The sequence below is a fragment of the Musca vetustissima genome, unplaced genomic scaffold, assembly GCF_032173495.1.
Source record: "Musca vetustissima isolate MV318-11 ecotype Yass unplaced genomic scaffold, APGP_CSIRO_Mvet_v1 utg8404, whole genome shotgun sequence".
In the NCBI taxonomy this organism is placed as follows: domain Eukaryota; kingdom Metazoa; phylum Arthropoda; class Insecta; order Diptera; family Muscidae; genus Musca; species Musca vetustissima.
In genome coordinates this window covers 315-72,403 of record NW_026878018.1, presented here as the reverse complement: position 1 = coordinate 72,403, position 72,089 = coordinate 315, and the positions used below count along the sequence as shown (strand labels likewise).

Genomic DNA, 72,089 nt, shown 5'->3' with positions numbered 1-72,089 from the left:
CAAGAATCACTGCGAAAGACCTATTGGTCTAGAAGATATCGGCCAAAATCTATACCAACCCAAAAATGATTATCACAAAAAAGTATTTTGCTTTTTATTATTATTTTTGAAAAAATCTTTATAGAACATACGCTTTGTCTTTTTATAGTTACCATTTCGGGTAACCACATACTAAAACAGATTTGGCGACGATTTCAATAAACAACGGCATTTCTTTGCGAATATTTTTTCACATTTACGTTCAATATATTCTCCAGCAATATTTCATTTAATATTTGTTAATTTCTCGTCCTAATCTCAAAATGAGAGTATTAAATATAGTCGTCGCGGCTTCAAAACATGCCAAATAAGTTTAGAATAATGAAAAGGAGGTTTTGCCAAATATATCGCGAGGACAGGACCTTAAAAACTATTTTCGTCGCTTACATTGGTTCCTAGATCAATATTAATGGACCATAAAGTTTTTAAAGTCAGAAAAATGCGGTTTAGCGATATTTTTTAAATAATTTGTTTGTCGGATTTTGGTTTTAATAGTTTTTAAGGTCCTGTCCTCGCGATATATTTGGCAAAACCTCCTTTTTTGTGATAATCATTTTTGGGTTGGTATAGATTTTGGTCGATATCTTCTAGACCAATAGGTCTTTCGCAGTGATTCTTGCAGAAATAAGATCTAAATATGTCCACAAGTCGCTACATGTAACCTATCTTAAAAAATTAACATACATACATAATTCTTTCAGATATACAGACATACAATTGACATATGAATATATTTGATGCTATAACTCCGCATCCAGGCGGATTTTAAAAGTTTAACTAACCTATGTTACTTCCATGGAATCGCTTGATGACCTGTGAATATTTTAGTAAAATCTGTTCAATGGTTCTTGATTCCACAAACAATATGTTTTCCATTTTTGCACGTACAGATTTAAATGCAATGAGGGGGGGCATTTTCCCTTGATCGTGCCCACATTACCCATACATATTTCGAAGTCGGTATCTGTAACCGTTCTTAAGATATACGCAAATTACATGTCCATAATCTTTGAGGTATGATTACATTTGATGTTATAACTCCGGATCCACGCGGAATCTTAGAAGTTTATATAACCTATGTTTTTCCCAGGACTTGCCATGACGTTCTGTGAAAGCCTCTGTAAAATTTGTTCAGCGATTTTTAAGTCTACAACCAAAATGTTTTCTAATTTCAATATTCAGATATTTAATATGCAATGGAATGTGCATTTTTCGTTGATCGTACCATGCTCATTTTCATATAGATGGTGTGTATTTACACCTACGTTATTCAGACAAATTTTGAAGACGGTATCTCTAGCCGTTCTTAAGATATACGCATATTATATGTTCGGAAATTTTGAGGTATGTTTACTATTGATGCTATAACTCTGCATCCACGCGGAATTTTTGAAGTGTATCTAGCCTATGTTACTTTCAGGGCATGACATGACATACTGTGTAAATCTCATTAACATCTGTTCAGTGGTTTTTACGTCTATCGGTAACATACAAACAAACAAATTTTTTTTCTATTTTCTATATATAGAAGATAGAAGAAGCTCACATAGTTTAAAATTAGAAATTTTTATAAAAACTATAATTTGATTCATACCTAAGTCCTTATGTTGTACTCTGCATTGGGTATGTAATATCAAATAAATCTTCGTTAGATCAATCTAATCTTATTTTTCGTGTTTCATAATCTCAGATTTTATGGCAATAATTTTTTTCTTGCCTTTTAATTTTAGAAATATAATTTCGTCGATTTCATCCCAACGTCGAGAAAATATTCGACTTATTAACGAAAAATGTTTTCTAATGACGACTTGTTATTTTAAGTTTGGTACACAATCGATTCAAATAAGCCGTAGTTTAAAATGAAAACCATAGATCATCGACAATATCTGTGCCTATTTTTAACTTATGTTAGTTATCCACAATGTACAAAAAATCAATAACATATTTAATTGTTAAATAATTAACAAATTATATTTATTATTATCAATGTGCCAATTAAATTAATTACCTGTTAATGGAGCATAATTTGAATAAAATCCATTTATTCAATTAAACAGTTATTTTCGTCGCACTTACCTAGAAAAATAAGAAAAAAACATGAATGATTTTTAGACTATTTATAGTCTTGAACTTAAGAAATAATAATAAATTTAGAAAACATATTTTCAGATTAATACCATAAAAAGAAATATAATACGCGGGGAAATATGTACAATAAACAATTTAGCATAAAAATTAGAATAAGTGTGTTGAAAATATTTTGAATTAAATATACAAAACTGCAATTACGTATTATTTGTAACCCTTATACAAAATAATATAAATTTTTAAAAATTTGTATAATTGGACAGTTGACTCAATTGCAAATTGCATTTCATAGGCCTTGACATTGACAAATGTACTATAGAGTGCTTAACAGAGAGCTGCGAATATATATTTCTAGATAGATACTTTATCAATACAAAATGATCCGTATCAAATTTAATATCACGAAGCAGATGTAATCACCTGCCGCTTTCATTCACAAGTTCGAACAAAATTTGCATATGAAATATAGTTGTAGTGCTAACAAAAAGTAGTTAATAAAACAGCAAATTATCGTAATGACACCAGAATTAATTATAGAATCATGAACTAGGAGTCGCGACAGTAATTTACAAGTTACTATAATAAATTTTAAACTATATCAACAGATCTAACTGTAAGTTTTCTCATTAGCAAGGATGAGAACAATAAATATGAAAATACACGAGTTTCGATAAAGGTAAATAAATGGGGAGAAATCTAAAAACAGAATAGCGAATGTTATAAAAAAATTTTAAACACGAATTGTTTTCGGTGTCTTCTTTATTGAAAATAATTTAAATAAATATTTGCAACCTTTTTATCGGTTACACAAAAAATTTGCAAATGGAAATTTTATTTCAATGAAGATTCGCCTTTCACACATTAAATATACCCTACACAGAATATCTTTGATTTAATCCAAAAGTTTACAACACATAAACATGATGTTAGTAAAATGGTCATATGTCTTGTATATGAGTCGTTTATTTTGAAAGTGGTTCATGGTCCATTTTATGTTCTAATACAAATTTTGATTTTATAGAAAAGTTTGCAAAACATATTACGTTACATTTTCTATCGTGTTTAATGGCCCTAAGCCTCAAACAAAATTAATGCCACTTAATAATTGAAACCCAAACCTTTAAATATCTATATATAAAAAATGGGGAAAATAAACGACTCATATGTGACCTATGTAGTCTCCAAACAGAGGCAGAAACTTAACACATATCATTCATATAATAATTTCTTCTTTAACACTATTTAAAACATATCATAGTCGTGTTTTGTTGTCCTCCTCCATTCTTTATTATTGAAATAAAAATATTCATTTGTATGTAAAAATAAAATTAAATACGTAAACACAATTTAAATATTGTTCATTTGTGGTATAACCGGTTTAAGGAAAGCGAAAAAGATGTCCTGGTCACACAAGAGACAACCTATGAAACCCGCAAAGAAAATTATTTTGGATAATCTTCAAATCAATATCAATCTCCGAATAACTATGCTGATGATATTGGCACATCGCTCATGCTAAGCACATTTTACGGATTGTTTAGGCATGACAAGTGTCGAAACATATTTTGTTCATATATTACTAAAATTTGAGCAACAACAACATCGCTCAAGATCTTTTGAACATCTTAAGTGACGATCTAAATTACATCGAAAGGGTTATGACTGTGACATTGAAACCAAAAAAAGTCCAATTACTCAATGCAAATGTCCTGAAATCGTCCAAGACCGAAAAAATCATCAAGTTATTTCAAATACAGCTTAACGATGGGAACAGATGCCCAGCTTCAATGTTGTTCAGACACTTGTTGTTTTTTCTTAACCCGAGCTGTGCTAGTGTGACCATATGGTCACACTCATGATACGATCAGTAAATCATCTTAAAAACCTGTACCCGAGCAGTGCTAGTGTGAACGATTATCCTTATAAGAAAAAAGGATACAAATCAAATTTTTGATTTGTAGAGACGAAAGTTTCGTCCCACAATTCAAAAAAAAAAAATAATAATTACAGCACTTTTCGGGTTAAGTTATTTCATAGGGAGAATTCTCAGTTATCCGAACAAAGTTATACTTTATTTAAAGCTGCATTTTTAATATTACGAAACTTAGTTTATGTTATGTTGAAAATAGGACATACACGTACACCAATATTAGGACATACACTTAAGGCTGTAAGTGGTCTGTCATGCGAAAAGATTTAGAAGAAGTCAAATTTTGGATTTGACTGTATTATTCTAGGAATTATGTTTTGTTTGAGAAGTTTTTCAGTTTTTTTTTTCGTTCACACGTCCTAAGGTCGGTTATTTGATGGAAGTTCTAATTTCCTAAAAATTGGGTTCGGAAGCTTGAAAAGGCTGGGAAATATACTATGTTTCGATGTCTTTTCCACACGATCTACACCAGCAGCTTCCCTCGCATCTTGGGTAGGTGGGGCTGCAGGTTGTTATGTCCTGTGAGAATACCAATCAGTCTGATGATTTACTTTTTTTTAACATTAGGGTTTGCTTTGTCTTATCCTGCTTTGGGTCTCCCCATACAGTTTTTGTGTTTATCTGGCGTTATCACGTTCCCTATTATTCCTATGTGACACGGTACTCATATGATTCTTACGAAACCATGTCGCGAAATATAATTAATGGTTTTTATACATTCTAATAGAGTTTTGGATTAAGGGGACATAGTTTTTATGGCTTGTTTAGTATCTGTCATTATATTTATTACTAGCAAAGTGTCCGCTACTTCGTATGCGGAAAGGTAATACAAAACATATTTCATATGGAATCGTGAATAAAACCCTTTGGTACTTCTTTCTTACTCTCCGTCAGTGACCCACATTACAAAAATTAGATTTCCAGCTCTCTCCGTTGCCGAAATGGAAATTTCTATTTACTATTCCTACACATCAATTCGAGTTTCCAAAGTTATCTCCATAGCTAAATACTACACTTTAATAGTAATCTAAATTCCAAATTTCAGGACCCAACCAAATCCAAATTGTTCCAAAAGTCCAAATTTAGTACTTTTCGTACTCATAAGTACGAATTTCCAAACATACCTCAATACTGATATCAAATAGTAATCGTAAGACAAAATTTAAGAATTCCAGATCTGTCTGTTCACCAAAAACCAAATTGTACCAGATTTGGTACCATTCTGTACTTTTCGTACTTTCCTACAGTAACCTAAGTTGCAACATTCGGGATTCCAATTCTATCAGTTCACCTAAGTCCGAATTGTACCATATTTTGTGCTTTTCGTACCCTTAAGTACGAATTTCCAAAACTACCCCAGTCATGTTCTCCAATAATAACCTTTAGTCCACATTTAAGGACTCCAGCTCTATCCGTTCACCAAGAACCAAATTTAGTACCATTTATTACTTTTCTTAGAGGTAAGTACGATTTTATAAAATTTCCTCAATTCCACACTCCAACAGTAATTTTAATCATAAATAAATTTTGTAGCATATTCTACGTTCTACGTTCAATTTCTTTCATTTTCTATTTCTATGTCTATCTCTATCCTTTCATTTAAATCCAAATTGTACTAATCTTAGTACCATTTAATACACATAATCATGCATTTTCAAAACTACCTCGATATCTCAATCCTACACTCCATCCTTAATTTTGATTCCAAATTTTAGGATTCCAGCTCACACAAAACGAATTGTACTCTATTTAATACCATTTGGTGCTTCTCGTATCCAAAAGTGCAAAATTTCAATACTACCTTAATCCTGTGATTTGCATTCCAAGTTTAAAATTTTCATCTCTATCCATTCACTCTGATCTAAACTGTACCATATTTAGTACTATTTAGTACACCTAATGACAAATTTTCAAAACTACCGAAATCCAAGAGTAATATTAATTCAAAATTTCAGGATCTCAACCCTATCCATTGGTACCATTTAGTACTTTTTTTCTACAATTAAGAATTTCCTAAACTCCGTCAATCCTACACACCAAAAGTAATTTTAATTCCAAAATTATGGAGTCCAACTCTATCCATTCACACTTAATCAAGTTGTACCAAATATAGTACCATTTAGTACACATAAGTACTATGCTTCCATGTCTTAATTCTATATTCTAAAAGCAACAATTATTCCAAATTTTAGTTTTCCAGCTCTCTCCGTTCACCCAAATCCAAATTGTACCATATCTAGTGCCGTTTAGTACTTTTCGTACACACAAATACGAATTTCCAAGGATGTCTCTATAGCTCAATCTTCAACAGTAATCAGAATTCCAAATTTCAAGGTTTAAGCTCATTCGTTTAAGCAAAATCCAAATTGTACTATATTTAGTACAATTTAGTACTTTTCTTACTAATAAGTACGAATTTCCAAAACTACCTCAATTCTACACTGCAACAGTACCGCAATCCTGTATTCCAACAGTAGTCCTAATTCCGATTTTTAGGATTCCATCTATATACACTCAACTAAAAGCAAATAGTACCAAATTTAGTACCACTTAGTACTTTTTAAAAAATATAAGTACGAAAATCTTAAACTATTTCCATACATTAACACCACTTCCCAACCTGTATTCCATAAAAAATTTCAAGATTTTAGCTATATATGTTCAATATATATACAATTAGAATTAAATTTAGTACCTTTAGTACACTTATAGGTCGAATTTCCAAAAACCCTTTTGTATAGCTTTCTAACTTTCCATTCGTCTTCTAGTTCGAATTTCCAAAAACCCAGCCTTATCTCACGCCTACACACCAACAACAACCCACACACAAAATTTCAAGCTTCTAGCTTTAGCCGTTTCGTCTGGGCGATGATCTCTGTTATATATAAGCTCTTCTATATATATGGAGATAATTACGCATTTTTAAAACTACCTCCATGTCTCATCCTACACTCCAACCTTAATTTTAACTCCAAATTTTAGGATTCCCGCTCAAACAAAACGAATTGTACCATATTTAGTACCATTAAGTGTCAATAAGTACGAAATTCCAATACTTCCTTAATTCTGTAATTTTCATTTACCATCTCTATCCGTTAAACTCTAATCAAAATTGTACCAAATGTTGTACCATTTAGTACACATGCTGACTAATTTTCAAAACTACCGACATATCTCAATTCTGCACTCCAACTGTAATATTAATTAAAAATTTCTGAATATCAGCCTTTATTATTTAGTACTTTTTGTTTCTATAATTAAAAATTTCCAAACCTATGTCAATCCTACACTCCAACAGTAATTTTAATTCCAAAATTCTGGAGTCCAGCTCTATCCGTTCTCAAATAATCAAGTTGTACCAAATATAGTACCATTTAGTACACATAAGTACTATACTTTCATATCTCAATTCTATATTCCAACAGCAACCATTATTCCAAATTTTAGGTTTCCAGCTCTCTCCGTTCATCCAAATCCTAATTGTACCAAATCTAGTGCCGTTTAGTACATTTCGTACACACAAATACGAATTTCCAAAGATATCTCTATAGCTCAATCTTCAACAGTAATCAGAATTCCAAATTTCAAGGTTTAAGCTCATTCGTTTAAGCAAAATCCAAATTGTACTAAATTTGGTACCATATAGTACTTTTCGTACCAATAAATAACTACCTCAATCCTACATTCAACATTCATTTTTTCACAATTTGAAGACTCCAGCTCTATCTGTTCAACTAAATCCAACATGCACCAAATTTAGTACTATTTAGTACTTTTCGTAAACATAAGTACGATTTTTTAAAGCTGCTTCAATCTTGTACTACAATAGTAGTCCTGATTCCGATTTTCCGGATTCCATCTCTATACACTCAACTAAATGCAAATAGTACCAAATTTAGTACCATTTTGTACTTTTTATACACATAAGTACGAATTTCTTTAAGCATTTCCATACATCAACACCACTTCCCAACCTGTATTCCATATAAAATTTCAATATTCTAGCTATATAGGTTCAATATGTTCAAAATACATACAATTAGAACTAAATTTAGTAATTTTTAGTACTTTCAGTACACTTATAAGTCGAATTTCCAAAAACCCATTTTGTACAGCTTTCTAACTTTCCATCAGTGACCCACATTCCAAATTTCAGAATTCTAGCTCTTCCCATTCGCCTAATACAAAGGGTACCATATTTGGTACATTTTAGTACTTTTCGTACCCTTCTAGTTCGAATTTCCAAAAACCCAGCCTTATCTCACGCCTACACACCAGCAACAACCCACACACAAAATTTCAAGCATCTAGCTTCAGCCGTTTCGTCTGGGCGATGATCTGTCAGTCACTCACTCCCTCACTCACTTAACACTAAGCTCGTTTATATATATATATATATATATAGATATATAGATATTCTGACCAGAGTTCGCACTAAACCAATTATAGTCGATTTTTTACACCGTTTCAGCCTCTGCATAACAGACACTCCTCAGTTAAGATCCTTAAGAGACTACTGATAATGGTAACCCACAGCAGTGATTATAAAACCCTCCCTGCAGCGTCCCTTGTCTTACTTTGTCCCTGATATTTAGCATGTGCCTAACCCATGAAGGATTGGATAAGTGTTTAAGTGCTGACATTATTGAAATAAAAATTTTCTTCTCGACGGTGCTTTCAATATGTTGTACCACCTCATGCAGATCGATTTCCTTTTAGGCTTTCGGAGGTTCGCAAACCTTATACTCGAGTTAAAGAGTTCTGCTAAATATGGTGATATATAATATAGTCCGCCTCATTTTGTAATAAAGCTAAAGACGTTGTCGGGCCCAACTGTTTTGAACGGTGAAAAGCTGTTCAATCCATCGGGCACCATTTGTCTATCTTAGGTTTTTCTTATCTTTCCTTCGGGGGGAAGTGAGCTTTCATACGGAGTCTTATTGTTTCTTCTGTTGTATCTATTCTATTCCCACCTCATCTAACATGGTTTCGGGTTGAGTGAAGGTTTATGATAGAAACTTCTTTATTTTTGATTCACAGGATTTCTTCCAGAGGTTGCTTTTAGCGGTTCTCGTCATTTTGTTATATTATTTTCTTTTAGCGTGGAAGTTGTCCCACTAACCTTATTAAAATATTTTCATAATTCCGTAGGGTGCAACATAATCTACTCTTCCACGAATATAAAACGTGTTTTAGTGTCTTTGTAATTAATTTGTTTATTTTAACAATTCTCAGTTATAATAATTGAAGCGAATAAAGCTTTTATCGTTAAGTAACGGAAATATAACACATTTATCTGTGAAATTGCATTTTAGAATCAAATTACAAGTTTTTCGTCGACTTAATTTAATTGTTTGGTTATCGATTTACAACTTTGTAGATATTTATAAAAAAGGTGGATGCTAATTGGTAAAATTCCCACATAGGGAGATGTTTATGACCTTGAATTAACATATTCTAATTGGCTATAATGTTAATTAGCTTAAAACGCCGACAACAATGTAAGATAGATTATTAAAAATTATGCCTGTATAGGGTAAGCCTATTTGAAAAGTCTATGTCAATAACAATCCAATAATGTATCCGTATATAACATTATCGGATGGTTATTGACATTGACTTTTCAAATTTGCTGGGACTTGAACCACATGAACTTTTGTTTACATCGAATTCCGTGAGACCTCTTGTTGTCATTTATTTTTGTCGTTTAATAAGCGTGTGTTGCTAAACCAATTCATATTTTATTTTCACAATTAACAAAATGTTTGTATGGCAAATTATTTATAGTTAAACGTTTAATTTAGTACATATTTTATAATTTCCCAGAATTTGTCACATTTTGTAATCACTATTATTTTATTAGATTAATTGTACGCATTTAAATGGCGCTCGATAATAAATTCTGACGTTCGACAAATTAAATTAATGAAAATCATCATTACACAAAAAAAGCAAAAAAAACAAAAACACATCTATGTGACAAAATCAATTAGCCATTACAGAACGTTTCTGTGAACTTCTAACAGCAGACAATATATCAAGTCTGGAAGTTTCAGTGCAATAAAATTGGCCGGGCGCTGCATTTCCAGCAACAAATTGCAGCTAGTCTTGTTTTGTTTGTGGTTTGTAAGAAATATACTCGTATGTATGTATGTTCATAAATAATACCCAACTCAAATCAACAGCGAAAAGAAAGATAAACTTTTATTTCGACTTTGAGTGCAGCAAATTGATTTGAATTACAATATTAAATTAAACTTCGAGAACATCTCTTTGTGCGTAGCATTACTTACTCGGACGGACAGTGGTATCAAATAACAAATAATTGAACCTAGAAAAAGTAAAAAAAATTGTATGTCGGTGTTGCCGATATTTATATACGCTCAGCCTATGGTTTGCGGAAGTCTTCGGATTTAATGTTGATCAAGTCGGCTATTCAATTCGCTTCAAATTAAATTTACATGTTAATAAAATATCGACCATTTGTGGGGAAGGAAACAAAAGGAGAGGACCAATGGGTCCCATCTTCGGCCTTGGCAGAGATAATAGGTTGCGCAAAGTTTGGTTAAAATCGGACATTCCATTCGACTGATATTAGATTTATATATATTGAAAATGTTGACCATTTGTGTGGGGAGGTACCAGAAGGAATGGCCCAATGTGTCCCATCTACGGAATTGATCTAGATGTTAAAATATTTGGATGTTCAAAGTTTGGCAGAAACTGGTTACGGACGGACATTTGTAAATCGACTCTAAATTTTCCGAAACGGTTTTGGTCCACAGAAACATGGGGTATAAAAACAATATTTCGTTCAGGCACATTTTTTCCGTAGCAAAGTGTATATACCATCATTAGCCATAATATTGAAAGTATAAAAACGTATATTGGATTTTGTAAAATATTTTCAGATGTGGATATAACTGCTATACATTTTCGTCTGAGTTCCAAAGCACCAAATAATTAACATATCTCCGATCGAGATAAAATTTGGTGTCCATTTCAATGGTCGTCAAAAGATGATATGTCTGTTCTATCTACAGGATATTGTTCATATGAGCATCCCTTGTATGTCCCCAAAGTGTTAAAGGGTATCATATAGTCGGTTCCGTCCGACTTTTGATCTTTCCTTACTGGTTTTTAATACGCTATATTCAAACAATATATTCTTATGCCTACTAACCAAACAACAATATTTTAAGATTCTGCCGATATCCGTTTGGGATTTTTGCTCAAAAGGCCAATATTTAGTACATTTATTGTCTTTCAATTTTTTCAAAACTACTTACAAATATTAGTCCAAGTGCAAAATTTCATTTGCCGTCGAGTCATGTCCCTACCTCGATCTGTTGAAATCACGATATATTTCGCAATATTTAAGACAGAGTTTGGTAACTTCTCCTTCTATTCAAAATGTTGATATTTATTATTAGGAAATCTCTGCCAAAAAATATCTACATCGGTTTACGTTTTGGTATAGTTCCCATATGAAGGTTTACATGTAACGACATAGCCCCCTTAAAAGGATAGCTACGGTATTTTGAAGGTTTTAACAGTATTATCAAATTGATGTGGCTGGTATTTGGCATTCAGGGATATTGGAAGATGGAACACATTTTTGCGTATAATTGCCTATATAGGTAAGTATTGATATAGCAAAAAAAAGTAATGAAAAGTTTATAATGATTTTACTAAACACCAGTTTTTGAACCACTGTTCGCCATTTATTGAAAGATAATCGTCCATTAGCTATATACGCAGTATTATGTACTCTGGTTAGTTGTCTGTCCATTTACTTTCATTTCTCATATAAATATCTTATAATAGTCCATTCAATCCAGTTGGTCCAATAAAATGTTGGGTGTATGCGTTCGTTTGTCCGTCCGTTCGTTCGCATATGAATGTTACGGACAATACGAATATTCTATGGCGGGTTGTCGCTGATAAAGGTATGCACAGACGTGCGTTTGCTGTCTTCCTTCGACTGAGAATGCCTATCTCCAAATTTATGAATATCACAAAAAGAGTGGGCGAACAGACAACTTGGGAGGGTAGTTGAAATTAGCATTTGTATTTCAAAGAAATACAGACGGTCTCGCAATTTACATCGAGTTTAAAAACACTACGCTGTTCTATTTTTAGACAAAAAAATAAAAAAGTGAAATGTAAGATTAATATTATAGATAGACGTGATACACTTGCCTGTTACAAACATATGCACAAATACATAATACCCTCTACCACAGCCTTCACTACGTCTATTTAGTGGATTTCTTGAATTTTTCAGATTTTGTCCTGGGCCAAGGCTTTCAATGACTTATTACTAACTGCATCTTCTTGTCGAGAAAACTTAACTCTTTCGAGCTTATATTTAATACACAGCCAGTAAAAATATATATTTTAAAATTACATATGTAATCCAGACCTGATAATGGACGACACATATCAAAAGAAAATTCAAAATCATTCAAAAATTGTTGGTCAAGTTATGCGCTTTTCAGTATAGAGAAGGGGACAAAGAATATGTACAGTACCGTTTGGCTATACAGTCCAAATAACAACTCTTTAACGCAATTAAAACGCTTCGTATTGGAATTACACCCCCTGAATTATTTTTGATTCTTGTAAAAAATAATCTAGGGTCAGGGTTAGCCAACAATACAAACTACTATGATTGAGTTGGGCACACGCATAGATCCGCTGTGAGAGTAATTTTCGTTCTCTCGATACAGATCTTATATGTTAAAGCATTGCAAAGCATACGACATGTTCGATATCGAGAATAATTTTGAGTTGGAACACAGAATTATGATTGCATTGGTACTCTCCCAAAGCGCGAGTGCCATTTAACAGCGGCCAAAGATAGAAGAAGTTATCGTAGTTGGATGCAATTTGGTGCAAGTGCTTATTATTGGCCTAAAGAAAAAGTGACAAAAAATTGGATAGATCGGACTAAGATTTGGTATACCTCCCATATAGTGGGTCTTGAGAATTTCCCCCTTTTTGGGCTATAAAATCTTTAATTTTGAACCAAATTCAATGAAAATTGGCCCATAAAGCAACTGGTATACATACATAATATCGTTAATATTCGGCCAGATTCGATGAAAATTAAGAGTTTACTTAAAAGTTGGACGAATACAGTAATAAGTGTTGTAATTTAATTGTTGGTTAACGTTTCCATACAGTTACCATACAAAGGATCCAGTATAAGTAACTATATTCCAAAATAAGTAACTATTCTAAACTATAAATTCGTTATAATACTATGTTCATAATCAATCGTTATCCTTCTCATTTGGCCATCAATAATTTATTTAATTGTTTGCATAACATATTTGATCATTAACTTCTAATTATTTATTGAATATGTCATATTTATAAATAATAAATACAGCTCAAATAAAAAAGAATTAGGTCGAAACTTTTTTATTCTACTCCACTAATATAAAAATTTGCTTTACAAATTATATGAACTAAGTAATAAAGGCTTGGATAGCTGTAAACTCCTTATTGTCTCTATTTACATAAAAACAACAGTTAATTCTAGTTTTTAACATCCCCAGCAACCAAAATAAACACTTTTATAATAACCGTTAATTTAAATATTCAAAGATTTTAGCATCAGAAAAATGTCCCCATTTTTCGAAAACAAAAAACCATTAAGGAAAGTAGTAAAGTCGGACTGGGCCGACTATATGATACCCTTCACCACTTTGGGTATATTGTATATATGTATCCTAACAATATTATGTCTATGTTCCCTCTTTCTCCAACCTATCCTAACTTTAATTTCATTCGAGCAGATTTAGAGCCGTCTGCGTAATATGGGGAAAATTTATGGAAAACTATTGATAGCAAAATTGATACACGCTATTCGGTACGCCGCGTTGTTAAAAAAAAAAGTAATCTATATGTGGGAGCTATATCTAAATCTGAACCGAAAATTAACACACATCTTTCTAGACTTAATTCAGTACGTTATGACAAATTTTGTGCAAATCGATGGATATATATAGGAACCTTGGTGCACCATTTACATAAAATTGGACGAAAATATATATGGGAGATATGTCAAAATCTAAACCGATTTTCCCGAAACTCACCACTCATCATTCTAGACTCAATTCAGTACGCTATGCCAAATTTCGTGCAAATCGAAGGATACAAAGGGACTTTGGTGTCCTATTTACCGAAAATTGGACGAAAATATATATGGGAGCTATATCTAAATCTGAACCGATTTCCACGAAATTTAACACACATCGTTTTAGACTTAATTCAGTACGCTGTGCCAACTTTCGTGCAAATCGAAGGATATATAAGGACGTTGGCGCATCATTTACATAAAATCGGACGAACATATATATGGAAGCTATATCGAAATCTCGACCGATTTTCCCGAAACTCACCACTCCTCATTCTAGAGCCAATTTAGTGCGCTAAGCCAAATTTTGTGCAAATCGAAGCATATAAAGGGACTTTGGTGCACTATTTACCTAAAATTGGACGAACATATATATGGGAGCTATATTTAAATCTGAACCGATGTTCACAAAATTTACCAAGCATCGTTCTCGACTGTACCACAGAGTGGTGAAGGGTATAAAAAAGTGAAAAAGCTGTTTGTCAACAATTATCAGATTTGAACCCTTGTATAGACAAAACTATTTGACGTACGAATGCCAAATTTCATATTTATTCTTATTGGAGTGTTTTTTATCAATTCTCATCAATAAATTTGTTCTCCGAGGAAGTTAGTTTTAACCATTTTGGCCGCGGTCGTGACACTGTGGGGCGCCTGTTTGGTTATTGCTGGGTTAGAGATTATGAAGACTGTAGAATTGAAAGTTTGACAGAAAGGACCATACTTGTAAATCGCCCTGCTTTCACCTTTGATTGCTATATTTTTTGTAATCAGCATTCTAGGATGCACATAAATATCATATTTTTGTCATATTTACAGTTATAGTTTCATTTTTTTTTTAATTCCCTCACAACAAGTTTTGACTTTATGCCATTTTTACATGCCAGACTCACGTTAAAAATAATAATGAAAGTTTGGGCAACTGTTTGTATATACGAATATGTGTTATAGCGTGGAAACTTACAAACATTAACACTTTGAAAACAGTTTCACTTTACATTAAACTTATTGCTCTTGACAGTGTGGGATCGTCAAATCGCCATAAAAATAGATGCATTGCTTTTAATTAAAAAATATGCTAATAAATTTATAGCTGCATTGAATATCAGTTTAATATACATTAATTTTATAATTAAGTGCTGGAAAAAATTAAAAAAAACATTTGCCATGGACATCGAATCATATCGTATGCCTGTAAGTCAATGCATCTCTACAACAATAGATGCACTGTAATTGATTTGGAGGTCGTAAATATTGTTGAGACAACATTGTTAAAAAGTGGTCATAACATGTGTGCTATGATTGAAGTTCAGGCACATCATTAGCATACAAATGAACAGTGTTATCGCAAAATATGAAATATTTTATATCTTTGTTGAAAACTGGATTTAACGCGATAGAGAATTTGGTGTTCGTAATTGTGGAAACCTCAGGAGGACAACATAAATGCAGGTTAAATGCATGTAACTATATACAGTAAAGACGGTTATAGGGAATTTGGAGGGACCAATCATATTAGTTCGTCATAAACGAAGTTCGTTATTTCCAAGGTAAGGCAAAACCAAGGATTTGCAGAAAAGTATATATTAAGTTGCAAAATATGTAATTTTTGTGTATTTTTTTGGAAATACTTTAGCTGCTTCTCTTTTCCTTTATATAGAGATTTATTGTGAAAGTTGCCAGCGTTAGCTATAAATTAAGTTTTGAGCAGGTTTGACATCGTGAAATATTTTGTATATTTATAGCAAGTTCGTTATAGCCGTATTAAAATAAATGAAAACTGGAAGATGGGACCGAATAAATAGTTCGTTATATCCGTAGTTCGCTATAAGAGTAAAGATTTGTATGAAAAATATGTCTTAAAACTTCGGGGCCAGGAAATGTGTTCGCTATAAAGAAAGTCGTTATAACCAGTGTTCGTTATAAGCGTACTCAACTGTATTTTTACATGGTTAACCCTTTCGTGGTATCAAAAAGAAAACACATATAAAAAAATATGTTTTCATAATAATTTTCGACCACTTTTTGACACATATAAATTGTCGAATGTTTGTTTTCAACTGCTCGGGAGTTTAAAGTTTAAAAAGTTTAATGATGTCTACAGTCGACTCCGCTTTAGTGAAACGGAAACAAATCTGGATGTTTGTTTCAGTTATTCGATGTTTTCAATTAAGCGGAGTTCGGTTAACTGAAAATATTTTCAGTTATCCAAAGTTCTCATAAGCGAAAAATTTTTCAGTTTTAGAAATTTCAATAATCCATATTTTTCGAGTTTTACGAATATAGATAAAAAATATAGTTAGAAATTAAAACTGGTTGACATGCTCATTTCTTATGTGATTTTTATTATGACCTGTCTTTTGATGCGTATTACTAAAATGTGCGGCTTGTGACAAAGTCCATCGTCTGCCTGTTGCAATGCTAAGATCTAGTTTGAATATTATTTCGTCAATAATATATTATAATTTTTATGATACATCTTAGATGGATTGATTTCAAAAACTGAAAATATCGAACCATGTCCTTGAAAATGTTTCATATTACGATACTAGCCGATTTTAAGCCTATTTAACACCTAACTTGGCTGTAACATGCGGTTGTGAATGACTAATATACCTCCTTTCTAAATCTGTTCATTATAGATTCACATTTATACATTATTCCTATATCATCTATTCTTGAAGACTTTAAATAATCACTTAGAGTAGTTACAAGTGGACAACATCCTCAAAAGTTTGTTAATTTTATGGGACCTCGTATTGGCTTTTCGCTTATGAACGGTACATTCTGTAACATTTGTATACATAATCAATAATTGCAGAAAAATATCCGTTATGATGGGTTTTGCAAACTACTCTGTAATTACCATTCATCCTCATGACTCATTAATGGAGAGTGATTTGAAAGGAAATTGCAATATTCGACTCCAAAAGTTATTTCAGTTATCCGATATTTTCAGTTATACGAAGTTTCACTTATCCGGAGTAAATTGTGGGCGACTAACCTAAAGTGAAATGGTGCAGGAAATCTATTTCACTTATCCGATATTTTTCAGTTGAGCTACTTACAGTAAAGCGGAGTCGACTGTAATCGCATGATCCTGGTGGCCAGTTGTTATCGCCACGACGAGAAACTTGTCGGCCAGAAAATGTATCTTGCAATTCAACTCGATCGAGTGGCTCGACGAGAAACTTGGCGGCCCGAAAATGTATCTTGCAATTCAACTCGATCGAATGGACTATAGACTTATTATTTCTATTAAAATTTTTGGAAATATTGATGGACGTGGAAATTACTTAATCTAGAAATTATCAGAAAATCACAGCACGCCCACGTCAAAGGCATATCAGTGGATGGTCGGTCACGGAACATGGATTTTTTCAGCTTCATCTGACAGCTTTCTTAGGTACTTAGGTACGCACAGGTGTTTTTCTCAACTCTGATAGATTGAATTGATGAGGTGTAGGGAAGAAAAGTTATTAATTTAAAAATTGGAGAGAGATCCGAACCGAAAAAAAGACAATCTGAGCCCCGAATTTTCTCCGCAATCTTAGAACAAATTTCTGTTTACAGATTTAATGCAACTATCCTATATAGGATATACACAAAATTTAACATCGCTACATCCTTGCATTCGGGAGATACAGTACATTCTTTCGGAAAAATTAAAGTCCAATATAAAGCAAACCAAAGAAAAATAATTTTAAGTTAATCTCTATATATTCTCTATATTCATTTTTCAAGAAAAAAAATAATTCTGATGGTAGAATTCGTACAATTTGAATACGAAGTGATTTAAAAAATTTGGACCGTATACACAAATTAGTATTGTACCCAAATTTACCCTCTTCTCTATAATGAAAAGCTCATAACTTTACCAACATTTTTTTTTTTTTTGATTTTTCTTTCGATATGTGTCATTTATAATCTAGTCTTGACATATGAAATCCAAACAATATATATATCTACTGGCTGTATATTAAATATAAGCTCTAAAACATTTTGTTGCCTGTGTGCAACATTGGGCCACAAAGGGTTAATGAAGTTGCTTCAAATTCCTCAGTACAGTCCGTGACTACAACATAACATGGATAAGCAATGTAGAGGTACGTTCATATAAAAGACCTAAAGATCTCAAGGACCTGTGTTGAAACTGATTATAAATCTCCAGCCATTGGACGTTTTGTCAACTAGAAGTGCCCACTGAACCTCCTCCACTACTTACCTTATGTGAGTGTGGGATGACAGAGGATTAGGAACGCGTACTGACGTAATGATAATACTATAATGACTTACATATGAATTTAACGAGTTATAGTCTGGGTCACATGATTAAGTATCCATCTGACGATCGGACCTTCAGTTGTTTAAGTAGCGCTTAGGAACACTATCCTTCTTATGGTGTTTCTACACGATATGCATTTTACATATGTGCTGTCACTTTTTTACATATGGAAATCGAACTCGACATGTGAAACATACGGAAATTTCAATGTGTCAAAACGATATGCAATTACATATGTATTTTTTTCCGAATAGGACGCGCTCTATTTTCGTATGTGAAACATAAGGAAATCAGCTGTTTGAATGAAACACATTGTTGGAAGAAAATATTTCAATTGCAATTCAAAGAAAAGGATGAAAAGGCAACAATTACAAGTTATTTCGTTTGTAGGTGTTTAATAAAAAATGATGTTGATTTAAGAAAAAATAAAAGTGTTTTTTTGTTTATAGGTTATGTCATATGTAAAATACATATGCCGATTTGAACACAAAAATAAATGTTTTGTGTACACTGCTAATTTTGACACACATAAGGAATTACATATGAATGAAATAAGTCACAGCACATATGTAAAATACATATCGTGTAAAAACACCATTACTTGGTGGAGCTGGTATTCGAACATAGTCACCCTGCAGGAAAGCGTTTGGACTGATTGCACTGGGTGGTTGTCGGTGTGCTGATGGCTGCAGTTGGAGATAAATGTCGTGGGCTATTCTCATATATTGTGTATGTGGTGAACGCTGCCTCTAAGGGTGGCTTCGGTGCGTCGTAATGTCAGTTGCCCAGTGAGCCCATTGAGTACAGGATGCCTTTAAATCTGTAGATCTAACCCAGTAGCGCATTTCAATCTAAAATCTTAGAAATCATGAAAGCAGTAGAGTTGTTATAATTGACAAAGAATCGGTGACTATGCATGTTATTAGTCAGGTGAACTTCTAGGATCAAAGGTAAAACTCATCATCGCAGAAAATTTTCAATACAGTTCCATATTTTGATATACATCCCATTAAGAGCTCCTGTGTTTTGATATAACCTCCATAAGTACATCATAGCGGCATTTTCCAGACTTTTCTGCGATTTCAGTTTTCCGGTATTTTAACATTTGGGGTTATGGAGATATAAAACCCTCCATTTTTTGGCATTTTAACAAGTATAACTATATCATCCGAATTTTTTATAAGATTGAGACTGAAACAACCGGCAGGCAAATAGACTGAAGACTTGTAACATTGTGTATAAGCACTGTGTTGTTGTTTTTTGCGAACACCTATACATCTTTCCAACGGATTCGAGAGAGTACATTCCTGGCTCTGGCATGAACAAGGTTTATTAACTTCGAACAAAAAACAACAAAATGGCGGACCTATGAAATTGGTGTTTTGGAAAAATTTTCTATTTTCGACCCTAAATATAAATAAAGATCACGATCGATTACATTTATCCTAGTTCATAATGTGTTAAAATTTGGATAGGATAGGATGGAATTATTAGTTTTTGAGTTATCGTGCCCTCCATTTGTAAAACACGGTTTGGAGAAAAATGCCGTAAATGTTTGAGAATCACTTCTCCCGTGGCTTGATGCTGGCACAATAAGTTGGCTACATCTTCAAGTGTTGTTGAGATTTTCACTTGAAATGTTAATGTGATATTCTTGAATTAGTGTATGTTCGAAATAAATAAATAGAAAACCTGAATCAAATGAAACCGAAAATTGTTTGGCTCCCCTTTACATCGTTGTTGTTTGTTTAAATTTCAAATTATTGTTTACTGACCACTGTGTTACAGTGGCGTCTGCTACACAACTATTAAACAATATAGATATGTATTTTACAACGACTATCTCTGATACAATCATACACGATTTTTCCATTTAATTTATGAAGATTCATCGTACTTTGCATAATTTGATTGCCAATTTTTTGTCCGACTATTTGTTTGTTTTTTATCACTTACAGCAAATTAGATACTTATGAAATCAAAATAAAAATAGAAACAAATCCTCTCCCTCCCACAACTCCTTCCTTCCTGCTGAGATGAGCTGACAGCAGCTGTAACAAAAACCATCACAACTGAATTAATTTTGTTTTTGCCCCCATAATCATGATGATAATAACCATCATCGGTGATTACAGTTACAAACAAAAATAAGACAACTGATTTGGAATAGTTTCGATGACGTCCATTGCTTTTATTGGAATTTTCGCTTAATTGCTGTTAATTTCAAAATTACAAGTTCCTGTCGAATCACTTCCATGTAAAAAAGCAATTCATTCCGTGGGCGGTGGGCTGGTATTGTGGGCACATCATACATCACCACCACCAACAACAACAACAATAATAACAGCAACAGCATCAAGCATTGTTAATTCGATTTAATTAAAATTAATTTAACAAAAGCAGCAACAACAACAACACTGCCATCGTCAACAATCACATCTCCAGCAACATGTGCCAAATCTTTTGTATGACAGAGAGCTACCTTTTGTTGTTGTGGTTGTGATTTTGCGCTGAAAACTATTCGGAGAATTGCTTGAATGGTGGTGGTTGGCCACAAACATCTTACGTTGTCATTTTATAGTTAGTTTTTCTATTTTTTAATATATTTTTTTTTTGCCTGCGGCCATATTTCATTATTTATGCACATCTTGACATTGTAGTTATCCACGTACATCTGTAGATGTTCCTTTGTTTTCACGTCACCTTGCCTAACGTTAAGTATTCGTATTTTAAATTCTGGAGTAGCTAATTAAGCAACAATTTTACAAAAAAAAAATTATTTATTGCACACAAGTTCAACGTGGACCGCTTCATGTTGATATGTGGCCTCAAACTCAAATTATCATAAAACAAGTAATAAATCTATAATCGGCCATTTAATGAGAAGCATGTAAAGAAGACGTTTCGTTTGGCATGGCCGAACTTTTTATACCCGCCGTTAGAAAGAAAATGTTATATCAAATGGATTATGAGGGGCCATAATAATGACGCCATAATCATATCTTAGCAAATACTTGAACCGATTTTCACGAAACAAATTACAAATTATTTTAGAGTTAATTCATGCAAAATTTCGTGCAAATCCAAGGATATATATAGGGACTTTGCTGCACCTGTTACATAAAAGCAGACGAAAATATATATGGGAGCTACATCTAAATCTGAACCGATTTTCACGAATCTTAACACTCATCGTTCTAGACTTAATTCAGTACGCTTTGATGCACCATTCACACAAAATCGGACGAAAATATATATGGGGTATATATCGAAATCTAAACCGATTTTCCCGAAACATATCACTCATCATTCTAGACTCTACGCTATGCCAAATTTCGTGCATATCGAAGGATATAAAGGGACGTTGGTGCACTATTTACCTAACATCGGACGAAAATATATATGGGAGCTATATCTAAATCTGAACCAATTTTTCCCAATTTCAATAGGCCAAATAAAAAGCTGTGCCCAATTTCATCTAATTCGAATCAAAAATGTGACCTGTACTTTGTTTACAATTTGATTTTACAATTTGTTTACAATGATTCTATACACATTTCTTAAAAGGAACCATGTGTTTATCTCTTTTCCTTTTGACTGTTACAAACATATGCACAAAGACCACAGTGTGGTGAAGGGTATAAAAAATAGTAGCCTATGCAGAATGTCATATTAATTATACCTTCATTCTTGATATAGAATTGGACAAATATATTATATAGGAGCTAAATCTGAAGAAAACTTGACACACTCAAGTCGATGCGCTGCAAAGTGGTCGGCAATTTATTTTGTTGCCAATAATTTTCCAGTTATTCGCTTTTGAACTCAACATATATTTTAGCAACAAATTTGAAGAAAACTTTTGACAAATTACTCACACCGTATTTTATATAACACTGTGCAACACAAAAAAATAATTACCGGGAAATTCCAACAGATTATGAAAGAGGGACTATAAATATATAATTTTTTTAAGACTTGAAGTGGATTTTGACGTAGAATATTTTATTCCCCCCTTTGAAAGTTACATCCCGATGTAAACTTTCAAAACGCCGATAAACGTGTCTTCTTTTTTTAGCCACTCTTTCATAATCTGCTGGAATTTCCCGGTAATTTTCAAAAAAATTGAAATTTGTCGCACAGTGTAATTATATAAGCTGGAGTGTATATTAAATAAGTCCATCCGTTTGCAACGCAAACGGCAATTTCGAGATTTTGGACACGTTTTCCAGTTTTCCGAATTGGCGTTTATTTGATATTTTGGGTTCTCAGTGTGTAGAACATCTCCGTATCAAAAATTATAAATATTTCAGGGTATTTATTGGGGATTTCTGTGCTGCATGCAATTGTTGCATGGAGTGTAACTCGACTGTTATCAAATGTTAACTCCAATTATTTTTTGGCTATACCGTCATACCGAAATTTGGGGGTACTGTTTAACATAACATAATTCGATCTAGTCCATATTCAATCAATTAATTCCTATAGGTAGGGGAGACTGGGGCACATTCGGCACTTATTTTTTTGAGCTTTATATCTCAGTACTTATTCAACAGATTTAAAAACTTTATGGCTGGTTATTGTTCTCTAATAAATAGTATTAGTTAAATATTTTTACAATTTTGTCAAAAAAGTCAAATTCACCGAAAGTGCCCCTACCCGGGGTAGCATCAGCATTTAATGGGGCACATTCGGCATTCATTGCTATCAGTTCTAGCGGCGGACGTTGAATGTGCCCTACTTTAAATTGTCGAATCTACCCCAAGGGCACTTTCTATTTTTTTCAATCTTCTAAAAACATTATATTTTTAATTATTTCTATAAGAAAAAACTTTTTTTATAAAAAGCTAGTGATGTACAATGAGTGTTACATATCGAAAACGCCATTGCCGAATGTGCCCCAATGCCGAAGGTGCTCCAGTCTCCCCAGTAGATATATAGAGCGAGTCGGACAATTTACACTATGCCAGGGAATACTACATTAGCATGATAATATCGTTGACACACAATGATGCTGGGAATTAAATGTGTAGCATATTTTGAGGCGTATTCTATTTTTTTCAGTAAATCATGTAACTCAAAGTACACAAAATACCACATAGTTTTAATGGCATTCCATTTTAGGATACTAGTGTCGTAATAGAAATGTAATGGCTCACAATTAAAATACAACCTCTTGATGATATTGACGGAGCAACATCCCTGACAATCAACATTGCGATTAATTTAGAGCTAAACGCTTAAATATTAAGATTGGGTCTTGTTGAAATCTCGGTTGGTGTAAAAAATACCTAAATGTATCTACCAGTCAAATAAAACAATTAGAAACCAAGAATTTTTGTAAATCCATCTTAAATTCTCTTTCATTTTTTAGCAACCCTAACAAAAGTTCCTTGAATTCATCACACCTTCACACCTCAAAATATATTATATTCATGAAAGGTATATTAAATCTTATGCATCCCATAGTGATAAATCCATTGGATCTGTTTGATTTTGTCACCGAAGTAGATGCTTTCAAAATGATTGAATACATTTTTAAAATTGTTTTGGTGTTGCCATTGTTACTAGAAACACAAAAAAGTCTAAGGTTAATACTGTTAAAAAAAGAAATAAGTGTAAGCAATTTTTTCTTTAATATAAGAGGATTACAAAAAAACAGCCTTTAGGTAGGGGCTTTGATCCCAAACTAAAATTACTGTCACCCTTGTTTGGTGATGGGACACAAAATTAAGATAATCCTGTCCAGAAAGGTTATTTCGAACTAATAATAAATAGAAAATATTCAACATTTTCTGAAGAAAAAAAAACCTTGATGTTGTGTTAGACAAATTTGAGACTGGGTCATGTTTCCAATCATTGTTTTTAATGGCATACATAAATACATTCAAATATGTGTGCTCAGATAGGAAAGTTAAAGGAAATGCATTTAAAAGTCAACTATTTGTAATTTTGTTAAATAAGTTGCACAAAAAAATTAGATACTGTTTATTAAAGCAAAAGAGCGGTAAAAGAAATTGAGGGTGCACATTTGAAAGTTAATAATGTAAAAGTTTTTACTGAACAAATTTATCCTTCAAAATTACATCATAATAAATGACAATGACAATAATAAATGACAATCTGAATCGATATACACAATTCCTCAATTATTTTTGGTCGCCTCCCAAAATGCATGTTTATCGGACAAATAGGGGAGACTGGGGCACCTTCGGCATCGGGGCATATTCGGCAATCGCTTTATCGATATGAAGCCATCACTGTACATCACTAACATCGATACATAGATATCAAGTACGAAAATAAATAAGTGTCGCAAAGTTTGAAATCTAGCTAATAAACATATTTAGATGCGCAGTTTTTTGTATTTTTACAGATGTTTTGGTAACATTTCCATTTCGTTAGTATTTTGTGTATAAAGCTTTTCAAATTTTAAGGCAGTATTATTAAAAAGTAGTTAATTGAGACGTCAACGTCCGCCGCTAAAAAATATAGCCTTAAAAGTCAAACATTGAGTAGTGTACTAAAACAAAATAGAGCCTTTAGAGGATCTGAATTCTCACCATACTAGTAATGATAATTACCAGTCTAATTGCCCAATGTGCACCATCAAATGCCGAAGCTACCACGGGTTGGGGCACATTCGGCGAACCAATTTACACTGGTTTCAATGGGGTTTGCCCTTACGCAAAACAAATGAGTTGGGCCAAATTTCACCACCATTATTTTGTCTGGATACATTCTAAAAAACGGCCAGAAAAAAATAATAACTGCAGCAAAAGCTGCAAGTATTCATAAATAAATGCCTCAGGATCATATGCAGGACATTCTGGCCCAAATCCATCAGCATAAAGCTATGCTACCTAACGAGTCACGATTAAAATTAACTTTAAAAAAAATGTTCATAACATAACCAAAATTGCGCTTGAATGGGATCCATAAGGATCACGAAATGACAAAATTTCTATTCAATGGCGTCTATATTTCCACCTGAAGGACATATATCCGGGAAATGTATAGTATATCCAAGGAGAGTGGTTTACCCTTAAATTAATAGCAATTATATTGTCGTATGTATTCGGATTTATACGTAAATATTCTAATATTGTTTAGTATACCACTACCATACTGAAGGGCGTAAATGCAGTGCTGATGGGTAGGAAATTTTGCATGATGTTCCGCTTATAGTCAAAGACGACGCCTATAAATTTCGATGATCAAATGATAGTTTAGAGATGTCAGGGGTCGAAAACATTATTTTGAGAGATATTGACCTCTATTCGGTCAAGAGAGTGCCAGTTATCATTATCGAAAGTTCACTGTAGTTCAGAATTAAAAACAATTTTTTTTTAAATTCAAAAAACAGTTTAAATCTGTAGTTCAAGCGGACAAAACTAAAGAACCCCCCTTATTTAAATTATAGAAAAAAAACTATTAAAATCAATATTTATTTGGGTGTCCTTTTTCCTGGAGGACACCCTCACATCTTTTACGCATATATTATTGTTTAAGGTTATTTTTGGTTGGTTTTTGAGTTAAAGATCTTCAACAAATTCTGAGCTTTGTTAGCTTGTACAGACTTCAATTGGATGCACCATAATCCATTAATATATCAGTAATTCTAGGCCAATTTACAAGTTTTTGCAGATTGTTTCCAATTCTCCAACTCATAAGCCACGCGAAACATCGCGATTTGAAGTAAATTAAAAGGACAATCTAAAATGAATCCACTACATCCTCTAGTCAAATTTTAAACACCCTACACTTAAAAATAAGAGAAATATCGATCCGCAGAAAAGCTGTAGAGGGCGGATCATTCAGTAGAGGACCAGAAAAAAACCCTTTTATTTTTTCAAAATAAAAAAAAATCCAGACTTGAACTCGCCAACGTCCATTTCAACTGGAGTGTCCCAGAATGATGGAATATGCTGTTTTTTAAGGATCTAAGCCTAATTTGAAGGATTTCGATGACATAAGGCGTAATGGTCTTGTTTTCATAAAAAAGTTATCATGTAAAAAATTGTACTGAGGTGGTGCTTAGGTATTAGCCGACACTGTATGTATGTTAGCCTCCAAAGCCCCATGATGCGAAATTACAGTTACTTTGGTGGGAAATGTGGTTAAAACCTTCAAAATACTGAAAATTAGGTGGTACCGTTATACGGGAGTTGTAATAAAACTAGTATTAATATTTTTAGTCGGAAGATTTGACATCAAATTTCGGTAAATTCGGCTGAAAATCGTGCCGAAAAGTCCCCAAAATATTAAATAATGGGGGGTACATTTTTATGGTGGCTACCCGAAACATGAAACAATATTGACAATTTTTGGTAGGGAAATTTTCTACCCAATGAGAATTCAAAATATTAAATTGGAGCAAATTCGGTTGAAAAACCTGCCCATACTCACAAAATACTGATATTAGGGAGGTACCCTTACATAGAGGACTACGCCAAAAAATTGACTGATATTGATCATTTTAGCAGGAAGATTAAGATCATAGGTTGAAAACCTTCCCAGAAGTTTCAAAATACCAAATATTGAGGGGAACCGTTAATTGGTGGATAACCTAAAAGTGGATAGAAGTGTATCACAATTACACATGATCTACACCATCAACCCAGCATCGGTGTAAGACCTCAAATAAACAAATTCGTGAAACTATCGATGGCATAATGCAGCCACCTTGGAATATGGTTATAAAAAGTTTCATGAAAATTATATGGCCCTGTAAGCGTGATCGTGGGGTACACTTACATCGATTGATATTGTCCGGAATATGTCATAAATTTTCTCGGGTTTATAATCTGAAAATCTGTTTTCTGAGCATGGGTCGGGTAAGAGTGGAAAATGACACAATAATATCCATTACATGTCATTGGGGCCCTATTTCAAATATTATGACCAACACTTATTGTATTTAGTTTACAAAAAAAAATAAATAGGCTCTACAACTTGAGATAAAAAGACGATATGTTTTGCAAAAACAAAAAATCCTCACTGAAGATATTTTAAAATTAGCGTCAATATATAGAGTTTTTTCTTGATTAATTGTGGTGTCACATACAAAAAAATCATCATGCAATAGTTCAAAATTTTGAACTATGGAGAATTTCACCAACTTGGTTCTTAATATACTTCTCAAGGGCTTTCTATCTTAAAAGGAATTATTCAGCATCACATATGAACCATTTGGGTTCAGAAATTGGGGTTGGTGTCGAAATCTAGCCGGACTTTTTGTACAAATGGAAAAATATCCTCTCTTTGTTATAATTTTAGAAGTATTTCACAAGTAGTTTAGAAGTATTTGAAGTATTTTACCACATTTAGTAACAAATTTCTTAAGAACAGTTAATAGATTTGAATTTTTAAAAGAGCTTACGCCACTGTCAATCTTGATAACATAATTCCACTAAATGTATTCTTTAAGATCAATATAATTACAAAAAGAAAACATTTTAAATGAATACTGTTTAAATTTAAATTAATTGCCGTTTTGCGTTTTCCCTTCAAATTTTCAAATATGTCCCAAAGGTATTTCACGAAAAATTAGCACACCCCCATAAACTTTTTTATACAAAAATAACAAGAACAAGAAAGCTAGAAAACACATTTGTTTAAAAAAAGAAACAAGAAACTGAACAGATCAAAAATCTGTTGATTAATGATGCCAACAACAGCTGAAATAACCATGCCGTGGTCATAGAACGAACGACTAGCTGCGTGGGCACACATAACAATAGCGTCTGGTCTGCCATGACCTCCAAACACTAAACAATGTGGCGGCGATACAGGAATTGTAATTTGAGCAAAATAAAAACAAACAGCGGTACACATGTGTGCATGTATGTAATTGTAACACTTACCGATTTCCAGAATTTTGATGGTTATGGTGACGTTGATGCAGCCAATGGAGTATATCCTGTATTTTGGAACGACGTTCCTCCTCGTCGTCATCGTCATCATCATCCTCTACAGCTGTGACGGGATCATAGTATCCACCTCGCTGTTGTTGCTGCTGTTGACGACGTTGTTGGTGCGTACAATATTGTTGTTGTGGCGGCTGCTGTTGTTGTTGTTGCCTTTGATAGATTTGATGAAAGGCATGCTGGTGTTGATCTAAATTATGATTGTAATCATCCAAATCTTCATCGGTAATGACAAATTTGGGTCTTTGCCTGATGTTATGAGACATTTTCATTTATTGAAAACCGTTTCATACAAGTTCCGATTCGGAGCCAAACACAACGAATTCTTTTAATTCGAAAAACAATAACAAAACAACGATAAAAGCGTTATGAATGTGATTGGAATTATATCATTCAAAACAATGTAACATTTTATTTTCAAAAACAAACGGTTGACAGAAATAAAACTTTTTATTTTCTTTTCGTAGAATCACAATTTTTTTTATCACAGCACGTTTTTTATTCGTTTTGTTGGTAAATTATTTTCAAGTGCCATAAACAATTCCGTAAAGATTTTGTTTTCAACGCGATGTTTTTCTGCAGAATTTTCTTTTAATAATTATTTTTTTTTAATTCAATTCGACTTTAGTTTGAGAGAAAACTCTATTTTCGTACGTTATACGACCGAAAATCACGCTATGCCTTACTTTTTCAAGGCAAACAAAATTTTTCCAAAATTGAAAAAGAAAACTCATCCGTATCAGTGTGAAATGTGTATTTCAAAACGCTTTGAATCCAAAACTATTAGCGTCCATGGACAGAGAAACATATGCCACCCTAAATGAGAAATATCCAAACACATCGATTGAACACAAACGACAATTTGTCTCGTCCAAAAAAATACAAAAATTAAGCATTGCAGAAGCACAGCAGAAGGCAAAAAGCAACAAAATAAATAAACTCGTGTATACGTTAATTATACCCAGCAAACAATTTGACAGGTTTTGTAGATTTGTTTACTTTTTGTTAAGATTTAGCTATTGGAAACATTTTTTTTTTTTCGGGTAAAAATCAGGGTATTTTTTATAGAGTAAGTGCACACTGTCTTCAAATCATCGGTGTATCTTCTTTGTCACACAAATAAAATTCAATTTCAATTAATTTTCAATATTGGAGACAGTTCGCATGTACCAAAGATACACTTTGGTATACCTTCATGAAAAGGTGAAATCGAAAAAAAAAAGATAAAAACAGGATTTTTTAATGTTCTGGAACAGAGCATAAGTCATTACTAACGACTGCCCATAATTTGAAATTCTTCTTGGTAATAAGTTAACTTCTCGAATTTGATTTAACACTGTGGCAAATTTCACATCAAAGTGAACAGACAACAAGCTGACAATGTATAGATAAGAGTCTACGGATCGATAAGATTAAGCTTGCGTGGGATATTTGACCTGTTTGGGAAATTACCAAATATATACAATTCAGAGCAATGCCTATAGGAGGTCGGACACAAAGCGAATTGCCGCAGAAAACAGCTGTTTTTATGAAAATTATTTTGCCACATAAATGTTTGTTTATTGTGAACAAAGGTTACGTACCATATTTTGAACTCTTCTCTCCAATAACACTGTGCTACAAAACAACAAAAAAAATTATTCAGGAGTTCTAATGTACCAATTCTGTTTAGTTGGAGTCCCTGGATCACGAAAATGTAGAAAAAAACGTGGTTTCATAGATTTTCAATTTGAAACGCTAATGACTTCTTTTATTTCTAACGGATTTATATTATTATTTTTTTCTTTCGATGAGTAGAATATTTCCTTTCAAACAAGATACATTAGAACCCCTGAATAATTTTCGCATCGCACAGTGTAATTAAAAAATGTGTTTCATAGTTAGGGTATTTAGTCATTTGTATGGTTTACTGCAGAACAGCGCTATGTCCAAGATTTAATTTCAATCGTAGTATTTTTGCACGACGCCTTCAGTAATGAGGTCACACAAAATGTTACCCATTCTTGTGAAAATTTTACATATTTTATGAACGAAGAAACAAAATTGAACAGCGATCCAATGCTCAGAAGTATAAACCTTTAGGTCTCTCCAGTTCCTCGGAAGTGGAGAAGAGAATTAGGTCTCCGGAAGAGCAGACGAATGACAAACCAGTAAAAAATAAAAAGAGGCATAGCGTATCCGAAGACAAAGGAGATTGGCACGGAAATCCATCAACTGAAGGTGACGATGCCGACTTTAATATCAAGAAGACGAACACTGTATTCGATTCTTCCGTGACGTCCGGCAAATCAGTGATCGAAGAAAACAGCGCGTCTGGAAAACTCAAGAAGGAGACCCAACAGGAGGTGAATGATGCGTTCAAAAATAAGAATATGGAGAAAACATCTTTGATCTGGATAGATATTGTTCCGATAAATGCGGCATTCAACACAGCTGCCCAGATGACGTCTTAACGCTTTGTTACAAAATCACTCTTCAACGAATGTTTATGGTTTGCGCACACTTCGAAAGCCTGGCAGCAAGCTGGAATTGTCTTCAGCCAAAAGCCTAGCTTCATTCATACTCAAAACTATGAAACGAACAGTCGACACAATGATCAAGTGTTACATACCCAACGATACGCTAAAGTACAAAAACAAAAAAGCGTACGCAAAGGGAAGATCAGTGAAAATCGCTCTGATTTGACCAGGCAATCATATCCTGGGTCAGTCACATGCTAAGGAATATATAGATATACTGTAACCAACAAGACATAAATAACAGTGCAAAGTAGAACAAGGGACTCCACATGGGGGGATTTTATCACCGCTACTATGGATTACCACTATCAACAGTCTCTTAAGGACCTTAACTGAGGAGGATTTGAACCCGTCTGTTATACAAACGACTTTATAATACTTCTGGGAGGAAAGAATCCTAACATGTTATATAAGAAGGCTGAAACGGTGTTAAACATTGCCTAGAATTGAGCGAGGCCGAGGGGCCTTAACGTATATCCGATCAAGACGGAGACATGTCTTTTCACTAGGAAGACAAAAATCTTCAAAACAAATTGAAAGCCATATCAAATAAAGTTTAATATCTGTAGATCATCCAAGACAGAGAACTTAAATGGAAAGTCCACATACAGGAACGGGTAGACAATGTCCACAGATGCTGGTCCTTCTGCAGAAGAACTGTAGGCTCTAAATGTTGGTTTAATCCAAAGATGATACACAGGATCTATAAGAACATTCATAGACTTCAATGGACAAAAAATGTAATGTAAAATCGTTACAGAAAATCCAGAGAAAATGCTGCCTAGCCAACAAAATCTTTAGAGACTATCTTGTATATACATACATCCAATTGACATCCAAACAAAATATGAAGGGGCCGTCGACACTTTAAGACTTAAGGGGACCCCCCGCCCACTCTCGGGGTCAAAATTTTTTTGATTTAATTCGAATCTACACTAATTCAATAATGTCCCTACAAAATTTCAAGTGAAAATCTCAAGAACTCTTGAGATTTTCACTTGAAATTGTAAAAAAAGTACAGGTCGCATTTATTATTTGAATTGGATGAAATTTGGCATACGTCTCTTATTTGGCCCAAGGACGAACCCTATTGAAATTGGAAAAAATCGGTTCAGATTTCCCATATATTTTTTTGTCCGATTTAAGGTAAATGGTGCACCAAAGTCCCTAAATATGTTTCGATTTTCACGAAATTTGGCACAGCGTACTGAATTAAGCCTAGAATGATGTGTGATAAGTTTCATGAAAATCGGTTCAGATTTATATAGCACCCATATATATTTTCGTCCCATTTAAGGTAAATGGTGCACCAATATCCAAAAATATTTTTCGATTTGCACGAAATTTTTTATAGCGTACTGAATGATGTGTGTTAAGTTTCCTGAAAATCGGTTTAGATTTAGATATAGCTCCCATATATATTTTCGTCCGATTTTAGGAAAATGGCGTACCAAAGTACTGATTAAATTCTACAATGATGTGTGTTAAATTTCGTGAAAATCGGTTAAGATTTAGATATAGCTTCAATATATATTTTCATCCGATTTTAGGTAAATGGAGCACCAGAGTCCCTATATATCTTTCGTAATGAACTTATTATAACCTATAAGTTAGATATAAATGCTGCACCGAATTCCCCAGGTGGGTCCGATTGACACAACATTTTGCACAACTTATAGAAATTATTATGGGATAACGTGTTTGCTACACGTTTTGTTGAAATTAGTTCAGATTTAGATATAGTTCCTATATATAGTTTCGTCAGATTTTAAGTAAAATGTGCACCAAAGACCCACTGTTATATAGTTTATATAACCTAGCATGTGGAAAGTTTTATTGAAATTGGTTCAAATTTGGATAGAGCTACCATACATATTTCCTCCCGATTTTAAGTAAATAATACACCAAGAACTCAAAATGTGGCCGCTATTCTGTGACAAGTTTCGATGAAGTCGGCTTAGATTTCGATATAGCTTTTATAAATATTTTCGTCCGATTTGAAGTAAATGGTGCACCAAACTCCTCATGTTTATCAGATATGTATCCAAATAATCAACGGGTATCCGACTTATATATGCTTTAAATTGATTTACATAATTTTGTCCCATTGTAAGAAGCAACTCTATATCTGACCAAATGAAAAATTTAGTACAGGTTGCAGAAAGATATGTTTGTGGGTCCAATTTAATTTTACTGATCCTTAAAAATGCGACGTCTGTTAAGATTCATCTGTTGAATATACCCAAAGTGGTGAAGGGTATCATATAGTCGGCCCCGTCCGATTTTAGTACTTTCCTTACTGGTTTAACTTGGGTTTTGGTAAAAAATCGGCGATTTTCCAAAAATATTTTTTCAAGGGTCCACCATTTTGTTAATTTTAGGGCGAAGTCAATAATCCTAGTTTATACGAGAGCCAGACATGTACTCCTTATAACACCGTTGGAATTTTCGGATTCCGATGTTCCAGTGAGGAGTTATCATGCCCGCCATCAAAAATAAGGAATTTTCTTTAATTACAAAAAACAACAACAAAACAATTACAAATTTTTTTGTAAATTATTTTTCTTCTCTTTTAAATCTTCAAATATATATGTGCAAAATTACAAACCTTAATAAGCATTGGTATTGATTTACCAACCCATTGAAAATCTTGAAAAATTAAAATCGTGAAAGGGGGGGGTGGTGTGTTCCCTTAAAGCTATGAACGAGTTGATCGACACCGGACATAATAGACCGCACCAAAATATTGTACAGGCTACAACGGAGTGCCTGAATTGGTTTATTTTAGACAGATAGTAAACAAGCCAAAAAACAAAACTATAAGATCTAAAACAGTTCATGTGTAAAAACCAAAAATAATTTCTTGCGAACTGGTTTCATACGTATCATATGGGTACCAAGTCACATAGGAATAACAGGAAATGAGATAGCAAATATTCTCGCATGCAGTGCGCCGACAGACCTAAAATAGATGTAACTAATGCTAAGCCTTTCAGTGTATCGCATCTAAAACTACGGTCATAGACAAACCAAAATTTTATGGGGAGACCCAAATGAGGATAATACAAAGCAAATCTAAATGCTAAACAAAAAATAAATCAGCAAAATGACCGATATTCTCACAGGACATAACAGCCTGCAGGACCACTTACACAATATTGGATGCGAGGAAGCAACTGGTGTAGAGCGTGTGGAGAAGACAGCGAAACGTTAGAATATTTCCTGTGCCTCTGCTCAGCCTTTTCAATCTTCCGAACCCAATTCGTAGAAAATTACACCTTTTGTGAAATAACCGACCTAAGGGGATGTGAATGGAAAAGACTTCACTAACTAAACAGAATTCTTAGACGTTTTGGGACAATCGGATCCAAAGATGACTACTTCTAACATTCTTCCTTTTTATAGCGCTCAACAGGTCGCCTACAGGTTTAAATGTATGTCCTAATATTGGACATATGGTTATGTGAACCACCCCTCTTTTCAACCTAACCTTATCTCATGGAACTGTTGATCCAGTGAGCGGACATAACATGCGCGGGAGGACATTCTCTATAAGACATTTAAGCAAAATATCTGGGAAAGCAAAATTAAATAAATATTTAAATCATAATATTGTTGACATACGATCAAATGCTCTTAAACGTCATTTATCTTAGAACTTTTTGCTGCGTTAACCTCCTCTATGAGGATTTTTTTACAGATATGTAATGGAATTGACCATTTAAATCTACTGGTAGGTATTGATAGACTTCATGGTAGGCATTGAAAATTATTCACCATATAAATCATTAAAGCCATTATTCAATAATATAGTCCGGAACACTAAATCCACATCATCCACTTTGTTTTCTGGGTTATATCTAAATTTCCCAAAAGTTCTACAACAAAACATTCATTGACGTGTCGTAGTCTCAGAGCAACATTTTCCTTCTTCATTTATTTAGTTTTGTTTTTCCTTCGCACAATTTCTCATTTCCAAACAAAATTCTCTGTTTTTGTTTTGTTTTTATACTAAAAGTCTCCGAAAATAAAACAGATATTTTTAATATTAAAATCAAATACAATCACACAGACAGACAGCCATACACACATTCACATGCACACAATTTTGGCCAGCGGCAAAGTAAAAGAAAATGAACAGCTAAGCCGCGGAAATAAACAATACAAAGTGGACAACGACAACGACGTCTTTTATTTGATTTAATTTTCCATTTCAATGCTGCCTCGCTGGCTGGCTAGCTGGCAGAATGAGAGAATTTTGAGTCTCTACATTTTCTCGATTTCCTTGCCATTGACCACACATCGATTTTCATTCGGTGCCTGTTATGTCAGGTTATTTTATATATTTTTCGTATTTCCTCATTTTCGTTAGCGATTTCGTATTTATTAGCTGTCGTTGTAGCCACTAATTTACTTTGTATGGACTCAGAAATACAACAACAAGTAAACATATTCAAATAAAATTTTATAATGCATTTTTGTCATTTGTTGTTGTTGCTGTCGTTATGGTTCTAGTTAATGCTTATAGGCACGACACAATGCCAAGTGTATTGTCGATCATCCACATCATCATTGGCGTCGGCATCGACGTCGATATTGCCATTGCCATCATCATCATCATCACCACCAGCACCTCCTCCATGGGCGATGTGTTGTGTGTGTGTTTGTTCTGGCATGTGGCATATGACGACACAACAGTCGGGATGGATGCAAACACACACTTGTCCACCTACATTTTGGCTTCAGTTTTCGATGGGGTTTTTGTTTTCTATTTTTTGTTAATTAATTAAAAATGTTTGGAAATGCCTCGGTTATGCCATCAAACATCATTTGGAATTTTCATTCACTGAGGAATTGTTATTCGTATGTACAATGCTATTCTATTTTTAGCGTCAGGGCTTTATCCGATCATCCACTTCTACAAATATTAGATTTGAAAGTGGATATTAATTCGTTTTTGTTGTTGGATTATTGACGTTTTTACGTTCAACATTGTTACGTAAGTGAATTAGTATTAGTCGACATTTACGAGTACATCCGCCTATCTGTCTGGTGGCCACAAAAAATGTTTAAGAACAGGTCGTCACATTTGATATATCATTTACGATATTTTAAATAGGAGTTTTTGTTGTTGTAGTAACTATCTGACATAAAGGAAGAGCCAATTTTTATTTCCTATGCAGCTTAAAACATTTCATTCTGCCCAAAGTGAATTGGCAGATAGGTTTTTTGACTTAGATGAGTTGTTAAACAGCTGCCACATGTCCATTTTAACCCTTTGAGCCCCGATTTTTCCGCAATCTTAGAACAAATTTCTTTTCACAGATTTAATGCAACTATCCTAAATTGAATATGCACAAAATTTGACATCGCTACATCCTTGCATTCAGGAGATACAGTACATTTTTCGGAAAAATTAAAAAAAATCGACAGAAAAACGCATTTCAAATTATTCTCTATATTCATTTTTATAAGAATCAAAAATAATTCGGATAGCAGAATTCGTACAATTTGAATACGCAGCGATTTAAAAAATTTGGACTGTATACACAACTTAGTACTGTACATAAATTAAGCCTCTTCTCTATATTGAATGGCTCATAACTTTACCAAAATTTTTATATATTTTCGTTCTATTTTGCACAACGTACTTAAGTTAGAATAGTCTAACGTGTGCCAAGTTCTATTGAAATTGGTGCAGATTTAGATATTGCTTCCATATATATTATCGTCCGATTTTAAGCAAATGGGGTATTAAAGAGTCAAATTTAAGCGTATTTGCACGGAATTTTGCACAACGTACCGAAGTTAGGATAGACAAGCGTGTGCCAAGATTTATTGAAATCGGTTCAGATTTAGACATAGCTCCCATATATATTTTCGTCCGATTTTTAGTAAATTGTGTACCAAACCTAAGCAGTACACCATATAAAATAACTGGTGACCAATTGAGATTTAATATTGAACAGCGCTCTGTGGCATAAATAATAGTTGAAATCGATTAACATAATTCCGTCCCATTGCACAAAAATTACACTAAATCTGCACTAATAAAATGGAATTTGGCATAGGTTACCGAGGACATGTGTGTGGTTGATGTACCCAATAAGAATCCATTGTACGGTTGAAAACCGCACCAAATAACAAAAATTCCCTAACGGAATCTACAAAACCAAAATTGCACATAATTGGCTGTTAGAGTATCGGAACCATAAACACCATTCACAATTTTAGCCGCTGGGCTTGCTTTTGCGCTTTTGTCAAAGAAAAAGTGTAAAATATACCGAATTTTCTCTTTGTTCACTTCGATTTTTAACACCCTGTAACTCACAATTGAATGCAATAAACAAAAAAGAGCAAAATATTTTTTACTGCGAAAGGTCACTCTTCCAACGTGCATAAATCTGAAATTATTTGATTGATACCTTAGGAGAAATCTATCTTTGCAGCCATCTTTCGAAAAATAATGGATTTCTTTTTCCCCATCCTAATATCATCGAAAATGCTTGAAATAAAACCATCCCACCTTAATAAGAAACATCAAATATGATTTTGAATTTGTAATTGCAATGTTAAAAATTTAGTGGAGCTCTGATTGTAAAGGTTTTACTTTATTTGTACCAAAAATATATTAAAAATTAGTACTAATCACAAATTTTTACAGTTTTGTAAAAAATGTCAAATTCGTTGAATGTGCCCTTGCCCGAGTTGGCTTCGGCATTTGATGGGGCACATTCGGCACCATAGTCATAGCCTGGTATTTATCACCGCTATCATTCTGATTAAAATTCAGATCCTCTAAAGGTTTTGTTTTTGTTTGGTCTTATATATGTAATTTTGAACCATATTAAAGCATTATTTTTAAAGTCAAAGTCATTCGGCACTTTAAAATGCCGAATCTACTCCGAAGGTATTTTCTATATATTTTTTCAATTTTGAAAAGTTTTATACACAAAATACTTACGAGATTGAATGGAAATATTACAAAAACTGTAAAATACAAGAATTCGTGCGTCTAAATAAGCTAATTAGCTAGAGATTTCAGACTTTGCGACAGTTATTTATTTTGTTATTCGATACCTATATACAATTAAAACGACATTGCCGAATGTGCCCCAGCCTCTCCTACATACAGATGTACTTATACGTACCTGTTGAGAGAAACGACATAGCATTTTTAAAGGCCATTGAGATGGAATCGGACTAAATTAAATATAGATACCAATTTAAATCAACAAAAAATTTCGTCGCAATCGGACAAATCAAACGAACCCACGAAATGTTCATGTAAGTTCGGTTCTGTCAAGCGACGAAACCAATTTTTGGTAATGATAATATTTCAGGGATCAAATTGAAACCCAAAGATATTATTGTCTGGTCTCTCTATGACTGGCAATAGAATAGGTAAGACTGATTTTGTGATGATCGGTCAATATTTAGCGGGTCAAAGGAGCAAGAAATGTCGGATATTTTTTGCAGTATACTACTGTATTTAATTGGCAAATTTGATTTTAGCTTGAAAATGGACAAGCGTCAAAATGGACAATCTAGCCATACTGGATACTACAGGTATTGTAAATAGGTAATGGTCCACGTTTTCATATAACGGTAATGGTTCACGCCTTTATATAACTTTATCCCCAATATTCGGTATGTTGACGATTTTGGGAACATTTTTCTATCGAATTTTTCAATTCTCATTGGTAGGAAATCTTTGGAATCTCAGTAAATAGAACATTTTCCTACCAAAACTAAATTGGATTTGCCTTTAATTTGATATTTTTTATTGTCATCAGGTTAAAGGTACACCTAGCTCAATTTTTCAACCTGAGGGTCTGTAGTTTGATATTTGGTTTTCTTCCGGCAACAATTTTCCATATGCATGTCCTTATCAGGGTATAAAAAGTTCTGCGAAATTCTACGATGTTTTTACCTCTTCACTTTCTTTAATTTCAAAGTGTAAATTGATTCCAAAACAATTTTTTTTTAAATTCTCAAATTCGTTTATTACACATAAGAATAAAGTTAATCGTAATAAATAACACATTTAATAATATAAACATCATATACGAATAAATTCATTTGATTCTGCTTTCACTTCATCTCTTCCCTCTTCTCTGTCTTTCGTTTGTAAGTACATTTACAATAAAAAAAAAATTAAGTCATTTGTTTAAAGTTACAACTTCTTCGTATTTCATAAATCACACAAAAACATTCATAGGCCAGCTGAATTCCTGGAAACGTCTTGAGGCGGGATGGGGTCGTCCTCATTTAATGCCACTCGAATAAGATATGCGAGACAAATAAGTAACCGGTGATAATTGAAATTTGACCCAACATCATGGGGAAGACAATTCTAGAAAAACAAAAATGAAAATAAAATAAATCAATCAAAAATTTCCATGAAACTGATCGGAAGTTTGCAATCAAGAGGAAATCAATAATAATTACTTCAAATATCTGGTAAATGAAATTTTATAGCCATGTTGCTCGGCAATGCCAGCGGACAATACATTGGCTGAGGCTCCATAGAGAGTGCCGTTGCCTGAAAAGAAATTAAAGAAATATTTAAGTAATCCGATGAGTGTAGTAGGTGGGACAGGCAAACAAGTGTTCCTTTCTAATATGTGGACATTTTCTAAGAATCCATCATTCTTTTGGTAAACAAAAGTATACACGTGGAGACTACACACTGGGGTAGGTGACTATTGATGTCCACTTGTAAAAATTGTTTCTCCGATTAACATTTAGGTCATATGCATTCAAAATAACAAATAACCCATCATCCCACGGTCAATTATGGTGTGGCATAAAACTATTAATATTATAAGTTTGTATAATTTACTTACCGCCCAAGCATGGACCAAAGGCCAATGCCCACACCAACGGTTCCAACGGCAACCCCAATGTTTCCTTAGCCACCAATGATACGACAACTTTAACCATCATTGCCGTTACCGGTATACTCTCCAGAATTGCCGATGCCAATGCCGACATCCATAAAATGATAAATATTGCCATGGCCAAACGATTCTTTTTGTCCACATACAAGATGACATGTTCGGTAACCTCACCAATCCATGCGAACAGACCCAAACGTTCGACACATTCCATCATTACAAACATGGCGGCAAAGAATAGTAACGTCGTCCATTCGATGCGATGCATTAAATGTTCCATATCCTCACGATTTAGAATAATCAGCAGAGCAATTACTCCCAATAGTGCCACCCATCCCAAGGGTAGAGTACGCCATTGTGGTACCGATTGTATGAAGAAACATATGATGACAAATACCAAGGCGCAGCATGCTTGAGCCAGCAACAGTTTATTTTTAATGGGATACTGAAATATAAGGGGAAATAATTTTAAATGAAATTACTGTAATTAAATTCAAGCAATCGATTTTTTCTAAAGGTCTGACATGATATGGTGTAATTGTATTAATATTTTCCTTTCAAGAAGGATGCCCTATTGGTGTCAATCCCGGAAACTTGAATCGAATACATGCCAAGACTTTGCGTGCATTGAGATGGGAGTTGGATTTCAACCTGTAGCCTCAGCCATAGAAAAGAAGAGGATTAGATAGTACTAGACCCTCACTAAGGGCAGTGAATTTTAAATTTCGATTTATCTGGTTAATCTCTATGTGCAGTTTTTGCGATGTTCGAATTCGTCATTTTGTCAAGTGTCTTTTTATCTCCTTTGATCCATATCGATTGAAACATTAGGGTTATTTCGAAACATGAACCTTCATTGAAAATTGTCTGCAAAGAAATTTTGTACCCACATAAAGCTCGGAATACCAAATTACAGCCACTTTGGTTGGAAATAGACCTGGGACCATGAGAGTAGCTAACATGTTACTGGACCTTTATATGGAGGCTATGTCAAAACATGGACATAACATGCGAAGTAGTTTTTTACCCAATAAAAATCCGGACGTAGGACACGTATTAAAACGTATACTTATAACAAGTAAAAACGTGTCAGTCAGTGTTGCCGACAGATATATACCCTCACCCTACGGTATGCGGAGGAGATATTCGGAGTTATACACAGGTCTTATTATTCGTTTTATATAAGGTATATGTTTAATAAAAGAAGGAGTGGACCAATGGGACCCATGTTCGAACTTGGTCAAGAATTGGTAAAGGTAAAAGGTTTTGCAAAGTTTGGTTCAAATCGGAATTCATTCGGTCAATGAACTTCGACGAATATTTTGAAGTTTCCTTTAATCTCTAAGAGCCGTATATGTTAAAAATGCATCAAAGTCCTTCTGTTCAGACAAAACTTTCAGAAGGTCATTCAAATAAAGTTGGCATCTGAAATGTGGCTCAGGCTTTCTATGTATGTGTAAAAACACCTTCAGTAAATTTACAGAAATAAGCATATAGGACATGGGGAAATAACGGTCCCTATAAAAATTGAATTTATGTCTTCAATATGAGTCAGGTTTTCTCCTTACAAAGTCGGTCTTAAATACGCCTTCAAGAATACTTCCCATGTAATCGTTAAAAGTCCTCTGTGTTAAGAAATTGTCCGGAAAATATTCTATACAATTTACACTCACCTTAATTTTCAAATCTTCTAATGTATGGACATAAGCTTCAGTTGTATCCAAACCATCTAATTTCCGTTTGAGTTGATGTTTCAAAATGCGAACTTTCTTCAGCAATGTTTCACGCACCACATCGGCATCCTTTGAAAATGAAGAAATCGATTTCGCCGCCTTATGCCAAACACGAATTTCACGACGTAAATCCTTAATTTCCTTCGGTTCATTCAGACGCAACGAATCAATGTTGCGGAATATCAAACGTAAATAAATGCAGCTTTGAAGGACGGTTAAGATGACACCGGGTATGGTGTGTTCAACGAATTTCATAAATGTTACACCCTAATAAATGAAAAAAATTATAAAAAGAAAAAATAATAATATGTTTTACCCCCATTCCCCTATGTTTGCAGCGATATCTTACATTTGATGCTATGAAATTATTAGAGCATATAATAATACTAATGGGATCACCAATGGGAGTCAATGAACCACCAATATTTGCATGCACAATAATACCCAATAGCACTGGCACTGGATCCAAACTCATTACTTCACACAGACGTATGGCGACGGGAGTCAATAGAATCACCGTGGTCATATTATCCAAAAAACTCGAAACAAAGCAAGTCATTAGACACAGACTGTAAATCATGGGCCATACTTTGCCTTGGGATATCTCAAATGCCACCACTGCAATATAATCGAATACACCTGTCTCTGTCAGGATACCAACTAAAATCATCATGCAGAAGAGTAGTGTAAGTAACTCCATATCCATATATTTAACAACTTCTTCCATATTGGGTCGGTCATTGAAACAGGCCAACACAGCAATGGATAAGGTGGAACAAACAATGGCCACAAAGGTACGTTCAAAGACCTATGGGAAATAAAAAGAAAAAAACAACAAACAGTAGCATAGAATTTAATTTTCCGTTCATTGTCCTTAACCATGAGCAAATTCATTTCTTTCTGACATTACTTACCTCCCACACCAGCAGCGAATAGAATAACAAAAGAATGGCGGCTGCCAGCAATGTTCCCGTCTTTACATTTATTATCAAAGGATTGTATGTCATTTTGATGGCTATATCCTTTTCAATATTGCTAGTCATCTGCAGGCGTACTTGGGTGTCGTCCTCTCCAATTTCGTCTAGCAAATCATCAGGTAATTTAAAGGTTAAATTACGTGAAACCACAGGAGCATAATCGAACAAGTCTTCGTTGACTAATGGTATAAACCATGGGTGTAATATGTCCTACAAATAAAACAAAGCAACAACAACAACATAAAATACAATAGTATAAAGAAAAGTATTGGGTTACAACAGGGAATTTATATTGTTTTATAGGAATACCAAAAACAAAAAATAATACAATGATAGGAAATCGAAGAAAAGTATGTATGAGAGTTATACGAATAAATCTAGACCGATTTGAATAAAACTTTATATCCTTGGAGCACAGCGCGTTGTTCAAAATTTCATCTCAATCGGACAACATTTACTTATTTAGTGCACAATATACATAATAGCTATATTTAAATCTGATTCTCTGTGAACAAAGCATCATTCTAGGCGCAATTGGATACATTGAAAGGTATTTGGTGCAAATTTTAGATACAAATGGGAAAAATGATATCTAAATCAATTTAAAACCAGTAAGGAAAGTAGTAAAGTCTGACTGGGCCGACTATATGACACCCTTCACCACTTTGGGTATATTGAACATATGTATGTATCCTTACAATTACATGTCACTGTTCCCTCGAAGAAACATGCTCATGTCTATCTGCAACCTATGATAAATTTAATTCATTCAGACAGATATAGAGTCGTCTGCATACCATGGCACAAATTTATGGAAAGCGATTTATAGCAAAATTGATACACGCTATTCGGTACGCCGTACTGTTAAAAATGTAATTTCAATCAAGCACCCGTTCGAAATACATATGCAAGCTATGGCTGCATCCAACAAAACGCAATAACGTCTCAATTGGATACGTTATGCAAAATTTCGTGTTAATCGGACAAACATTAGGTGTTTGGTGCACCATTTATGTAAAATCGGACGAATACACATTCTTATATTAGAACTATATCGAAATCTGAACCTATTTTCCAGAAACTTACCACACATCATTCTAGACTCAATTCATTACGCTAAATAGGGACTTTGGTATATATATATAGGATCTTTGGTGCACTAGTTACCTAAAATCGGACGAAAATATATACGGAAGGGCACTCTTAAATGGACTCGGGAAGTGTTTCTATGCATATTCCCAAAAATTACCATTGATCTATCTCGATTCCTTTTGCATGTTACACACATATGGCTCTGAAAAAATGTTGTCTCAATCGGACAATCTTTGGGAGTTTGGTGCCTCATTTACATAAAATTTGAAAAAAGTATATGGGAGCTATATCTGAATCACAACCGATTTCACTTTGAGCAAAATTTTGTCTCAATCGGACCCACCTTGACAGTTTGGTGAACCATTTACATAAAATCAGACGAAATATATGTCGGAGCTATATCTAAATTCTCCAATTTCGACAGGGTTCGTCCTTGGACGAAATAAGTGGCCTGTTTCAAATTTCATCCAATTGGGATCATAACTCCGACCTGTACCTTGCTCACAAAAATGCATGGACGGACGGACTCAGAGAGTGATTCTATGCATATTCTCAAAAGGAAACATGGGTCCATCTAAAGAAAAGTCCTTATTTTTGATGGCGGGCATGATAACTCCTCACTGGAACATCGGAATTATAAAATTCCAACGGTGTTAGAAAGAGTACATGTCTGGCTCTCGTATGAACTATGATTATTGACTTCGCTCTAAAATTAACAAAATGGGGAACCTTAAAAAAAATATTTTTTGAAAATCACCGATTTTTGACCAAAAACCAATTTTAAAAAATAAGGAAGATCTTCACCGATTGGCTTTATCCTAGTTCATACGATAGCTATACACTCACAGAGAAACGTGTAAAAATTTGGAATCGATAGGGTTATTAGTTTTTGAGTTATCATGCCCGCCAAGAGTTCTTGAGATTTTCACTTGAAATTTTTTAGGGACATTCTTGAATTAGTCTACATTTTAATTAAATCAAAAAAAATGTTGACCCCGAGAATGGGGGGTCCCCTTAACGTTTCACCATAGTCTTTTAGCCAATAGTCGGCACTTCTTTCCAATTGTCATCATGTCCCATTTTAAATAAACAAATATTATATATCTAATCGATTTTTTGTGGTTCACATTAATGAGAATCTGGGAACTGGTCAACTTTGGGAATTTGTTATCCATTTTATTAGCATGACTATAGGAAAACCTTACAATTTTTTGTTCGTAAGGACGGCATCGAGAAAAATATCATAATAACAAATATTTTTTAATAATTTTAAATTCTAAAGTGTGATCCAATATGTTCTTTACAATTACGAAAAATATTCGATTTTAATATAGTTCAGGTTTTCAGTTTTCAGGTGCAAAATGGTGTAAATTGAAAATTTTATGCCAAGAGGATTTGTAATCTCTTTAAAAACTATAAGTCAAACTACTTTATACGGCTATATAATTTTTATATATATTTTTTCTAAAATCTCAGTTTTTATTTTGTAGGTATGTTTGTTTTGGATAACAATTTTGAAAGATTCAAAATTAGTATAATGTCCTACATTTGTCTTACCTTAAAATCGCTTAAGTTCGTTTCACTATTGAAATACGATATTTGAGGTTGGATTGTTAAAATATTTTCCGTTTCATTTGAATTGTAAATGGATTCATTGAAATGTCCTGCAATTGTGAGTTTAAAATCACCGGTGGGTTTGTTAAGTAGCAAAAAATCTGCAATAATAAAATTACACATATTTGTAAAACTCTACAATTTCAACAAAACCACTAAATTTCTTAAAACTTACTCTTCTCTCTATAAGCTGGCACTTCCAATGTCTTCTCCAGCAAATGTTTCTCCTCAAAAACCATAAACACGATGGCCGAAAATAACCAGAAAATCATTAGACCAACGCGTTTAATCATCTTAATGCGATAACGCCTTGCCATTATTCTTTCTTTTGCCTCAACTTTGTCCATACATTGTATTGTTGGATTTTTTTGATAATCATGATCGGAGTGGCCTTCATCATCGGTGCTGTTGGTAGGACAAAAACAAATAATATACCAATGGAAATAAATTTTGTTGGTTGCTATCAAACCTTTTTCGATCTGGATCGTGTGTCTTTTTCATGTGAATAAAATCGGAGCAGGCAAAACTGCGATCATCATCCGGACTGGATTCAATATCATTGGAGCCTTCATCGGTGGGAACAGAGCTGCCTAGAAATGAAAGGAAACAAAACACAAATATTTAATTATAAAATTAATAAATTGTCTTCTGGAGGGGTAATTTATTTGGGAAAATGAAGTACCAAATTAAAATCAGGTTGGAAAACTGGGCTAGAACTTCAACGTACCGAAAATTATGCAGTGCCTTTGCATGGGAACTACGTAAAAACATAAACCCATATTGACAAAATTTCAGGAATTTAATTAGTTATTCTTTCCAAATTACCGACAGCTAAAACCTTTAAAGTACCGAGAATGGATCGCGAGCTTCTTTATATGGGGGGGCTATTTCTAAACATGGACTTATATCAAAAATTTCTGCAATCATGTTCGTGACCCTTGAAACGTCCTGTATTTTGTCGAATTTTCATTATTGCTTCGGGTTCCTGTAGTTTTACATAGGAGTTCTTTGAGGGTAAGAAATATTTTTCAGAACAATATCGATATATCAAAGCCATCGATCATATATTTCATTAATGTAGATAGAGGAACATGTTCCCTTTAAATCAATATTGATTATTATAACCCGATACACTTTTATAGGCCATCAATTTGTTACACTAGCGTAGAATATAACTACAGAATAATAAAATCCGATTTTTTCGAGATTAACTTCAATAAAAACCCTGACCAAAAGTGACAAGTCTAGATAATCTAACAAAATTTATGACCTTTAGTGTAATTTCCAGCTCATAAATAATTGAATTATTTCCTCGGCGGTTGGTGGTGTCTCCCCCCTTGTTTCTTTTTTAACATAGCAAAAATCCGCCATGCACCATCAATAATATATGGGAAAATATTTTTCTGTTAAACTATTCCCGTTACATTGTTATTGTTTCACTGTTTTGTTTTTGTAATTTACATTTTCATGACTTTTTCATAGAAAATCGTTCAACACAAAAAACGGCCATAAATTAAATCTGTTTTTTTTTAGAGAAAAAACATCAACATTCATTAAATGCAATCTTTCAATTAATAGAAACAGCTGAGGATTTGGAGGTATTGAATTTTGTATTACAGCTAAATAAAAACAGACTTCATTTAAAATGCGAATTTTAACAATCGACAACTGTCGGTAACAATTTACAACCGCCACATCACCGATTATCTTAAAGTGATTTTAGTGAAACATCTACCGCAATTATCTATTTATGGCACCAAACAATGGAACGATGTTCGATGCATTCTTAAAAATACGATCTTATTAATTTGGCGAGAGAATACGTCACCATATACAACAATTACGATGTAATTCTTGTGTGTTCGATAGTTCGATAGTAGAGATATATTCTATCAAAATCGAAAATGGCTTGCAACTAGCAAAGATATCAGTCTAAAATTCAAAGTCGATATGAGCATGTCTGCCTGCGTCTGGTATTATACTGTTTTGTATTTTCTCGGTGTCAATTTTTTATTTAATTCGAATCTACTCTGATTCTAAAATGTTCCTACAAAATTTCAAGAGTTCTCAAGAACTCTTGAAGATATAGCCGATTTATTGTGTCAGCATGAAGTGACGGCAAGAGTGATTCTCAAACTTTAAACGCATTTTTCTCGAAGCAGTGTTTTACGAATGGCGGGCACGATAACTCATAAACTAATAATCCAATCGGTTCCAAATTTTGACACGTTTCTCTGGGAGTGTATAGCTCTCGTATGAACTAGGATAAAGCCAATTGGTGAAGATCTTCCTTATTTTTTAAATTAGTTTGTGGTCAAAAATAGGCGATTTTTCCAAAAAAAAATTTCAAAGTTCCGTCATTTTGTTAATTGTTGTGCAATAATCCTAGTTCATACGAGAGCCAGACATGTACTCTTTCTTACACCGTTGACATTTTCGGATTCCGATGTTCCATTGAGGAGTTATTATGCCCGCCATCAAAAATAAGGACTTTTCTTTGATCATAAAAAACAACAACAAAAAATTTTTGTAAATTATTTTTCTTCCTTTTTAAATCTTCAAATATATATGTGCAAATTTACAAACCTTAACAAGCATTGGTATTCATTTACCAGCCCATTTAAAATCATAAAAATAAAAAATCGAGAATGGGGGTTCCCCTAATCTCTTTCTGATTCTAACTCCAACTTTAAAAAGTCTGTGACCTGTATCAGTTGTGTACAAAGTGAAGATGGGTTAGATGATTGGATTTGATTGGGCACTTGAAGAGATGTAAGGTGTCATGTGGTACATTACCACATGCCGGGCAGATTTTGTTCACGATGCCATCAATACGTGCCCAATACAACTTGAGGCGGCTACACCATACAGATCTCAGTTGTGCCAATACCAAGGCGGGTTATCTCCGAGGATTGTATTCACTCTATATTCTTGAATTATTTCCTAACCGCCCTGTTGATATAGAGGCTCCATGAAGATCCTTCCTAGTATGCCTAGGTGGTATGCCTACATTCAAAGGTAGCCGCATCTCCGTTGTCCATATGTTAAACAGTGTGGCCGCTGACTTAGTGGTGGATATTTCCACATTCCTGGCCCGGAAAAAAAATTAAATGCCATCAATTTTGGTCCTGATGTCATAACCGTACAATCATTCACATACGTTATCATGCGGTGGGCGTGAAATTTCAGGAAGGTTCCGTCCTTGGGGAACTCCCTGTTTAACAGTCCTATTACACGGCCTGTTCTAGTTGAGTCCTTTCGTTATATGTGTGGAAATGACGGACAAAGTTGTTGTTGTGCTGTGCTGCTTCCGAAATCCATGTTTATGATTACCTACTGTGTAACATTCACGAATGCTAAGTAGTAGCAATGCCTCAAGTGTCTTATCGGCCTGTTTGGTTCACCGTTGACAGGCATCTCTAGCGGGACCGCCCTGCCATTTCCCAGGCATCGGTAACTATTAGTGTTGCTAACGATAAGCTTAGAACTTTAGTCAGGTACTCTACTACTGACTCATCAAGCTGTTTCAACAGCACCATGGAGATTCCATCTGTACCAAGTGCCTTGGATGATTTTGCGCTTCTGATGACACTTGCAACATTCTTCAACGTAAAGGCCTTTAATCGTACTTCCTTCCTGGGTTCGAGAGCGACCCCACAACATACCCCTGTAATGATGTCACAAAACATCAGATTTTCTAGCCACTTTTTCCGCTTGTGCTCGCCGACTAACCTGTTCACTTCCATCGTAGGGAGGTGATCTGAAACCTTATCCTGGTGGTTATGTCCTCAAAACGTACCCCTCTAGACGGAATGCCATAATTCACGATGTATATTGAAATACCCTAGCACCAGACGGTTATTTTCTACATTTTTCTAGTAATCGACAGCATAACCATTATTTTTTATACCCTCCACCATAGTATGGAGGGTATATTAATTTTGTCATTCCGTTTGTAACTCATCGAAATATTAATTTCCGACCCTATAAAGTATATATATTCTTGATCAGGGTAAAATTCTAAGATGATCTAGCCATGTCCGTCCGTCTGTTGTAATCACGCTATTTTCCGAAGGAATTGAGATAGGATGCTGACATTCTGCATAGGTTTGTCTTTTGTCTGCAGGCAGGTTAAGTTCGAAGATGGGATATATCGGTCCACGTTTAGGCATAGCTCCCATATAAGGGTACTCCCCAATTTTCGGTATTTTGGGGTTCTTGAGCGCGTTTTCAGCCGAATTCGCTAAAATTTGGTACATTGGATTCTTATTGGTACTAAAAGTATCCACAAAAAATTATGAATATAGGTCAATTTTTTCGGGTAGCCCCCAGCGCGTTTTTCAACCGAATTCGCTGTAATTTGGTATCTTATAGGCGTATATGGTAATAAATCTCCCTACCAAAAATTAATAATATTCGCCCTCTTTTTGGCGTAGTTCCCATATTACCCCATTTTTTATATTAAAATAGTTATCTGATTTGTTTCGCGTTTTGGGTTTGGTTCTAAGACTCTTTGGTAATCATTTCACCTGCGGAGGATATCGAGATAAAAAAAACTAGAACGTTAGGTTCGATAATGAACTATTATGAACTATAGCTCGGATTTAGACCTAGGTCTAGGAGTGGGCCGATATTCACCATCTTCGAACTTGAACTAAGTTTAGAAGAAATAATAAGATAGGCAAAGTTTGGATGAAAACAACATTTTCTGAAACGGATTTGGTCCAATAAAACATGGGGTCTAGAACAAATATTTCGATGAAGCACGTTTTCACTGTATCAAAGAGTGTACACCCTCGTTAGCCATACGGCTGAGGGTATAAATATTCGCCCAGGCCGAACTTAACTTTAGCTTTTTGACTTGTTATTATTTAATAATACGTTCTATTTTATCCTTGAATATATCGTGAACATTTGGGAAAAAATTACATTTGTTAGTTTGTGAATCTCTTTTGATTTTTCTATCTAAAATACTCCAAAGATTTTTTATAGGGTAACAATCTGATAATTGTGATATTATAAAACCCTGAATTTTAACTTCCGGAACCAATCTTTACCATGTTTCGATGTATGATGGACGTTCTTATCAAGCTGAAACACGATATATTTTCTTCAGCGAAGAGAATCATAGCATTTTCAACACATTTGTATTAACAATAGATTTATTACTTCATAAATTTCGTAAATAGATTGAAATCCATAAAATGAAACATGTAAACCAGCTACATGTCCACGCTTTTACTGCTTGACAATTTGTTAATCAGCCCGAAATGATGTTTTTCGGGGCCTTCCTCCGTGATGAACTGTCACTACTGATATAATTGCATAAAACTGACTTATAACTCGAGAAATCTCTGATTTATTTATGGAATATTTTTCCGAAATAATACTCTGTGATAAATTATTTTGACAATCAGTGGTAAATAGTTGTTTTATTGGTGTACAACATTTTAGTTATATATATATATATATATATATTAGAAGTAAGTCAAAATTGAAATCAGACACATCTTATTGTAATAAAATCCTTTTAAAAATATCTGTAAGAACCAAAATAGGTGCAAACCCAAAACATAATAATTATAACGGTAAAAATAACTAAAATTTCCTACCTCATATGGGTGTATAGTAGAGTTGCTTTAGTTTTGTCCATATAGTTTTGGCCGTATAACATAAGACTTCTTGATCATACATACTGCCGAAATATTCAATCCGACATTTTGGGTCCATTTCCTTTAATTTTCTAAATATGTATGAATATTTAAGGTTCTTGTTCAGCGGAAACTCTTTCATATAATAAAACTAAAAACTATTTATTGGTTGATTGTTATTACACAATAATCTTAATTACAGTGTATTACTAGGAACATATACCCTGTACATTAATCAAATCAAACATTTGATTAATGTACTCTCATTGCATATTAACATTAACACACTAAAGAAAAAAATGGCGTTCATAAAAGACAAATATTCATTTCTGTCCATTAAAATTTGTCTCCATTTTTCCTATACGTCCCAAAACACCAATATTAGAAAAATATTATGCACACATTAACATTTATAACCTTTCTCTTAAGTGTGTCTGCCCCGCCCTGTGTTACTTTTCCAGGAAGCCAATATGACTAGACAAAAGGATGACTGATAGTGACAGTCTCTTGTAATTACACTTTTTTGTGATGAGAGAAAAAACCGAACACCTTGAAAATCAATATTTGACCCAATGTCTGGCAAAGCCATTAACACCTAATTCTGCAATGTATGAAGGTTAACGGTATATGTCATTTTGATAGTTTAGTTGACATTTATTAACACAATCGTACATGTACACTCACACACTGGCGGAGGCTAAGACCTTCACTATTTCTGGGTTGGCTAAGTAAATAATTGAAATGGCTTAAGGGTTTTTTAGATTAGTCCATGTTTACACACAGTATTGGTTATTTGTTATTATGACTTATCCGATGTTAGAAATAATATTGCACACACACAAATTTTAACCAGACTAGAAAAATGAGTATAAGCGGTATAAAATGGTCTTATGATGACTGTCACTACTAGTCATTTTTGTCTTGATATTGGCTTCTAAAAAGTGTGTTTTATAAATTTTAAGTGTGCAAATATTTTTCTAATATTGGTTATTTGGGACAAAAAATGAGAGTACTTTGATTAATGTGTTTATGTTAATATGCACTGTTTAGTTTGATTATTGTACAGGGTATATGTACCTAGTAATACACTGTTATTAAGGTTATTGTGTAATCACTATTAGCCAACAATATATTTATTGTTTAGTTTTATTATATGAATCTGTTTCAGTCGAACAAGAATCTTAAATAATCAGTGGCCGTACTGTGGGCCAAAAATGAAATGAAATGGATCCAAAATGTCGGATTGAATATTTCAAAATTACAGCCAATTTGGTTGAATGTAAGATTAATATCAAAAACTGTTGTATTACTAAATTTAATATTACATCATGTCATTTGTAAACGGTGACACACAGTGACATACAATTTTACACGTATTATGCAGATTTCATTAATGTACACTTGTGGCCAAAACTAAAGCAATTGATATTGCAAAGATAATAAATGAAGTAAAACGTTTTTAAATAAATAATACTGTATGTATAATTACTATGTTTTGGTTTTGCGCCTATTTTGGTTCTTACAGATATTTTTTAAAAGAATTTTATTACAATAAGATGTGTCTGTTTTCTATTTTGACTTACATCCAAAACTATATATATACATATATATATATATATAATCAAACTAAACATATAAATAACTAAAATATTGTACACCAATAAAACAGTATCATTTCGAAAAAATATTCCATAAATAAATTAGTGATTTCTCGACTTATTAGTCAGTTTTATGCAATTATGTCAGAAAAACATCATTTCGTACTGATTAACAAATTGTCAAATACCAATTTCAAAGCGTGGACGAGCTATGGTAGCTGGTCTACATGTTTCTTTTTATGCAGTTGAATATACACGAGCTTTGTGAAGTAATTGATCGCATTGTTAATACAAACGTGTTTAAAATGCTATGATTCTCTTCGCTGAAGAAAATATATAGGTGTTTCAGCTTGATAGGAACGTTTAACATACACCGAAACATTTCTGAAATATTTTTTTGCGATGACATACCCACCAGGATAAGGTTTCAGATCACCTCCCTACGATGGAAGTAAACAGGCGGGAAAAGTGGCTAGAACATCTGAAGTTTTTTAACATCATTACCGGAATCAGTAAATTTTGGGCAACGGTTGAGTCGCTCTCGAACCCAGGTAGGAAGTGTAACCAAAGGTCTTTACATTGGAGAATGTTGGAAGTCCCATCAGAAGCTATGTCGAAACAGCTTGGTGGGTCAGGAGTAGGATACCTAACTAAAGTCCTCAACTTACCGTTAGCCACCCGATACCTGGAAAATGACAGGATAGTCACGCTACAGATGCCCTTGCGAATCATACAGGTCGATCTCACTTTTGTCGCCAGTACCTAAGACACTTAAGGCATTGTTACTACCTAGAATTCGTGAATGCTACTCAGTTGCTGATCATCACCATCGATTCCGGAAGCATCACATCACAACAACAGCTTTGCCCGTCATTTCCACAATATCACGAAAGGACTCAACTAGAACAGACCGTGTAATAGGACAGGTTAACAGGAGGGGAAAATCACAGAGTGTTTATATACCATAGCTCGAAATTAAATTGAAGCTATATTTAAATTTGAACCGATTTAAAGCAAATTGGACCAAAGTCATTCTAGACTTTAAGGGAACCATCGGAATGTCGGAATCCGAAAATTCTCGTATAAACGAGAATTATTGACTTCGCTCAAAAATCAAAAAAAAAAATAAAGAAAAACTTGACGGATTGGATCATACGATAGCTATACATGTCCCAAAATTTGGAATCGATCGGATTATAAGTTTTTGAGAACGGATTATTATTATTATTTTTTTTTGTCCGCCATTCGCAAATACACTGCTGACACAATAAATCGGCTATATCTTCAAGAGTTGTTGAGATTTTCACTTTTATATATATTTCGATTTCGATATAATTCCGATTAACTCCAATTGCTGCATAGATATCAAACTTTAAACGCATTATTCTCGAAGCGTTGTTTTACGAATGGCGGGCACGATAACTTAAAGATTAATAACCCAAATTTCGACACGTTTCTCTGGGAGTATAGGTATGAACTAGGATAAAGCCAATCTGTGAAGTTCTTCCTTATATTTATACCCTTCACCACACTGTGGTACAGGGCATTATGTATTTGTGCATATGTTTGTAACAGGCAAAAATAATCGAGATAGACCCAGGCTTCCTTTTGAGAATATGCATAGAATCACTTTCTGAGTCGATTTATGCATGTCCGTCTGTCCGTCCGTCCGTCCATGAATTCTTGTTAACAAAGTACAGGTCGCATTCATGATCCGATTTGGATGAAATTTGGCACAGGCCACTTAATTGACCCAAGGACGAACCCTATTGAAATTGGGAAAAATCGGTTCAGATTTTGATATAGCTCCCATATATATTTTCGTCCGATTTAAGGTAAATGGTGTACCAAAGTACCTATATATCTTTCGATTTGCACGAAACTTGACACAGCGTAATGAATAGGGTATAGAACGATGTGTGTTATGTTTCCTGAAAATCGGTTCAGATTTAGATATAGCTCCCATATATCTTGGTCCGATTTAAGGTAAATGGTGTACCAAAGTCCCTATATATCTTTTGATTTGCCCGAAATTTGGCACAGCGTAATGAATTAGGTCTAGAATGATGTGTATTAAGTTTCCTGAAAATCCGTTCAGATTTAGATATAGCTCCCATATATATTTTCGTCCGATTTATGGTAAATGGTGTACCAAAGTCCCGATATATCTTTCGATTTGCACGAAATTTGGCATATCGTACTTAATTAAGTCTTGAATAGTGCACGTTAAGTTTCGTGAAAATCGGTTTGGATTTACATATAGCTCCTATATACATTTTCGTTCGATTTAATATAAATGGTGTACCAAAGCACAACGTACTAAAGTTTTGAAATGTGGAATGTTTTGAAATCGGATAGAGCTTCTATATATATTTTCTCCCGAGTTTGGGTAATTTTGTCCCATTGTAAGAAGGAACCCTATATCTGAACAAATGAAAAATTTAGTATAGGTTGCAGAAATAGACGATTTTCCAAAAAAAAAAAAAATCAAAGTTCCGCCATTTTGTTAATTGTAGTGCGAAGTCAATAATACTAGTTCATTCGACAGCCAGACATCTACTCTTTCTAACACCGTTGGAATTTTCGGATTCCGATGTTCCAGTAAGGAGTTATCATGCGCGCCATCAAAAATAAGGAATAAGGTATGGGTCTATCTTGTTTCCTTCTGCATGTAACATACATATATACAAAAGACACAATACCCTGTATCACAAACAAAATACTTTCAAATTGATTACTAAAACACTCCTGTTCCTGTTTGATTATATCTATTATTAAATGTTGTATTGCTATCGATAAAATCTTGAAAAATATTTAAAAAACGTAAAAAGTTCTATGTGAATTTAACATTATGCTAATTCATATTAAACTTTTCAATATACATTCAAGTTTGTATTTGGCGCCACTAGCATTGCCAGCAGCCCTAATTTAAATAACAACCCTCGTATCTACATCAAGCATATACATGTTTATTTACATATGAAACATAAACATTTCAAAAGAAGTTTAAACAAAACTTCACTTCCCCGTCTACATACTTTTAAGACATTTTTATAATATGTATGTGTTAGTGTAATGTTCACAGAACTTTATACTCAGAAAATGTTTAAATTTCAAATAACTTTTTTTTATGGTTAGAAGAACAATTATAAGGCTTGAACAAAAACAAATAAAAAATTAAGATGAATTTAAATGTTATGTAATGTAAATATTGTACAAACGCCTAATTCAATAAGAATGTATAGGTTTTCTGACTACACATTCTATATTGATCCTTACTTTGTCCGCATGTCCAAAATTCAACGGTTACACAAATTACTTATGCTTGAATTGAAACTAAATATGATATACAAATAATATAAATTAGAGACAGTGAAACACAAATCGGGAAGTTTTTATAGAAAACACTCAAAAAAGCTGTAAACGAACGAGGCCGATCATTTGATACCGTAAGTATTAACTCAATAGAAATCTAAATAACGTTTAAGTTATTATGCTGCAAGAAACTTCAGATTTTTTTGCTGAGAATTCGAATCAAGTTGTACCAAAAGATATTTCGAGTGCATTCTTAGAAGAAGATTTTAGATATGTTGAAATTAACAATATTTAAACTCAAAGAAACAAAATATCTGTTGCAGCGATTTGGAAATATAATATGTCAACAATATAAAACATGGGAACAAAAACACATATAAATTGATTTTCATCAATCTACCTATTGAACATTTAAATTAAAATGCTTTACGATTTAGTGGAAACTTTTTATTATCTCCACAACACAAAAACTATAACCTTTCAGACTAAATAACCTCGAATACGACCCTTCAATTGGGAACTAGAAGTGAACACTACATCCAATTATGTTTGAAAGTGACGTTGGCTTAAACACATGTAGCTTCATATACATATCGTATTGTATCTAAAAACATGGACTTATATTGAAAAAGCCCCTGGGATCTAAATATGCCAAAAAATGTGCCAATACTATTAAACGAGTTTTTTGACAAAAAAATACATTTAAACATTCGGTGTAAAACTATAAATAAGCTACAAATGATAGCTATGTTGATCCAGAATAACGTGTTAGAATTTGGAACCAATTGGTTTAATTGTTTTTGAGTTATCGTGCCTGCCAATCGTAAGACACCGAGAAAACGCTTGGGAGAAGCACTCTGTCGTCGCTTGATATTGACACACTTAATCGGCTATATCTTAAAGAGTTGTTGAGATTTTCACTTGAAAATTTTCACGTTGCAGGTTCATCTATATATTTTCATATATTTTTTTAACGTAGCTGAAGCAGAGGTTCGCCCATTTATAGCTCGGGAATTGTTAAAGTATATGTGAAAAACTGAATAGCTTTGGATTTATTAATCTGTCATTGCAATTTTTTTATGATATTGACCTCCAAATTTACGTGAATGCTGTGTCTATTTTACTGTAAACCAGTAAGGAAAGTTTAAAAGTCGGACGGGGCCGACTATATGATACCTTTCGCCACTTTGGGTACATACAAGATATATTAATATCTACAATATCCTGTAGATAGAATCTTTGGAGGACCATTGAGATGGAATCGGGCGAAATGAAATATGTTACCTAGATAAATATTTTATTGAAAAAAACGCCATATACATACCATTCTGAAATCAATGGAAAATTGCATGTCAAACGGGCAGACTTGGTTTTGCAGTTTTGTGCATCATTCACATAAAATCGGACGAAACTATACATGGAACCTATATCTAAATCTGAACCGATTTTAATACAACTTCGCAGACATCAATCTGAACCTAATTCAGTACTCTGTGTAGAATTTTGTCCCAATCGGACAATTATAGGGAATTTGACGCATCACTCGGGCGAAACTATATATGGGATCTAAACCGATTTCCTCCAATTTTATCCAAATCGGATCATAAATGCAACCTGTACTTTATTCACAAAAATCGACTCAGAAAGTGATTGTATGCATTACAAGCATGTTTCATGGGTCTATCACGATTCCTTTTGCCGGTTACAAACATATGCACAAAGACATAATACCTTGTACCACAGTGTGGTGAAGGGCATAAAAATAAATACGATGCCAATATTTCTTCAAACCAAAAAAAAACAAAAAACAAATAATATTCCTCAATATCTTTTTTTTGCTGTAATTTACAAAACGCTAGACCGATTTTTGTGATTATAATATTGTTTTATTTAGCGTGGTGTTTAGATCATTTTAAATTATTTTTAAGTGGATATATGCCTTAAATATAATTAAAATTATAATGTAATCCTCTAAATTTGTATTATTTTTTCATATCTTGCGAAAATGTTCATATTTTCGAGATTATTATAAAATCTCCACATTCCTATTTTACGCTTTTATATACCAAAAATCATTGATGTAGCACAAAAATAAAAAAAACATATTTTTGAAAATGGAATATTAACAATTTCCAATATTTTCCATATATAGGAATAACAAACATAATATCGTCTCCATTCTATTGCGATTGATATTGTAATTGTATTCGAATTACTCGTGCAGATAATATAGATCTTGTTCTAGCTTTATTATTCTTTTTGTAACACCTCGAAATATTTGTCGGACACCACATAATGTATATTGACAGTATTACAAATATTTTATTTTTAAAACTAAAACTTTAAATTTTTTTTATTCTACACTTTGAATCTGTTTGCCATTTAAATTTTGGTTGATGCAAAACGACCCACTACAATTTTGTGCATTTTGATAGTCCAAGCGCCACTTTCAGCCGAATATTCCAGGCCGAACTTAACTTATACAAACATGTGATTGGGATAAAAAAATTGTTCGTGTGTGCCTTCAGTTATATAACATCTTGCTTTTTTCAGATTATACTTTAAAGCCGACCTAAATTTTTGCAAAAAAAGAAAAGCCACCACAAAAGGGAATAGAGAAAATAATAATATTTTAATCACGTACTAAATATGAAAAGGGTAAGGTTACTTTGGACTTAGTTAAGCCATGATTTGGAATACATGACATAATAATATCACCATACAAATTGAATGGGGCGGTACTTCGCTATTCTGTTTTCTTGACACGTACGGTCCAAAATGAAGATGAATTCGCGCGCGTAGGACTATGACACACACAGAGGGCCGGCATCCTTACTAGAAATTCCCTGAAAGATTCCAACAACAATCCTTACACATGGTGTGTTACAATTTCCTATTTCTATTCACATTCATATGTATGGATCTATGTACATGAATATGTGCATACAAATTCGTGGGATAAAAAGTCAATGCGGCCACATGTTGAATGAATCCATACGTATGTTTTTTTTTTGTGTGCTGTGATGTAAATAGAGACAAATATACATACAAACATATATGTATGTATGAATAAATGTGTGTTTGAATATTTTGTATTGATATTCCACAATATTCATGGATGATGTTCTTTTTTCCTATCTATGTATCTCTCTCGCTTGTTTTTGTTTAGGCCATTCGTCACATGTGTTTTGATTTTGAAATTTATTTTGGCAAAAAATCACAGCAATATTGTTTCGAAGAGAAAAGGGGGGAAATGGTCGTCTATGACCATAGTGAGTATTGCTAGATGGTATATTTCCTTGTAGTAGAGAGTGAAGGGGTAATTAAAAAATTATTATTTGTGAATTGTTTATCAGTCTGAATTCAGTCTAACTGCAAAAATATGTTTCAATATAATGGTTAATAAATGTGAATGTCTGTATTATGAAGGCAATGGAATTTATAGTTTTATTGAGGGCTAACCACATTGACGTCAACTGAATAAGTTATGAAGAATGTGCATTAACATTTATCGATCATTTACTCGTATAATATAAAACAGCTGATTTTGCGATAGTCAATCTACAATTTTATGTACTAGAAATTGGAACTGTATATACCCCTACTAAAAGATGAAATATTAATTTAGCGATTTTGTAAACAAAAATGTACTCAGTTCAGTTTGACGTACGTGCATGTGTTGTGTTGTTTTCAGTGAATTATCAATTTACCCAAAAAAGGCTCCTAATTAGGTTGGGGAAAAATAAATCCATTATTTTCTCGGCAGATGGCTGTACTGATAGATTTCTCGTAAAGTATCGACCAACAATTGCAGATTTATTCTATTTGGCAGTAAAAAACACTTTGCTGTTAGTTAGTTAGTTACAAGATGTTAAAAATGTAAGTGAACAAAGAGAAAATTCGGTATATTTTTCAGTTTTTTCTTTGACAAAGGCGAAAGTGCAAGTCAAGCTGTTCCGATACTGTAACAGCCAATTATGTAAAATGATCGATGTTGACCGTCATGTTAGCAGTCGTAAAATCACCCAGGAGCGACAAATCGACCATACAACTGTTTAACTGTGTCGTGTTCGACCAGGACAACGCTAGGACACACACATCTACAGTGACTCGCCAGACGGGAGATTGGTTGGGAAGTTTTAATGCATCTGCCATACAGTCCGGGGTTGGCACCAAGCAATTATCATATTTTTCTAGCATTGCAAAATGTCTTAAGGGAACCCCACCCATTCTCGGTTTTAATTTTTCAAGATTTTCAATGGGCTGATAAATCAATACCAATGCTTGTTGAGGTTTGTAACTTTGAACATATATATTTGAAGATTTAAAAGAGAAGAAAAATAATTTACAAAAAATGTTTGTTATTGTTTTGTTTTTTTTTTTTTTTTTTTTTGTAATTAAAGAAAAGTCCTTATTTTTGATGGCGAGCATGATAACTCCTCACTGGAACATCGGAATCCGAAAATTCCAACGGTGTTAGAAAGAGTACATGTCTGGCTCTCGTATGAACTAGGATTATTGGCATTATGAAATTACCTTTAAAATGACAACAAATCATACAATAAAACGGTGCACATTTGGCCCAAATCGGACATTCCGAAGCATGTTAAATAAAGTCCTATAGTTCATATATAGAAATAATGGGTTTCTTTTTCTCCAACCTAATATTCTTATTATACCCTCAGTATAATATATTATCTTTATCAAGCGTAGATTAAGTCCGCAGTTGGGGCCCATTGGTCTTTTCCTTCTGGTACCTCCCTTACAAAGGGTCAATATTTTATAAACTTGTATTTCAAGATTTTAAATGGGCTAACATTGCACATATATATTTGAAGATTTAAAAAGGAAGAAAAATAATTTACAAAAAATTTTTGTGGTGGTTTTGTTGTTGTTTTTTGTGATCAAAAAAAGTCCTTATTTTTGATGGCGGGCATGATAACTCTTCACTGGAACATCGGAATCCGAAAATTCCAACTGTGTTAGAAAGAGTACATGTCTGGCTCTGGTATGAACTAGGATTATTGACTTCGCACAACAATTAACAAAATGGCGGAACTTTTTTTTGGAAAATCGCCTATTTTTGACCAATAACCAAGTTAAAAAATAAGGAAGATCTTCACCGATTGGCTTTATCCTAGTTCATACGATAGCAATGCACTCACAGAGAAACGTCCCAAAATTTGAAATCGATTGGGTTATTAGTTTTTGAGTTATTGTGCCCGCCATCTTGATTCGAGAAAAATGCGTTTAAAGTTTGAGAATCACTCTTGCCGTCACTTGATGCTGACACAATAAATCGACTATATCTTCAAGAGTTCTTGAGATTTTCACTTGAAATTTTGTAGGGACATTCTTGAATTAGTATAGATTCGAAAAAAATAAATAAAATTTTTTGACACCGAGAATGGGGGGTCCCCTTAAAAAACTATTTGATCAACATTAAATTCGAAACAGGAAATTGGGAGAATTTATATATGGGAGCTATATCTTATTCTGAACCGATTACTCAATCGGACTCGGAGTTTGTATCTCTGTTTACAGAAAATCATACGAAGTTGTGCAATTCCAACCGAATTGAATCTAAATGAATATATAGTATACAGCTCTCACGTGTATTGTTGGTCCGATTTTAAACCAATTCAAAAATATAAATCCCTTTATTAACATTTCCCTACCAGACATAATTCAGAATCTAACATCTCAAGTTCATTTCAAATCTATTCATATTTTTTGATATTGTTTCCATTCCATCTTATATATTATTTTACTTGCCATATGTTCAATCTGATAACTATATGGTCGTAATGAAGGGTATCCCATAGTCGGTTTTGTTTTATTAGGGTCTTTGCCTTACTGTTTTTTATTTACTTATATACAACTTAAACCTAAAATATTATCAACCATTTCAACATTTTATTAAAGTTCGCTTAAATGAATTCATCTTCATACACACCAACAACAAACACTGAAAACCCCACCCTTCAATGTGCATTTTCCGCTCCAATTAACAATGTTTTTGTTTTGTTCTGTGTTGTTGTTATTTTTTTCTTTCAACATCCTTCTAACTGAGCCACAAAAGTGTCATCGACATCACGAGCATCCTTCTGTGTGAGAGTTATCCCTCCACCACTCTCACAAGCACAAATCAAATATATCATTGCAAAAAAAAAACAAAAACATAACAACCATCTCATTATTCAGAGTTCCTCTTTAATAATATCCACAAATGGCTGAGGCTGTTGGCGGTGGTCACGTTTGAGGCCGTTTCCCCTATTAATGCCAACCACCACAAACATTATTGCGGCGTATCATGGCAGTTGATACTCACCTCGTAGCCGTTCGTTTTCCATTTGAAAGGAAACCATACTGGGATCATGTCGAATTTGCGGTGGCAGAGCACGCCATACCTGCAACGATTGTTCGGTCACTTGACCCGGTGGTACAACCAGATTTTGGCTAGAACGACGTCTTTGCATTTCAATGCCATTGGGGCTGGGACTGCTACGTTTAAATTTACGCAACTTTTCGTGTAAACCCATTTTGTTTTGATATTTACTTTTTTTCTCACTTTAAAAAACACTCTCTCACTTAATTTGAAAAACACATTATGTTTAATAATTAAAAAATATATATCTATAAAAATATGTTTTTACACTAAAAATATATAAACGTTTGTATAATCACTACAACAACAATCAATAGCCAGCGACCGTTTTCATTTTTCAAAACGTTTTCATCTGCGAACGTCTACAAAGCGACTGAAACATTAGGTGAGCTATTTTCATGGAATCTGTTTTCACATGGATATTCAACAGTGTTTTTGTTTTAACAATTCACCATAGGATTTCCACCACCCTTACAAACACACACATACAACAAAAGCACCCACACGTTACTCTGCTCACTGAACCTATCGGATAGAAGAAATTTTCTCAAATGCTATGCTAGTATTTTCTCTCCCTTTCTCTCTTCCGTTCTCAGTGTTATGCTATTTAAAAGAAAATTTCCTCCATTGGAATTGAAAACATTGGAAATGTTTATGCGTCGCCTTTCACCCACCCACTTGTTCTCAAAATGGATTATTTATCCGTTGAGAATAAATGTCACAACATTTTCTATTCAGCTCTCTGTTTACAAACAATTGCCGTAGTTGTTTTTATTGCGGTTTTATTCGGTGTTTTTTGTTTTGTTCGCCTTTTTCACAGTTTGTTGTTATTGTTTGGGTTTCTGGTGATTACCTTGACTTTTGCAATACACATAGACAGCTTGTTGATGGTCTTTTATGTTTTGAGATTTCGTGGAGGCGAATTTGCCGGGTGTTGGCACCACTATCGCCGTATGTGTTTGTGGGAGAATGTGAATTGTGATTTTCCCGCTCATGAGTGTGTTTTGGTGTTCAAAATTACCAAGGGTGTTTGTGTTTTTAGGCATGTGACAAACATACATGAGATACCCTATTTTTGTGTACAATTTTCTAGATTTCCTCTATTCCTGTTCTAGTTTTCTAAACCGCTAACCCTTTTATATCAGTTGATTAACGTAATGGATTTGAATCATTTGTTTTCCTGGATTATGTTTTAGACTGGCATATATTAATTATTTGGTACACAAATAATCATTTCAAACCGGTGCAGGTTGCATTTCTAAAAACCCAACCATAACGAAAGTCTGGGTTATATGCGGACTACTCAAAACAATTACGAATATAATTTAATTAGAATTACATCATTTAAGAAATTGTGTTCAAATTCAAAAACACCTAAAATCTGGAGTTATCTTTAAACACCTAAAAGGGTCATCTTTAAAGTTGATCTGGACTTAATTGTTATACTCCCTCCGCCATAGTGTCATCCAGTTTGCAACACCTCTAAATATTCTGGTATATGTAATATATTGTGGATCAGAATAGAACTTTATGCCGATTTATGCATGATAGAGATTCCAATATTTATGATAGAAACTTTGCACAGACATTGCTAGTACTTCTGGATGTTTGGTATTGCTAAGGGGATATATCGGTCCATGTTTTGTTGTAGCCTCCATATAACTGTACACCCTATACTCGGTATTTTGAGGATGTTTTTAAAGCAAATGGGCTGTAATTTGATACCCTTCCGAGAATAATCAATATTCACCTACGTTTTGAAGTAGCCCCTATATGACGGTACTTTATATATATATATATAAATATATACAATATATATACAACTCATAGAATTAATTTCCGACCCTATAAAGTACATATATTCTTGATCAGCGTAAAATTCTTTCACGACTTACACATTTGAGATAGATCGCGACTTTTGTCGGCAGGCAGATCAAGTTCGAAGATGGCCTATATCTGTCAACGTTTAAGCATAGCCCATATAAGGGCGCCTTTTCCAACCGAATTCTATGAAATTTGGAACTTTGGGTCCACTAATAATTATAAATATAGACCAATTTTTCCAACAAAGGGTACCCATAAATTTTCAGTATTTTGGGCGGCTTACAGCCGAATTCGCTATAATCCAGTACTTCCAGTTCTTATTGGGTAGCAAATCTGTTCACTAAGATTTATAAATATAGGTCCTTTTTCGGGTTGACCATAAAACCGTATTCCACCATAGTATGGGGGACATATTGTACTCGAAATTGTCAGTTTATTCACTACAGTATGGAGTTCTAAGAAGATTTACCCATCATTCTATCCTCTGTAATATGAAGATAAAAGAACTAGAATGTCAGGTTCGAAAATGAACTACATCGGCCCACAATAAGGCCTAATATTTAGCGTGAAGGAAGGTATTGTGATACAAAACGAAAATTTTAGATTCAAAATAGATATATCACCGTTTTTCCAGATAAATGTCATAATTAGATACATCGATGCAGCCTTCCTGCACTCCTGAATTCTTTGCTCTAAGAAGCATTAACGTCGATTAAGAAATATTTCATAACACATTCATGAATATATTCTTGATCAAGATAAAATAGTGACAATGTAGATCTTTTCAATGAAGAGATAAAATTTTCAGCTGTAATCAAAACGGAATACTTGGATCCTAATTTTGAAATGGGACCTTTTAACCAATTGAATTTTGTTTAAACTATTTAAGTACAAAGATATTACATTATATACATTACAAATATATTTATATATTTTATATGGAATGAATATCCAACTTGTTATTTGGTATTTCGAATGCTTGTGTAAAAATTTACAGAATTTTTCCATATACAGAAAATTTTACCCTTTTTTATATTTATCAAGCACGTATGTACTGTATGTAAAAGAATAACTTTTTGTGGATAGCAATTAATGTTTGGATTAAAATTCTATCGTTTTCTTAATATGTATTCTAAAATAAGTTTGACACCACACATTCTCTTTAAGCTGTTTGATAAATTTATATGTATGTGGGTATGGTATCGTTTTATGTCACCTTAACGGCTTATGTATATCATATACCCAGATGTTTTTCGAGTTCAATAAATGCGACAGTATTGAAGTAGATATCGCAAATCTACAAAAAAAGCTTTTCGTCACAATTTAATAGAAGACAGCCGAAATCACATCAACTAATCACTTTTTAAAGTCACTTCTTAGTGACACGTGATAGACAAAATCCATTACGTAAATGTAAATATATAAATGTGTATCGTATGTATACACTAAGTGCGAGTTGTTGTGATGTTCCCAAACAAAACAAAAACGTATTATGTACATCGACGAGACACAAAATTCACTTTGCAAATGATTAAGAGTGCGTATGGGAATTGTTCGATACCCACACGAAACTGTGCGTCATACGCCATAGTGTACGTGACATGAATTACCTAAAAACTTCTAAATCCAAATACTTAGATTTTAAAGGATGTCGTATTAAAATGTTATTTTTTTTAAGCTGACATTGTGTTTATTTTCGCAAACATTTCGAGAGGAAATGTTACGTTTTGTCACAACGGGAAGTTTCTCAAAGAAATGTTAGGTCACTACCGAATGGTTAGACATGCTGTGAGACTGATTGCTATAACAAATGACATTTACAAAAATTGCCGAAATTTTGGGTATGATGTGTCAGTAAAACACCATTATTTTATAAACAAACTGTAGAGATCCTATTTAGTAGCGTGTTACTTCCATATGGAATAAAAAAATAGTTTTAACGAACATATTCCAAAATTTCTCGATAATTTAGAAATTACATTACACCATAAGGCAAATATAACTTCAAACAAATATTAAATGTATTTTAAGAGGATAATGCCCAAATTACAAACTATTAACTGCAAATAGTTTTAAATATTCGTATTCCTAATAATGGAATTTTATTTTGCCTGGAACTGCTTCTCTGTGGTTATGTGGACAATACAAAAGGTATTACTTACAGTAGCGTGCAAATTAATCTTCTTAATAATGCGTTATATTTAAAAATGTTAGTAGCTAATTTTTTTTTTAATGGGCCGCGGAAAACATTTTACAAAAGAAAAATTAGACTGGACCGACTATATGATACCTTTCAACACTTTGGATCTATTCTTGATAATAGTGTGGTCTGCCGCACTGTTCAAAATTGTATCTCAATCATACAACCGTTCGAAATATATATGGAAGGTATATCAACAAAACGCAATAACGTCATTCTAGTCTCATTTCGATACGTTGTGAAAAAATTTCGTGTCAATCGGACAAACATTAATAGTTGGTGCACCATTCACCTAAAATCGGACGAAAAAATATATGGGAGCTATATCTAAATCTGAATCGATTTTCACGAAACTTAACACACATGGTGCACCATTTACATTAAATCGGTCAAAACTATATGTGGGAGCTACATCTAAATCTGAACCGATTCCAACAAAACTCCGCATACGTCAATCAGGACCTAATTCAGTACTATGTGCAAAACATTACTTCAATCAGACAATTATTGGGAGTTTGGTGCACCATTTACATAAAATCGTACGGAACGTAAATGGTGTATATAGGAGCTATATCTAAATCTGAACCGATTTTCTCCAATTTCAATAGTGTTTGTCCTTGTGCCAAATAAGTGACCTGTGCCAAATTTCCTCAAATCGGATGGTAAATGCGATTTGCAAGATGTTCTGCGAAATTGATCTCTAACGCCAAACCAGAAACGCGTTGACGAAATGGAAACATCTGTCAATATGATGAAAAAAGAATATTAAGAACTGTCAGAGATGAGCCTAAGACCTCTGTTACAGAACTAAAACAGGAGAGTCTCGCTGCATCAGAATTCGTTTGCTAGACATTCCTTTCACCTAAACATTATTATAAATAGTGAATATTTTGACCATTTGTGGAGGAGGTACTAGACGGTGTGGTCCAATGGGTCCCATCTTCGGATAATCTGGGCTTGGTAAAGATAATAGGTTGTACAAAGTTTGGTCCGTTCGCATGATTAATTTATTGTACAATTTTGACTATTTTGTGGGGGAAATATTTCGATGTATCAATATTTGCCTATTAGCCATTACCCCCCGAGCCATAAGGATGAGGGTGCAAAAAAAAACTGTACACATTAAGAACCCTAAATAACAAATTACAGTCCTATATAATGGAAAATTCCTAAAATTTCAATAACCCGAAATGCCATATCACAGCCCGTTCTGTTTTGCAAAATGAGACTAAGACTATCAAATATATATATAAAATCAGAAGATATTGCTAATTTATGTTAGAAGCATTAGAATTTGCATGGTTTTTACGGCTGAATCATGAGTTTTGGCAAAAAAAATGTTAATATGATGGTTCTAAACCTTCTTATTTCTTCTTATGTACACAAGTAGCTAAAGCATAAACGAAAAAACCGGAAAATATATGTACTAATGTATATAATAAGTAAAATAATTATATTTTATAAGAACCAAAACACAAAAAATGTGTACATGACAAGTGATTTTATATCGCGTTATACATATATATTCATGAACCATATAACCTATATCCTAAATATATTTCAATTTACATATTTAAAGTTTTGCCTAAAACGTCTTCATCCTATTCATAACCCAAGGGCAATTATATTACCAGAGGACCATAAAATGTGAATTCTATAATAACATTGTCTAAAGAAGCCCAACTAATCAACTCTTAGTTAGAACTTTTTTCATTAGTCATTATCCCAAAGTGGCCCTTTAAGCAAAATCAAACAACAACAACGTAAACAAAAACAATTTTGGGGCAGGACATTGCTAATATTAAACAATAACAAAAGTATTTGAAAAACTAAACAAAACAACAAGCACTTCTATTCTTTTCTTCATCGTCATGTTTGTGTTGTTGTCCTACAACACAATTCTCATGAAAAATGAATGAATTCGGAAAGTTGACTTCGGACCGTTTGAAAACCGCGCAAATGTGCACGAGACCATTGATTAACCAGCACCTCGCTTTGCATGTTTGTGTTGTGTAGGTAAATATTTGTACTGTGTGTGTGTGTGTGTGTGTGTGTTTTTTTTTTGTCTACCTAGGCATATGTGTGTGAGCCACAGTTCATATTTGTTGGCGATTCGTGTGTATCCAGTTTTTATATATTATTTTGACCGTCAAGAACTGTCCCACAAATATATTAGCACGCCACCAAACAGAAAAAAAAATATTAACCTAAGTCTGAAATTTCGAAAATGTTCATGTGGAAGTGGAAGTGGAAGTGTTAGAAATGCAATTCATGCCCCCAAAAGTTACACATTTATTGTTGAGCGTACTCTTCGAATTCATTGAGTAAACTTTGTTAACGAGGTGAGTATAAATTAGGGAAATTTTGAATATAAAATTTAACATTAATTTAACTTTGGACATCGGCGATTCTTAGTTTGTTTGTCATTTAGAGTGGTGAAGGGATGTAAATCTCACAAACTCTTTCAACTACACTGTCTGTCCGTCTGTTGAAATTCCGATAAAGATTTCAATATTTGTGTAGACCTTTGAAATATTACTCCTAGGTTGGTTGGTATTGCAAATGGGGTATGTCGGTCCAAATTTTGGTATATTCGGTATTTTGGAGATTTTATTTATTTGTTCTTTATTTTGTATTGACTACTCAAGAGAGATTTAATTAAATTTGGCTATCGAAATTCAGAAAGCAGCTTAAACCGAAACAACCCAGGCGTTATATTAAAAAATTTAAGTTGATTAGGTAGTGTATTGAATAAACGAGAAACTCGGACAAGGAATGACTTGTCCATGTGAAGATCTAAACGGGGTATAATTAATTTCATATTCCTAGAAAATAGCGAAAAATTAAATGTACTCGCCAAAAATAGAGGACATTGCGATTCATATACCTTAAAAAAATAATAGATATCGAATATCAACGAATCTGTTAAAATCCTCATTCCTTCAATACAGAATGTTTGGTAGTACAAGCGCATGAACCATTTTTCTCTTTATATGCTGAGGAAGGACTAGGTCGCTGCTATAAAGCCTTCGCAATGCAATATTAGTCCGAGAAACCACTCTATCGATATGCTATGTAAATGACAGCTTATCATCAGTAGAGGTTTTGTGGGGATTCTATCAATATCGTATCAAATTACATAGCAAAGACACAAACCATTCGTGGTGAAGTAGCAAAGGCAAAGACCATTCGTGGTGAAGTGTAGATGTCGCCCTGTGTGTGTATCGTAGACACGAATCAAAAAGTGGTGAATTGCAGATGTTACCCTGTGTATTTGACTAAAATAGTGGTGAATTAGATCGTTGTCAGTAGATGGCCTGTCGTGTATGTAGCATAGACATAAACTTTTTGGTGGTGAGTTGTATGTGCAACCCTGATCTATGTCGTGTTTGTAGCATAGACCCAATCCTTTTGGAGGTGAGTTGTATGTGCAACACTGTGATCTGTCGTGTTTGTAGCATAGACACAATCCTTTTGGTGGTGAGTTGTATGTGTCACCCTGTGATCTTTAAAGTATAGATGTCGCTTTGAAAGATTGGGTGATTCAAAACCTTTTGGTTCTTTAATCCTTTTGGTGGTGAGTTGTATGTGTCTCCCTGTGATCTTTAAGGTAAAGATGTCGCTTTGAAAGATTGGGTGATTCAAAACCTTTTGCTTCTTTTATTTAAATTGTGGTTTGGTGAATTATTGATGCTGCCCTGTAGATTCGATAAAAGACTTGTTTTTTAATTTTATTTAATCTGGTTAGCATTAAAGCAAACTCCTAAAAGTATGCTATGGAAGGGAAACAATTTCGAAATGGAGGTATATGTTTAAGTTTATTGCACATTGTGACGAAATGAATTAATATTTTACCCTTTTCTAAAATAGGAATATAGATGTCGCTTTGATCGATTAGGTGTTTCGAAGCCGTTTGGTTCTTTTATTTAAATTGGATAGACTGAAAGCGCCAATTGTGTCTCTTATTCTAAATTTGTCAGCATGTTTAATCGCGATCAGTCTGGTGGATTTTTGTTTTTCTATTTAGGGTTCTTTTTCTTAAGTCCGCAAAATGATTTTTATAAACAATTAACGAATTTGCGATAAGTTGGTATGTGAGAATATCAATTCTCTTTTGTTCGTCAGCATGTTCAACATTCTTTTCTTTTCTTTGTTGCAAACATTTTACATAGGTCAGCAAAATTATTTTATATAAACATTTTAAGAATTCATGATTATTTGATATGTGAGAAAATAAAGTCCCTTTTGTCCGTCGTCATGTGTAATCATGTTGTATTGTATTCGCATTGGTGTTCGTCAACATTTCAATCATGATCAGTCGGAAACATTTTTGTTGGATGCATTTACAGAAATTATGAGCGAATTTAAATTTTATAAAATCATATTTATAGCATGGTATTAAATGCGTTGATCTCTTGGTTTATGTCATATTTTAATATAAATAGGATAGTATTGGAGTAAAATGTTACAGTATAAAATTGAAAATTGAAGCTGCATCATGGAGAAGTCAAATATAATCAGTATCTTCAACTCATTCAACTATAAAAAAATTATAAGTATGAAGGAGCTACAAGAAAACAGGGATTACAATATCAGTGGAGCCTTCAGAACCCATACTAAGTATGGTGACAGAATTGTGTTAAAATTGGATGACGCTATTCTCTATTTGCCATCCAGATTCCTATCCCTCGGAGATGAATATGTGAAACAGTTGTCTGATGGCTGCTATTCCATTGCAAAATTGCCCGTACGAGATGGGAGCGAGAGTGGCTTATATAAATTAGAATTAAAACAAAGTGAACCAAGATTCTTTTATTCTACTTTTTAAGCTAAAAGCAAATATAATAATAATAAAGTACTTTGTGTATGAAGAAATTTCAATGTTTTTTTATTTGCGTACTAGGAAAATAATAAAATCGTCAACAATTCTTCTAAACAGATTGAATTCACATAATACTTTGTATTTAATATAAATATATAGATTTTTTTACAACTGAAGTTTCGGGATGCCGTTTTGTAGCCCAGCATAGTGTGTATGTGTAATGCGCTCTGAGTACTTACATTTTGTTTACACTTGATTTTATTCCCGACTGTGGTTTGCAGATATTTATTGGTCATCTCTCGTCAATTAAACATTATTCAATAACGTTTTTTCCTTTGCAATGGCACCATCGATTTGCTTTATTTGCAGTCTTTACTTTAGAAGTAAAAATGAATACGTAAAACACTGCAAAAGGCATTGCATAATTTGTGAAAAACTTTTCGAGAAATGTGTATGAATTGAAATATAACCAAAAAAACAGTGCCCATATACTATATAATAAACCCATCTGTAGGCTTTTGCATATTAGAGATTTCAAAATGGATAATGTACGATTACTGTTTACGTCAATGTAAATAAAAATAAAACAAAGAAACCAATGAGTAAAAACACAATAGTTTTTTTTGATTTGTAATTGGTATTCGACAATAATCCAAATACCTAAATATTTATTAAATAAAACTTAAATGGTAACAATTTTACCTTAAAATTCGCACGATCTGCGTATGCTTACGAAAAAGCTTCTGGCGTTCAACGATTACAAAAAGAGAGTGAGTATAAGATGATGAGAGGTGGGAAATGTCATAAACTTAACGAAATATTATCGTTAAAATCTGCAATGTAATTACCACAAGGATGTAATATTACGGAGTGGGCAGATTTTAACGAGATAGGTCACAATAGGTTGACCTTTATTTTTAACAAAAACTAATGTCTAACTAAGCATTTGGTGCCACCTTTCAAACATTATCAGGATGTTGAGACCGAAAGGATACATTTATAATATAAGTATCATCATATAATATATATATTTTTTTA

General features: G+C 33.5%; 1 protein-coding gene across 1 annotated transcript; it reads right to left on the bottom strand.

Moving 5' to 3' along the window:
* Positions 1-39,207: 39,207 nt before the first annotated feature.
* On the bottom strand, positions 39,208-62,385 carry LOC133322806 (P protein). Its single transcript, XM_061531762.1, has 8 exons — positions 62,149-62,385; positions 45,197-45,354; positions 42,485-42,757; positions 41,920-42,378; positions 41,511-41,837; positions 39,787-40,282; positions 39,389-39,482; positions 39,208-39,293 (listed from the first exon to the last, which is right to left on the bottom strand). The coding sequence occupies exons 1-8, from the start codon at positions 62,357-62,359 to the stop codon at positions 39,209-39,211; spliced, it is 2,103 nt and encodes a 700-aa protein (XP_061387746.1). The 5' UTR covers positions 62,360-62,385; the 3' UTR covers position 39,208.
* Between the last annotated feature and the right edge of the window lie 9,704 nt (positions 62,386-72,089).

Excerpts from the sequence above, each read along its gene's own strand:
- LOC133322806 (XM_061531762.1), bottom strand. The coding sequence starts at position 62,359 with ATGGGTTTACACGAAAAGTTGCGTAAATTTAAACGTAGCAGTCCCAGC. Across the intron at positions 39,483-39,786 it reads CTTTGGTCCATGCTTGGGCG|GCAACGGCACTCTCTATGGA; the intron begins GTAAGTAAATTA and ends ATTTCTTTTCAG. Across the intron at positions 39,294-39,388 it reads TCATTTACCAGATATTTGAA|AATTGTCTTCCCCATGATGT; the intron begins GTAATTATTATT and ends TTGTTTTTCTAG.